Genomic DNA, 50919 nt, shown 5'->3' on the forward strand with positions numbered 1-50919 from the left:
TTGAATTTGGAGGGTGGCTATAGTAGATTCTCCTCTTGGGTCTGTGACCTTTCAAGACATGGGTAGCTAACTAGGATTACAGTATCGGGCCTAAATTCCTTCCTTTGAGCATGTCTTAAATCCAATGAAACATACATTTTTAGTTTCCACCAAGATAAAAGTTCTACTATTGCACCCTTGTGGGTATTCTTTTGTTCGTAGCATTTATACAGCTTGTTATGAATATGTATTGCTTTTCTCCCTTGGAATCTTGCATATACTTGAAAACTCATCCTCAGGAAGGAGTCTTCAGGTCAATTCTAAATGAATTCCTCCAAGTCCTAAGTCTCAGTTATGTGGTATCATTAGCAAAGGGTTGTTATGTACAATCTCAGAGCAATCAAAGCCAATAGGAATAGCCTGTCTCTTTTGGAAGAGACACTTGAAGCACTAGTGAACAACTTGAAGGCAGGATTCCTGTCGGGGCCTGCCAACAGTCATCTGGGTAGCTGGGTAGAGGAGTGTGGATTGAAGAGACAATGAAGAAGACAGAAAAGAGTTGAGAGGTCTTCCGGTCAGTATAGGACAGCCCCAAGTTTATTTCACAGCCAGCTTATATACAGTTTTGAAGGATGGAGGTATAGCAATGCACTGCACAGGCATTCAACCACTATCTATCCTGCCTTGCATCAAGGACATTTGCTATCTCGATGTACCTCTGGCTGGCATCAGCAGCCTGCATCTAGCTTAATAGTGTCTTCCTTCTTGTGGGCTAATCAGGACTTTCTCACAGCCCTTCAAGGAGACTCTGCAGGCTAATCAGAACTTTCTCACATCTTTGAAGCAAACAAGTTTGAACTCTATTGACTCAAAATAGGGTTCAGATTCAAACTGGGAAACTGAGTCAGTTGTGGGCACCCACAGATTCCCATGCCTGGCACTGAGGGTTTTTTTTTTTTTTAGATTTAGCATTCATTTTAGGTTGACAAGCTCTCTTATGAGAGAGTCTATTCTATTCTGTGCCATTTAAGTAGTTTTTGGAGTTTAGAAATGCAATTTGACATTCTATTTTGTTCCCTAACCAGTAAGATAGCATGTACTTCTTTTCTGCTCTTTTTTTGTACACAATTAGGAGTCTTTCTTGAGGGACACAATAGTCATTGATTTCAGGTCTTCCTTCCATTACAGAGAGATAAATATGAGGACTAGAGCATTTTACTTTAAATAAGTATTTTCTTTCCAGAATTGAAATGGAACAACACTTTTGTTCCTTCCCCATATTTCAGAAGAGTTATCTGAGAATCTAGCTCTAATCCTAAGTGACTGACTACACCACATCCTCAGGATTTAGGCAAAGTGCAATGAACTATGAGAGTGGGCAGCCTGACTCCTACATGGTGTACAGGAAAGAGAAGGAGCTGCCTCTCTGTATCACCTTGAGAATTCCAACAGCTGTGTTTCCTGAGCAGCTTCACTAACTGAATGCTGTTGGAGAGTGTGAAGGTTTCAATGAGAATGGCCCAATAGGCTCAAAAATCTGAATGTTGGTTCTGAGATGGTGGACTGTTTAGGAAGGATCAGTAGGCGTGGCCTTATCAGAGGAAGTGTGTCACTGGGGTGGACTTCGGGATCTTAAAGCCCAAGCCAGGCCCAGTCTCTCCCTCTCTCTGCCTCTTGCTGGTGATCAGATGGAAGCTCTCAGCCACTGCTCCAGGGACATGGCTACTGCCTGCTGCTATGCTTGCCACCACAATCATCATGGCTCAACCTCTGAAACTGTAATCAAGTCCTCAATTAACTGATTCCTTCTATAATTTGTCTTGGTCATGGTGTCTCTTCACAGCAATAATACAGTAACTGAGACCACAAGTCGGACTGAACCCTCTATAACATGGACTAAGGAGAGGAAGAATCTAAATAGCTTGCAGCGGGACACTGAAGCAGATTTTTAAATACTAAAGCCTATATTCTTCATTTGATCATAAATTTATGGGGTAAGAACAGAAGATTGCTGGACAATTAAATCATTAAATTTTGTAAGACTTCATGGTAGATATAAGTCCCATGTCCAGCTTTTCCTGGAGATGTTTTTCTCTGAGAAGTCCTCACTTAGGGAGAGAAGAGTATTTGAGGGGATCAAAGCCTGGGTTGTCTCTAGCAATGACTTCCATCCTATCCTGTCAGAATATCCACAGATTCTTAGGTTTCTAAGGAATTTGACCTGAGATGTGTTGCTGATTTTCAGGAGGCTGGGTAAACCCCACTTAGAGAAAGCACATAGCCCTCCCTCACAGGCCTCTCCCTCAGCCTCCTGCACCCCGGGTTTGTGTGCAGCTTCCCCTGCAGTCCCCTCACTGTGTCCCTCAGAGCACAGTAGTACAGGGCAGAGTCTGCCAGCTGCACTGAGGACTTCTGCAGGTGGAAGGAGCTGCTGCTCTTCTGGAGAGTGGCCTGGAACCCTTGGTGCTCTGTCCTCTGGTTGTCTGTGGCGCTCCTCAGGAGTAGCCGAGGGGCTTTGTTGGAATATTGCACATACCAGAAAAGGAAAGGAGCTGAGTAAGTAGTCTGATAGGTGCAGTTCATCATCGCAGGCAACCCCTCTATGACAGTGACCAGGCCTTCTGTCTGGGTCACTGAGTCACCATTGCTCCTCCCTGAAAATGAATAAATAAATAGATAAATAAATAAATAAGGAATCATTTTGCTATGTGAGGAAGAACATAAAGACTTCCAGAGTTGTAAGAAAATGACATCATCAACGGTAAATGTAACTTACTGAGCATGAAGAGGAGCAGCAGAATGGAGCAGGTGTCAGGAAGCATGTTCATAGGAGAAAATGACACTTGGTTCTTCAGTGAACCAAACTCACAGGGCAAGTCTCCTGCAGGACCTTACTGAAACTCCTCACTCATAAACAAGGGCCTCCTTCTGCACAGTGACAGTCTGTCATGTGAAGCCACCACCTGGAAGTAGACATTAACCACATCCGAAGAGACAGCGCCCTCTGCTGATTTCCCTTCAAACTGCACCACAGGTGTCTGCACAACACACTGAATAAACTCACTCAAAGGAGGCAGGTTTCAATTTGCCAATGGATTCCTGAAATCACTGATGTTCCTGAACTATGTATGTGCTCTGGTATTTAGTAGTATGAATATGTATAAAATAATATACATACATGTATAAACACACCTACCACTTTTCTCATCTTATTAGTTCTTAGGGAATATTATGCAATGAATGTTTTTTATATTCACCTGCTCCCTAAACTCCTGCCAGATACATTCACTCTTCCCTATCAAACCAGTCCCCCTCCTTTAAAAAAACACCTTAAGGTTTGCATTACAGTTTGTCCTGCCCATATTCTCTTTGATGTGTGGCCTTCAGTTGAGGGTGGTCTACGCACCAGGGACTGCATTTTTTAAAGAAATCTATTCTCTATTCCAGCAGCTACCAACTGCCCTAGCTCCTTAGGTAAAGGTGGGACGCTCAACTCCCCCTGCCCTACTGCAATTGCATCTGGCCTGATCCTTTGCAGATCTTATGTGTGCTGTCAACCGCTGTGAGTCCATGTGTGCAGCTACCCGGCTGAGTCCAGAAAACGCAGTCTCCCTGTAGTCATTCCCCATAGATGGCTACCACAGTCTTTTCACCCCCTCTTTCTCAGTGAACTCTCACCTTCAGAGGAGGGTGTGTGATGTAAATGCCCCATCTGGAGGCTGAGTGTGCCACAGCCTCTTCTCTGCAGCACAGGAATTCTGGTTCTCTGTAACAAAATCATCACGTGCTGCAACCAGGGAAAGGGAATGATGAAACTAAATCTCAATTTTTAAAAATGGAAAAACTGTCCTAAATTGTTTAGAGTGACTTGAAACTAACTTTCTTATTTTGTGTTTTTAATGTCTACAGTGTAGTTGGCACTTGCTAACCAAAAACTGGCCAGTGCAGTGGAAGGCCTGTGACACAGTGTATAGATGGAGTTCCAGACCTCCTGGCAGGTTTGAGGACAGGCTGCAGGTGCCTGTGGAGCAGTGTGCACTTGCAGCACAGAAGTACATGGCAGAGTCTCCAGGCCGGGTGTCTGTGGTGTGCAGGGAAAAGTGTTTGGCTTTCTTATCCTGTAAAACGATTAGTCTTTGTTCCTGCTTTCTTTCCACAGTTGAATGAATGTCAATAATGAGCTGAGGATGCTCTCCGGGTTCTTGCTTATACCAAGAGAAGTAGGACGAGGTACTGTCTGTGTAATTGTAGTTGATGACAGCGCTGGCTCCCTCCTGGACTCTCAGAGTGGAAGGATGCTGCTCCACCTGCTCACCTTGGCTCACCCCTGCTGTGGAATGTCATTCTGCATGCTGTGAATGTGTTTTGATAAATAAAATGATGATTGGCCAGTAGCCAGGCAGGAAGTATAGGTGAGATAAGCAGACAAGGAGAATTCTGGAAAGAGGAAGGTTGAGTCAGTAGACACAAGCCCGCTGTCCAGGGAGCAGCATGTAACGGCACACAGGTAAAGCCATGGAACACATGGCAACATATAGATGAACAGAAATGGGCTGAATTTAAATGTAAGAGCTAGTCAGTATTAAGCCTGAGCTAATGGCTGAGCAGTTATAAACAATATTAATCCTCTATGTGATTATTTTATAAAAGGCTGCAGGACTGTGGGTGAGAGATTTGTCCTGTCCATGGGCCACGTCAGAACACAGAAAAACTTCTGACTACACACCCCTATGCACAAAGATGGGAAGAAAGGAAAAGGTTTTCAGGTCATCACTGTCGAGCATTCTCTTTTTGTATAGTCACTAGAAAAAATCTGACTAAAATAGAGTTCCTCCTGGATGTCCCAAAAATGTCCAGGAAATAATCTGTTGTCCTAAAATCTTCAATCATCATCCAGCTGCAGCCACAGAAACATGAATAAAGTAGGAACATATGTCTTCATTGTTCTTCCCAAAATTAAAGTAAGACCCAGTTTAGAATGTGATGACTAACAGGTCAGCTACAGCTATGGGTTGTTGTTCTTTCTCAGTAACAATTCTATCTCTTGAGTCATCCATTCAGCCACTGGGAAAAAGGCTGGGCTTCTGCCCTAAGCCTGCAAAATCAGCACAAGGAAGTGAATCCTCTGCATACTCCCCAGCAGCTGAGATTTACTGCCACATTATGGCTGCATCCTCTACCAGTGAGGCCTATGGTTCAGTGTCCTTTGATTGTATGAGGAACTCAGACACATAAAGCAACAATATGTTATAACAAGTGGGTCCTAGTACTTAAAGGTCAAGAATGGTATTTGTACACACTAGTAAGTCTGTTTCTTCTCTTTAAATCCACCACAGTTCATGTATAATATTTCATATATATATATATATGGTTTCATTTATAAATGTATGTATGTGACATATTCATGTGTGTGCATGTATGCCATTTCATATGCCGAGAATTGTATTTACTAATGCACTCCCTTATTGCAGAATGCTCAGATAATTCATCAAAAAACTCCACCTTTTCTTGGAGACAGATAAGGCCAATATTTGTCCTTGAGAGAGCTGTGTCACTCAGGAAAAAGCTTTTTTTCAGGTCTCTCACAGGCTTTAAGTTGCAAGAGGACCATGTGTTTTTTTCATTTCAGTGATTTCTTCTTGATAATAAAAATATGAAATTTTTATGCATGCATCATAGCTTTCAGAGAAGTTGGCCTGGAATCACAAATCCACATAGGATCTACTCTTTGGAAAGTTCTTAGGTGTTATTTGATATTAAGAATAGCAACATCCATTAGGTTTATTCGCACAGCATCCAGTGATTAGAGACTGAATTACTGACAGAACAGCAGTGATGGATTCCCTGGAGAATCTGTGAAACCTTGCAATGAATCTAGCTTTCCTCCTTACCATGGACCGTTCCAGCCTCCGTTTCTAGCCCATTCTTTTGTCTCAACTGTGAATACCCACAAACACTGTGTAACTGGGAACCCAGTGTACAACAGGCTTGTGAAGAAGGAAGGCCATCTTCACTGTCCTTCCTGTCCTCCATTTCAGTTCCCCTGGTACCATCCCCAGCCCTGTAACAGACCACTTACCTGTCCTCTCACTCTTCCTCCATTCACTGAGGACTCAGCAAACTCTTGCTACATTTCCTTTCCTTCCTGACATTCCTTTTTGTCAAATGCCGGAAGAAACACTCCACCTGGGAGCCTGGTGGCCACACATTTCTAGGAATCAGGTAGTCCATCTTTATTTTCCTTGCTGTCCTACATTGCAATTTTCCCAGTTTCACCCCAAGCCCTGTAGCTGACCAGTTGGCAGGGGCCTGTCCTTGCTCTCTGCTCCATTCCCCTGGGACTCACCAAACCTTGCATATGAAACAGCTTCACTCATTACTATGGATCCTCTCAACACCCTAGTCCATCTCATTTTCTTTGTGTCACCCTTACTAAATAAAAACACTTTCTACTGCAGTGACCGCATTGGCAGAGACTCAGGTAGTGATTCACTCTATCCTTCTTGTTCTTCATTACAATCTCTCCATTCTCATCCTCAGTCTATTAAGAACCTGCTTACAAGTCCCCTTCCTGAACTTCATTCATTGGACACTGCAACTCTTGGTTTAGATGCAGGGCCCCACCCCTTCCATCCCCATCTCTCCACATAAATCTTTGCCTTACTGCAACCTACTTGCAGGGTCCCCTCTTTTCACCACACACCAATTCCCTATGGATTATACCTCTAGGTGTAAACAAGATCCCCTTAGCTAGTTAACTTGTTGAAATAGGTTTCCATATGACATCTCAGATGCTTGCGAACTGCCAAGTTGGCTCTGGGAATTGAACCTGGTTCCTTTCAAAGAGCAGCCAGTGCTCTTAACTACTGAGCCATCTCCCCAGCCCTTCATCTAATCATTTCATAATGGCATTTTGCAGATACTTTCTTCCTTGCAATGGAATTGGATAAGGGACTTCTATGGATTCTTCTGGCTTTGAAATTCTTTTATGCCACTGAACACAGAAAATACCTATAGAGAGCAATGTCAGGCATAGAGTGATAAAGGACTGGGAGAAACTGTCTCATAGTATGAAAACCTAAGGCCATTCACATTCTCAGGCATCTAACATGTCCGATATTTCCCTGACAGGTACCTAAAAAATTAGATAAGATGTTATCTGTGTTTCCATACCTCTCATAACGTAAATAGAATGATAGTGGATCATGGGAGATATTAAATTTATAGTCAAATAAAATAAAATAAAACTGAACTTTGCTGACTATAGTGATCATATGTGGTGTGATAAGGTGGTGGACTGGATAGCCTAGGCAGAGAGATAAGCAGGATGCTCATTGATGAGGCTCTGTTTTATCATTAAACCTAACATAACTCTTTTGTAAGAAACACATAAATCTTGCAACATGGAGAACCTGAGAATGACAGTTTATTAATATATAATAATTAATATAGATAATTATAATATAATATAATATAATATAACATAATATAAATATGAAACCAAAGTCACATTGACAGCTTTCTGGAGTTAAGTACCCTCTTTCCAGAGATAACTGGGAGGCTCAAATTCTCAACAGAGGTAGTGATAAAGTTTGTGGGACCTGATGTAAAACAGAAAATTGTTTTCTCTCTCCAGATACTGAAAAAGTGGCCTAGATCATTATAAAACACAACAGAATTTATACTGAGGTAAAATTAGTTTACAAATTAAAAAGTGACCACTGTAATTTATACAATAATATCAAGACAGGACGTGGTATCACCTAGCAGCCACTGTGCTTTGGCTCGTTCAGGAGATTTGGTGTGAGGATGGCTCTAAATAGAGAAAGGCCTGGCCATGGCTGAACCAGGAGTCGTGGTTGCTGTGGATGGGCAACAGCCCCTGAATGAAAGGTGTGGTTTAGGATGGAAAGATAGTGAAAGAATTCAAGATGTCACCTAATATAAACTGGAAAGAATTAGTCAAACTTGATCCAGATGATGTGCCACTTCAAGAAGAGTTGGCAGATAATTCAACGTTCTCCTGAGCAAAGGTGGAAGCAAATGAACTAAAAGTTGAAGATAACATGATACATTTCTTCAGAACTGCTCAGTCGCTAATGAAGGTGTCAGCTCAAGAAACAGCTGGCTTTGGAGAAGTTGAACAGGCTGGAGAAGGACGAGCAAACTTTGAAAATCAACTAAACAAGCCGGGTGGTGGTGGTGCATGCCTTTAATCCCAGCACTTGGGAGGCAGAGGCAGGTGGATCATTGTGAGTTCAAGGCCAGCCTGGTCTACAAAGGGAGTTCCAGAAAAGACACAAAGCTACACAGAGAAACCCTGTCTCGAAAAAACGACAATAACAACAACAATAATAATAATGAAGATCAACTAAACACAAAAGAAATGAGACTAGTAAGTGAACTGGTGATTTTTCAGCAGGTGGACGTGATACTTGGTTTCTACATGATGAAAATCATCATCTTGAAAACCAGTTGGGAAAAAAAAGGAAGTTAAAGAATGTGGAAAATGAATCAGATAATGAGAAGAAATTTAATGAACAATTGGCTCTTCAAAATGAAGAGGCATAAAATGGAAACAAGAAATTAAGAAGAAAAAATGAACATCTTTGTCAGACATTACTGGTGACCAGAAACAAAAAGGTTCACAAAAGGAATCATTTTGATCAGGAGAAGAGAAGACAGTGAAACCAATCACAGTAGTCTAAAAAGAAACAACCAACCAAATAAATAAATAAATAAATAAATAAATAAATAAATAAATAAATAAATAAATAACATGAACTTGTTATTTATTGTTCAGTATCTGGATGAAATTCAAGCTTTGATGGAAGCTAATGAGAAACTTTAAATTTAGGAAGAAGAAATGAGAGAGAAATCTAGAAGAGTCAGTACAGGAAATGGAGATGATGAATGGCTATAACAGGATGAAAGCTATTGTGCATCAGGCAGATACTATTGTGAACCAGACTTAAAAAGAGAATGGGCATCTCAACTTCAAGTGTGAGAGCTCACAGGCCTTCTAGAAGCATCGGAAGAAGAGGATAATCCAGTCAAATGGCAGTGGATGCAAAAGTAGAAGAATGGAAGGCACTTTTCTCAATTGATACTTTTTCTAATTTTGTATCTTGGTTGAACTTTAATTTTGATTTTGATTTTAAGGATTTACAACAGAAAATAACATTTACATTGCTTTTTAAAAAATTTATTGTATGTCTTGTCTAGAAACATTCTAAAATTGTTGTCTTTAATTGTCAAGTTTGTTTCTTAATAAAAAAAAAAAGTGCTTTCAAGTCCAAATTAATTAGGAATGAGATTAGGTAAAACATCTATCAATATCTGTTAGACAACCTTTTATGAGTACCTCTTTCTGTGCCTAATTGCCAAGTTCCAATCTCAGGTAATTCCACACCATATACTATCATAAAGCTAGGATCATGGTGGTTGCTATTTGTGAACTCTCTGAGATGACTGAATCAGCAATTCTTATTGCAGAAGCTGTCACTACTATTGTCAACACTTCTAACCATCCTCATGTAAATCTTGACAATTAGGAATTGTTTATTACCTGGGAAGCTCAGATAATCTATACATTTGAAATAGATGTACTTGCAATGGGGATGAAGCTGAATGAATCACAAAGGGGTCAGGGTATTTGTGAAGCTCTAGAAAGTAAATGTTTAGCCAATCCAGTTACTGTTGTAACCATTCAGCTGCTGTAACAGCATGAAAACACAGTGAATGGATAATTTGTGAATGAGTGAGCATGGCTGCTTTCCAGTTCCTTACAGAGACAAGTGGCAGGCCAGAGTTTTCAACTGTGGAATATATTCTGTCAACCCTTGAGAAACAGCAGTTGTTTAGATCTCATATAATTATTCTATAATGAATTAGTCCCCTATTGTGTGTCTTTAGGATGTTTCCAGTTTTTCTTTGTAAGCAGTGTTTTTGTTATTATTGTTCTTTGGGGATGGGGGCTGCTTATTTTCTACTGTACCACACACATCCACTTCTTTTTATCTATTTTAAAAACATTTTTATTCATTTTACATACTAACCACAGATCCCCCTCTCATCTCTCCTCCTGCCCCCACCCCCACCCCTTATCTCCTCCAAAAGGGTAAGTTCTCCAATGGGGGGACAGCTAAGCCTGGTACATTCCGTTGAGGCAGGACCAAGCCCCTTCCCTCTGCATCAAGCCAGAGCAAGGTGACAGACCACGGGTAATGAGATCCAGAAAGCCAGCTCATGCACCAGGGATAGATCCTGATCACACTGCCAGGGGCCCTTCTAACAGATGAAGCTACACAACTGTCTCCCATATACAGAGGGCTGAGACCGGTCCCATGCAGATTCCACAGTTCTCGGTCTGAAGTTCTTGAGTTCTAGGAGCTTGGTTCAGTTGTCCCTGTAGATTTCCCCATCATGATCTTGACCCACCATGCCCCTTGCTCATAGAATCCCTCTTCCCTATCTTCCACTGGACTCCTGGATCTCGGCCTGGTGCTTGGCTGTGGATCTCTGCATCTGCTTCCATCAGTTACTGGATGAAGACTCTATGATGACAGTTAGGGTATTCACCCATCTGATTACCAGCATGGGCCAGTTCAGGCACCCTCACCACTATTGCTAGTAGTATAATCTGGGGTCATCCTTGTGGATTCCTGGGAACTTCCCTAGCACCAAGTTTCTCCCTATTCCCATGATGTCTCCCTCTATCTAGTTATCTCATTCATTGCTCTCCCACTCCATCTCTACCCCAGCTCAACTATCCCCTTCCCTCATGTTCTCATCCTCCATTCCCTACCCCTATTGCCTCTCCCCATCCCTAGTTTGCTCATGGAGATCTCCTCTGTTTCCCCTTCCCAAGGTGATCTGGGCATCCTCTTAGGGTCCTCCTTGTTTCCCAACTTCTCTGGAGCTGTGGATTGTAGTCTGATTATCCTTTGCTTTATATCTAGTATCCATTTATGTGTGAGTACATATCATGTTTGTCTTTCTGAGTCTGGGTTACATCACTCAGAATGATATTTTCTAGTTTAATCTATTTGCCTGCAAATTTCATGTTGTTATTGTTTTTTTTTTACAGTTGAGAAATATGCCATTGAGTATATGCACCACATTTTCTATATCCATTCTTTGGTTGAGGGGCTCTAGGTTGCTTCCAGGTTCTGGCTATTACAAATAATGCTGCTATGAACATAGTTGAGCAAGTGTCCTTGTAATATGATTGAGCGAGCATTCCTTGAGTATATGCCCAAGAGTGATATCATTGGTTCTTGAGGTAGATTGATGCCTAATTTTCTGAGAAGTCGCCATACTGATTTCTAGAGTGGTTGTACAAGTTTGCACTCCCACCAACAGTGGAAGAGTTTTCTCCTTGTTCTGCATCCTCTCCAACAGAAGCTGTCATTGGTGTTTTTGGTCTTAGCCATTCCAAGAGGTGTAAGATAGTATCTGAATTGTTTTAATATGCATTCCTCTGATGACTAAGCATGTTGAGCAATTCCTTAAATATCTTTTAGCCATTTGGAATTCTTCTCTTGAGAATTCTCTGTTTAGCTCTGAAACTCATTTTGTAATTGTTTGGTATTTTACTGTCTACATTCTTGAGTTCTTTACATATTTTAGAGATCAGTCCTCTGTCAGATGTGGGGTTGGTGAAAATCTTTTTTTTTTCTTTTTTCTCTTTTTTTATTTTATTTTACAATACCACTCAGTTCTACATATCAGCCACGGGTTCCCCTATTCTCCCCCTTCTCACACCCTCCCCTTACCCCCAACCTACCCCCCATTCCCACCTCCTCCAGGGCAAATCCTCCCCCGAGGACTGCAATCAACCTGGTAGACTCAGTCCAGGCAAGTCCAGTCCCTTCCTCCCAGACTGAGCCAAGTGTCCCTGCATAAGCTCCAGGTTTCAAACAACAAACTCATGCAATGAGCACAGGACTTGGTCCCACTGCCTAGTTGCCTTCCAAACTGATCAAGCCAATCAACTGTCTCACCTATTCAGAGGGCCTGATCCATCTGGGGGCCCCTCAGCCTTTGGTTCATAGTTCATGTGTTTCCATTCATTTGGCTATTTTTTTTTCAATAATTGAGTAGAACCAAAATTTATTATAAGCCACAGTCGTCCTAGGGACCTCTATACTATATATATACATATATATATATATATATATATATATATATATATATATATATATATCCTCTATGGTTCTATGGGCTGTGGTCTGATTTTTCTTTATTTTACATCTAGAATCGACTTATGAGTGAGTACATACTTTTTCCATTCTGCAGGCTGTCATTTTGTCTTATTTACTGTGTTCTTTGCCTTACAGAAGCTTCTCAATTTCAGGAGGTCCCATTTATTAATTATTGCTTTCAGTGTCTGCTACTGGTGTTATATTTAGGAAGTAGTCTCCTGTGCAAATGCATTCTAGGCCACTTCCGACTTTCTCCTCACCCAGTTTCAGTGTAGCTGGATTTATGTTGAGGTCTTTGATCCACTTAGATTTGAGTTTTGTGCATGGTAATAGATATGGATCTATTTGCAATCTTCTGAATCCAGATATGCCAGCACCATTTGTTGAAGATGCTTTCTTTTTTTTCATTGCACAGTTTTGGCTTCGTTGTCAAAAATCAGGTGTTCATAGGTGTGTCAGGATCTTCAATTTGATTCCATAGGTCCACATGTCAGTTTTTATGCCAATATTAACCTGTTTTTATTATGATAGCTCTATAGTAGAGCTTGAAGTCAGGAATAGGGATACCTACAGAAGTTGCTTTATTGTAAAGAATTATTTTCTATATAGAAAGCAATGTTTTAATGAGAAATTTTGCATGTATATTACATTGTACATAAGTGTTTTGGAAGAAGAATCAATTGCTGCAAATATTATTATGATATAAATTGCAAATTCATCTCTCTAGTTTGTGATATAACTTTTGGCTCACATAATTTTTATGTGAATTATTTGTTTTACATTGCACAATTAAATGTATTATATTTTTTAAAATATCAAGACATTGTAGAAATCATGTATTGATTTAATGATAAGATTTATTTGTCTTGTCTGATTTATTAGATTCTCAAAATTAATTTTTTTATCAACCTCATATTGAGCAGATTAGCTGGAAGTGTTATCTAATGCTCTCTAAACACAGGATGAAAACAATTGCTCTCAGTTTCCAATTTGGAGGACAGACCAAAATAATTCTGGAGTGTGCAAGAGCAGTTTATATTTTATGACATTAGCACAGCATTTGATAAGATAAAGTGTAGATTTTAGTCATGTGAGCTGATGTTTCTGAGCATTTATCCTTCTACAAATCAATATCACATCAGCTGAATTTAAGCTTAACCATCTGCAGCAGTATTTTCCTGGTTCCTCACACCTTCTTTGTAATTGGTGGAGATCTCATAATGCCACAGCTGTGCAAAATCTGCTGTAGAGTCTGCCTGTGGCAGGGCTGTTGCTGCACACACAGCTGCAGTTTGGGGCCAGGCTGCAGGCTTGCTGGGAGCACTGTGCCTCAGCAGCACAGAGGTAGGTGCCTGAGTCCTCCAGCTGGGCATCTCTGATGTTCAGGGTGCTGTAGCGCTCCTTGGAGTTGAATGTTGACTTTAACCTCCCATTCTCCTTTGTTCCTGAAGCCAGGTAAAAAAGATTGGTGAGGCTGCCCCTGTGATTCTGCTGGAACCATTGCACACTTTGCATGGTGGTAGAAAAATTGCATCTCAGAGCAGAACTGGTTCCCTCCTGGAGACTCAGGGCTGAAGGACTCTGCTCCACCTCAACTCCTCTCACCCCTGTTGGGAAACAAAAGCAAACCAGAATCAGTGAGGAGTTTTCTCCCACACCTGTCTAATGTCCCAGGAGACACCATGAGGATGACTGCACAGGAGCTTTGGGTTGGCTCATCCCCTCCACCACTGACATTTCTGGAGAGTCCCTAAAGCAGCTTAGGTGAGCACAACTCACAGCAAATCCACACCCATAGAATCCCCAGCACAGCTCCCAGGTTCCTCTCCATGGCCCCTGTCCAATTTCTGGAGTGTCCTCTCTCCAGATATGAGGGTGCCGAGTCTTGTGGGCAGACACACTTGTGCTTACACAACAGGTTCTCTCCCAATCACCTGCCTTCTTCTTTCATCTGAACAAGAAACCCCACCTACCTCCACCACATGACTCTGCACGGAAAATGCTCTACAACTGTGTAGGCCAATATGCAGGTCCCAGGACAGTATATTTCTGATGTAAAACTTCTTAGAAGAGGACTTGGGAAAAAATTGTGTGAGGAAGGGGAATACATAAATGCAAAATACTGGTATGAAACCTAAGAGCTCCAGTTGCTAAAGCAGAACCTTGAAAGATCTTAGTACTATTTTTTTAATCTTCTAAAAGAATTTTATACAATATATTATGATCCTAGTCCCCTCTCCTCCTATTCCTCTCAGACCTCTCTCACATTCTCACCCAACCAACTGTGTGACCTTTCTTTTTGCCTCTCTTTAGAAAGCAAACAAGCAGGCAAACAAACAAACAAACAAAAAATCCCAACACCAGAATTTAAAAACAAAAATGAAGAAGAAACACACACACACACACACACACACACACACACACACACACACACACACCCATAAAAACACAAGATAGGAAACCATATAAAATGGATAAAAAATCAATAGGACCAAAAAGAACATACAAACTATGCAATGTGATATAAAACACCATTGGGTTCATTCTGTGTTGGCCACCTACGGCTTGCAATGGGCCCTCCCTTAAGTGTGGTTAATACACCCAGTGAGAAAGTCCTAGTAGGATTCTTAAATTACACAATGCAAAAAAAAAAAAAAAATCAGCATGCAATGATCCTCTTGATAATAGCAGATCATCATGTGCATAAAAAATGTTCCCAATGACAGTTTTGTTGACTAGAAAAAAACAAGGCATGGCCATGTTTCCACCCTGATTTTTTTCCATCACTTGCCTTCTGCCTAGCTGTTGTGAACTGCTGTACAGGAAAATACAGCTGATTCTAATCAGGCTGGGAATGCCAGCTCAAGTTCAGTGAGGCCCTATTCCTTTTATTTTCATACCTGATTATCCAGTTTTTCTCAAGTAGTTGTTCTTTTTCTTTTTAGTTTAGAGTATATGTTCTGTCTCTGTCTCTGTCTCTCTGTCTCTCTGTCTCTCTGTCTGTCTCTCTCTCTCTCTCTCTGTGTGTGTGTGTATGTGTGTGTGTATGTTATAAAGTGTACTGGAATAATTTCTAGTTCTTTGAATTTGGGGGATTTTCAAAATGAAGCTTTTTAAAAATGAAACAGTGAAGTTGTTCTCTCTTGATTGTTCATCATTATAATGCCCAGTGAGATTCAATTTTGTTGAGAGAATTTTTCTTAAAATAGATTTATAGGCACATGGGATCCAGTGAACAGGCTCTAGATATCTGTGGTTTTATATAGAATAATTAGGAGCTAAATATCTGGTGAACTCCAGGCAGTCACCCCTACTCCTTGCTTTGTGAGTGGATTGCCTTATGTCTCTTCCCAGCTCTTCAAACCTCCAGGCACCTTAAGAAAAAGAAGTTTCTAGGAACCCTGCAGTGCCCCCTAGTGGACTGACACCACCAAAAAAAGTGACTTCAGGACATCTCCATAAGTCTCAATAAACCAGCCCTTTACACATCATCACTTCCTGGTGAAGGAAATGCAGATGGTCAAAAGACAAGACTGTCTAGATGGAGTTATAATAAGGAGAAATAAAAATGGCCAAGAAATATCTCAAAATTGTTCATCATCATTGGCAATCAGAAAAATGCAGATTAAAACAACTTTGAGATTTCATCCCACCCCAGTTAGAGTATCTCAAATCAATAAATACAACTGACAACAAAGTCTGGGGGAGATTGTAGGGGGAAAGGAACCCTCATTCACTTGTTGGGGGGAACAAAAATTGGTGCAGGTACTCTGGAAACCAATGTGGAGAATCTTCAAAACACTAAAGACAAAATCTACCACATGATCCAGCAATGCCACTTCTTGGTATATGTCTAAAGAACTCTCATCCTGCTCCACAGATACTTGGCTAGCTATTTTCATTGTTGCTCTCTTCACAGTTACTAGGTAATGGAAACAACTAAATGTTCTTCAATTGATGAATTGATCAGGAAAAAGTGGCCCCTATGCTTTATGTAATATTCTTCAATGTAGAGGAAAATTGCATCATAAACTTTGCAGGTAGATGGATGGAACTAGAAAAGATTATTTTGAATGAGTTGACTGAGACCCCAAAAGACAAATTCCACATGTTCTGCTACTGAACTTGTAACTCCAATGGGAATTATATAGGCTCCGAACTCCAAATCTTCAGATGAAAAAATATTAACTTGGAGAAACAACAGAAGCCAGAAAGGTACAAAAGAGCACTTTTGTAATGGGGAGAAGCACTAGAGAAAGGGATAGGAGGACAAATGTAATTTAATGGGAGAAACAGGAAAAATGAGGGTGGGGTATTTGGAAGGGGAAGGGAGGTCAACACAGAAGGAGAGAGAGCAAGGAGGGTGAAATAACAGTAAAAATGTCTAAAATAGTTATAAGAAAACATATTAGTATCCATTTACCAAAAGTACATAAAATACACATAATTGTAAAATCTGTGCATATATACACACACACACACACAATTTACATTAACTGTTTTCATCTGGACTGACAATTCTTCCCCCAAGAGTCATAGATATTTCTAAAAAGAACCTCAATACCAGTCACATGAATCCCCCATTCAAGTTATTCATCCCAGAATTTCAAGAGACTCCTAAAACGTTATAGACTATTATATTCTTGACCCTGGTTTCATCCCAGAAGCTGCCAGCGAGTCCCTGTTGTTGACGATACCATGCATTTGAAACACAAGATCCAGGGGATCCCAGCTTGATCAGACTTGAAGTCCTTCTCCTGATGACTAACTTTCATAGTGCCAGAGGTTGACATGCAAGCTTCCAAAAGTTAGAAGCAATCAATTACTCTACCCAGCTCTGATGCCATAAACTACAAGGACCAATATGGCGTGAAAACCTATAGATGCAATAGCGGCCCTCATAAATAGGTGGCAATCAACCGCTCTCTAATTGGACATAAGAAATAACGAGAAATACTATACGTGGTACTGGAAACCTAGCCAACTTCCCAGGACAACGGACAACTGCTAACTTACTACACCAGCATAATCCCTAACTACATTCTAAATATCTATCACTGTACCCACACTTAAGTGTAGACCTCAGCCCTTATCAAATAATCTCTTCTTTACAAAAGACACAGACATGTTACAGAAAACCATAACCAATCACAGAGGAGTCAGCTCTGAGGGCATGAAAGGGGCATAGCTGGTACTGGCTCTGCTCCTTTGTATGTGGTGCGGTGGTTGGAGTGAGAGAAAGATGCCAAACCTTGCCCTACCCACTTGTAGCTGATGAGAGAGCTGACTGACCCTCCTCTTTATGAGCTGCAACACTTGAGAAAGCAGGCCCTGAACTTTCTTTGAACAGCACAGCAGAGCTGATCCTGTTGATGGGGGCACAGGTGAGCAGCCGCAAGAATGTAAGCATGGGAGATCTGGTCCTGCCCATCACCTGCCATATGGTGGTGCAGGTGAGGGAGAGACACCCCCACTCCTGGTCCCCACCCCTTGATGCCTATGACAGGTGGGAGAGCTGGCCCTAAAATAATAAGGGTAGGAAAACTGTCCCTGCCCCTCACCAGCTGCAGCACTCGCCAGCCCAGGACAACAACAGGATATCCAAGAGGAGTCCCAGTGAGAACCCAACATCGATTGAGTAGCAGAAACAGAGACCTCAAACAAGAACAAAGACTCTTTAAAATGAATATATATGCATAAAATATATAGATAAAAAGATTACTGCATGACTCACTAATCACACTACAGCTTCCGTGATGACATTTTTTTCCCTCTTAAGTTCTATTTTATGTTAATTGGGGGGAAGTCGCAAGGGCAGAGGGTGAATACAAGGGAACGAAAAATAAAAGGGATCAAGATGCATGATGTGAAAGACACAAAAAACAAATAAAAAGAAAGAACCAGAAAGAGCACAAAGAAATGATTTAATGATGCAAGTCATGATTTGGAAATCAACCAAATTCAGTAGACAAGAAATAATTAAAATCAGAACAGAAATTAATAAAATAGAAACAATGAAAACAAGGGGGGACCTTTAACTGGTGTTGCTGGGAGGACAGCAATAGAGAGAAGGAAAGAAGAAGGAATAAATAACACCAGGTATTTTTTAAAAGCCATAGGGAAGCCGGGTGTAGTGGCACACTCTTTTAATCTCAGCACTTGGGAGGCAGAGGTGGGTGGATCTCTGTGGGTTTGAGGCCAGAGTGGTCTACAGAGTGAGTTCTAGGACATCCAGAGCTACACAGTGAGACTTTGTTTCAAAATAAATGAATAAATAAATAGCCATAGGTGATCATATTTTGCGTTCTGCTGTGGAATAATGCTTTTGTATACTGGTTTAATAAATGCTGATTGGCCAGCAGCCAGGGAGGAAGGATAGATGGGATAAGCAGACAAGGAGAATTTTGGGAAGAGGAAGGCTGAGTCAGGAGACACCAGCCTGCCATCCAGGGAGCAGCATGTAATGGCGCATAGATTAATCCATGGAACACGTGGTGACATATAAATTAACATTAATGTGCTGAGTTTAAGTGTAAGAGCTAGTCAGTAGTTAGCCTAAGCTAATGGCCAAGGAGTTTTAATTAATATAAGCCTCTGTGTGTTCCTTGGGTCTAAGTGGCTGTGGACCAGGCAGGACACAGGAAAACTTCCACCTACAGTGTTTAATTAAAGTAATGTATAGTATATATAAATATATTACACATCACACACACACACTCACACTCACACACACACACACACATACACACACATGTTAGGTGTGCTACTTGAGGTGCTAATGCACTTCCAAGACACTATCTAACAAAAACCCAGTGCATGGATGAAAACCCTCTATTCAAGTTGTTCGTTAGGGGAGTCCAAGAGTTCCTCCAAACAGTATAGGGTATTACAGTTGCCTATAGCTGCTTCCTAGAATTTGAAGCTAAGTCCCTATTGTTAAATACAGTGGAAAGTACTCTGCAAGCTGTGAAGAACCAAAAGCAATTAATAGTGATACCCTTCTGTAAAGCTTTTGAACAATAGCAATGACCAGTGCAACAAGATATTCCCAAAGATGCAATAGTGGCAGTCACATCTTGATGGTAATGAACAGCCATCTAATTGTACTCAAGCCCCACAAGTTAAGAAGGAATTTTTGTCTGGCACTGTAAACTCAGCCAACTTCTGGGATTGATGAGGCCATGGAACCTAAAGGAAAGCCTACTACTGCTGCTTTCCTCAACCCGTATAATGTCTAACTACATTATAAATACTTAACCTTATGCCCACAGATAAGCACAGCATTCACATCTTCTTTTTGCAGCAGGTAGAGGATACTACAAAGATCCCCAACAGGTCAAAATTCAGAGACAATTAAACATAGTTTGTCCAAACCCAGCTGATGCATCTACAACACAACTTCTACACCTAAGTCTCAGGGAGCAGGGAGGATGGAGGGGAAAGGAAATTTGTAAAAGCCACAAGACCAGAACAACCAATATGGGACTGTGTCCTCTGTATTTGAGAAAGAAGATGCACCCATTAGCAAGTCATGGAGAACAAGCCTGTAAGCAGTACCCTTCCAAGGCCTTTGTATCAGCTCCTGCCTCCATGATCCTGCTCTGTTTGAATTCCTGTCCTGACTTCCCTCAATGATGGACTGTTATGTGGAACTGTAAGCTGAAATAAACCGTTTCCTCTCCAAGTTGCCTTTGTCCATGGTGTTTCAGCATATCAATAGCTACTCTGACTAAGATAAATGGTCATTTTGATAAAGGAATTAGAGATTACATATAGATATAAAAAGGATAGTGACAGCAAGCAAAAGTATCAGTGTGTCTAACGCCAACTGTTAACCATAAGGCAATTCAGAAAATAAACATTTGAGCTTGTTCTTAACTATGTCTGTCCTGAAGAAAAATATGATCTGACTCTTTTCCACTTAGTGAACTCCATCAGCAGCACTGTCACTACTAATGATCTAAACAAAGGATCTGAAGTGCTTAGTACTCTCACAGTAATGATAGCATCACACAGGAAATATAAGTGTCCAAACCACACAGGTGTACAGTAGACCACCCTGGGAGACTATACAGAGAGGACCCTTCTATGGTACAGACATGGCTGAGTGACCATTCCTGCCAAGGACAGACATGCTTGACTCTGTCATGATTATTAATTCCAAAGTCCACTCTGGCCTTCTAATCTGTGCATGGAATGTCTGTAACAACCCCTCAATAAAAGGAAACCTTAATTACTGTATTAGAAACAAATTTTCTTTTAAAATGTTGTGGAAGTGGAAAACTTCGGGGAAATTGAGAGGGTTTGGTGGCACAAATGAATGAGAGCTCAATAGAAACAGGGGAGAGGCTGAGAAAACTCTTATTCTAGAGACACTTAAATGACTTCAAGAACCAATTTATCTTTGCAAAAGGCAACATTGCACTTCAAGCACCACCATTCAGCTCAAAGTAAAGGTGACTACAATAGGAATAATAGAGTGCTGTGTAAAATACATCATAACAACATAAAAAATAGGCTTATGGTTGGCATTGGGAAATAGTCATGCCAGGGTACACGTGGAAGTCAAAACCGCTCTGCATGGTGCTAATTGTAGTGAAACTTTATGGAAAATTTTGCTTTACAATTTAATAGTTGTCCTACACTGTGTGCTTATAATCTTCTAGTACACACAGTAAGTACATTTATTAAAAGATAAGAGCCTTTCCATCATGATGAATATTCTCTACAAGTGACACAGAGATGTATTTGGAGTGGGCACTCTAGTTGGCACCCGACAGTCAAGTCTACACGTTGATAAATAATCAGTTATTCTCATTAAGAGATCCTTCAAGATGCTCTAGCACTTGTTGTATGTCCAGAAACAGATAAAATGCAGAGAATTCCTCATCTCAACAATGGAAAATATGTCTGTCTCCAGCCCTGGTCTAGTTTTATGTACAGGCAGCGGATGCCTGGGGAGCACTGTGCACTTGCTGCACAGAAGTACATGGCTGAGTCCTCAGGATGGGCAACTGTGAAGTTCAGGGAGAGTTGTTTGTTCTTCTTATTTAGTAGGACAACGAGTCCTTGTTCTTCTTTTCTGTCCACACTTGAAGGAACATTTATAAGGAGCTGGAGACCTGCCCCAGGCTCCTGCCTGTACCAGTAGAAGTAATAATTAGTGTCTGTGTAGGTGCAGTTGATAATGGCGCTGTCTCCCTCCTGGACACTCAGGAGAGAAGGCTGCTGCTCCAGCTGCTCTCCTCTGCTCACACCTGTGCAAAAGGAAACAACAGGAAGACCGTTAGGCCACCGTTCCCCAGACTTTGCTTTTCTTCCCGTGGTAACTATGGGCAATCTGGAGGAACCAGTCCACCCCTCAGACTGATAATGAACATTGCCAAATGTCTTGTTTCCCAAAAACTCTCACTCACAGTTCAGCTGCAGCCACAAGTACAGGACAAAAAAGGTCCAGTCAGTGTCTTCATAGCTCTCCCTGGGGACTGTGGCCTTCAGTCAGGCAAGATGCTTCTGTGATCAGCTCTCCTCCTCTGTCCTCCACAGCACTGCAGCTTCTTCAGTTGTCTGCACAGATGGCTGTTGACTGCAGAGGCTCTTTCAGAAGTCAACCAAAAAGTCCTTAAGTTTGCAGCAACAGAGATGCTCTGCCACCTGGTGGACAGTTCCTACCAGCTGCACCAGCAACTTCAATCCTCCATTATACTTTTTCATTTTATTCGTGTGTTTATTTTCTGCTTTTAGTCAATATTTGTTCTTAAGAAAATAGAATGCAGAGCTGAGAACTGATTTAATATTGTCTACCTATAGCACACAGTTTCATAGGTTGGTATAATCTTAGAATAAATATTTCTGAGACAACCCCCAACAGCCTCATCCATCACAAAAGATATTTATTACTGAGTAGAATTAGAAAACATTGAATTGGTTCCTCCACTAACAGATTCCAGTGGTCTTCTGCCTCCCCAACTCCCAACACGTTCAGGAGACAACACCTGGTTTAGACATTAGACACCCTAATGTTTACAAATTGGACAGACTCTGGAGCCAGTGAAAACCTGGCCAATGAATAGGTTGTAAAACTGACAGGGATGAGAAACAAGCCTGGTACATAGAAAGGGGAATCACCTTAAGTGATTGCCGCACTCTTGAGCAACTGGCACTTGCCTCCCCGCAAAGAAAACAGAAACACTCCCCCCACCCCCCACCCCCCATACAAGGATGCACCCTGGTATTTAACACTTAGTGACTATAATAGCCACTCATCATTGGAACTTAGCTATGCTCAACTTTACATCAACACCCAACAATCAGGAAAAAAAAATTCAGAATTAAAAGGCACCACGATCAAATGGCTTTACAAACATTTACACAACATTCCAATAAAGCTCCAGAGTATACATTCTTCTCAAAAGATATGGAACTTTCTCTCAAACAGATTATATTGTTGATCATAATTAAAGCCTTAACAAATACAAAAGAATTAAAATTATTTCTAATTTCTTATAAGATTGATGTACTATAATATTAGAAGTAAGTAGCAAGAGAAACTACACAACTACATAATAGAAAGAAAAAACAAAAGGCTCATGATTTATTGAAAAAGAAACATGGAAGAATTTTAATTTTTTTAGAATCAAATGAAAAACAAAAGCAAAAAAAATAAAAATATTTTGGATATATCAAAGGCAGTTTTCTAGGCATCAAGATGGTTTAATGAGTGAAAACTCTTGCCTTGAAGCCGGACACCTTGAATTCAACCCCTGAAACATTGTTGGAAGAAGGAAATAAACAACTCCTGAAAGTTTTCCTTGTACATACATACATACATACATACATACATACATATGCCCTCACACACACACATGTTCTTTCTCCTAGCATGTACACACACACACACACACACACACACACACACACACACACACACACACTGAATATAATTTTAAATGTTAAAAACTTTAAAGCAGGTTTTAAAGGTTTATAATTATAAATACTTCCATTGGGATAGCAGAGTGGACCGCTCTTCTCCTGCTGAGACCACCTACACCACTTGGGAACTAGGCTTCAGGCATTGTCCATGGCCTCATGAACCAGGCCCACCAAAGCTCCCAGGAATTTAGCACCAGGAGTCTAGCCCACACAGCCTCCTACAAGTAAGGTAGACATGCCTACACCACCCAGGAACTTAGTGCACAAGAAACATCCTACTGGCCTCCTACAGCAAACAAAGAACATGTCTTCTTCTATGCAAGGCAGTGTACGCCATTGAGAAACTATCCTCCAGACCCTGGCCATCCTACTGCACTGAACCCATCTAAAACTCCTAGGAATTTTGTTCTGTGGACCAAGTCCACACGGCCTCTTGAAGCAAGTACGATACCTAACTCCTCCTTTTTTTTTTTTTTTTCGAGACAGGGTTTCTCTGTGCAGTTTTTTTGTGCCTTTCCTGGAACTCACTTGGTAGACCAGGCTGGCCTCGAACTCACAGAGATCCGCCTGCCTCTGCCTCCCGAGTGCTGGGACTAAAGGCGTGCGCCACCACCGCCCGGCAAACTCCTCCTTCTTAATCCAACATGCACTGCTATGGAACATTCTGCATCAGCCCATGGACAACATTGTGTATCTCAACATTATTATCTCTTAGTACTTTCCTGAACATTATACACACTTCCACTGAAAGTAGACACGCAGCTTGAACAAAAAGCAGGGTTGGGGGAGATAGGAGCAGTTCAAAGGAAGGAACAGGAAAAGGAAGGAAAAATCTCAGCTGACAATGTACTTCACATGTGCAATTCCTAACACAGAAACAAGATAAAAAAAAACCAAGACAATGTATTTCCTCCACATTAATAATCCCCTATTAATGACAAATGACACAGAAAAATGTCCAGACAAAGAATTCAAAAGAATGATGATAAGTATGCTTACACAACACAAAGAAGGAATGAATATACTTCAGCAGAACAAGAACAAATAGATGAATGAAATACAAGAGTCAATACCACACATAGAAATATATGCTAGAAGATTGTAGCATCTTTTTGCTGCTTCCAAGAAACATACATTAACATCAAAGACAGGGTAAAGAAACATGGAATAAAAAGTATTCAAAGAAAACTAAGGTAAAGCAGGCATAAGTACTGTAATATATGGGAAAATAGACTTCAAATCAAAGCAACTCAAAATAAATAAAGAGGTAACAATTCATATTAACTAAAGAAACATTCTCCAAAGAGGATATTATAGTTCTAAACACATACACCAAACACAGCTCACTGAATTTCTAAAAAACTAAAACCAAAAATTAACCCCAATACAATGATAATGGGTGACTTCAACATTATACTATTACAAATAGTTAGGTCATCCAGGCAAAATCAACACAGAAAAGTATTGGAATTAAATGATATCATAAATCAGATGAATATAGCAACATCTACAGAATTTTCAACCCAAGCACTAAAGAATACACATACTTCTCGGTAGCCCATGCAAAGTCTTACAAATTGACCATGTATTAGGATGTAAAGCAATTCTAAACAAATGTAGGACAATTGAAAGAACATCACAAATTTTATCTCATCACAATGTATTAAAACTAACTGTTCACAACAGTGGGAATTACAGAAAGTACACAAGGTCATGGAGCCTACATATCATACTAATGAATGGTAATGAAGCCAACAAAGAAATCAAAAAGGGAAAATTTTTCTGGAATTGAATGAAAATGAAAACACAGCAAAATCCATGGGGCACAATAGAAGCATTCATAAGAAGAAGTTCATTTATTCAGTTTTGAATTTTTGAGACAGGGTCTCTCTATGTGTAGTCCTGGCTATCATGGAACTCAGTATGTATGTAGTTGTGAGTTCTTACCAGGTTGACCTCAAAATCACAAATATGCCATTGCATATGCCTACTGGGGGCTAGAATTAAAGACATGTTTGCCACATCCTGCAAGAAAAAAAATCATAACAGTGTCCACCTACATGGAAAAAAATGAGAAACCTTCAACTGACAGCTAAAGAAACACTTGAAAGCCTTAGAAAAACATGAACAAATAACACCCCTAAAGTAATAAATGGGAAGAGATCACCAAACCAGGGATGAAGTTATTTCAAAGCAAGCAGTGCAATTTGTTAATTAAACCTAAGCCTGGTTTTTGGAAATACTAACAAGCCTTTACCTAAGTTAAACAAAAAAGTCATAATACTAAATATAATAAAATTAGAGATGAAAAGGGAAACATCACAGACACAAAGGAAATTCAGAGAATCAGAAGAATATACTATAAGCATTTATATTCCACTAAACTGGAAAATCTAAAAAAAAAATAGGTGAATTTCTAGATGCATATAACTTCCAAAAGTTAATTCAAGATGAAGTGAAAACATTGAAACACATATATTGCAACAAATTCAATTACTGGAAGCAGTAAATGAAAATCCCACAACTATCAGGGAACAGTGGGATATGCCTATAATCACAGACCTTGAAAGTCAGGGGCAGGTGGATATCTGTGAGTATGAGGCCAGTCTGTATACACAGTAGGTTCCAGTAAAGAAAGCCAGAGCTACAAAATACACTCTGTCTAAAACAGAAAAAAGAAAGAAAAAGAAAGAAGGAAAGAGAGAGGGGGAGAGAGAGAGAGAGAGAGAGAGAGAGAGAGAGAGAGAGAAGAAAGAAAGAAAGAAAGAAAGAAAGAAAGAAAGAAAGAAAGAAAGAAAGAAAGAAAGAAAGAAAAAGGAAAATAAAAGTCTTTCAACTAGGAAAAGCCAAGTGACAGATGAATTTAGCAGAGAGTCCACCAGAACTTCAAATAACTAAGAGCAATATACCTCAGATTATTTCATAAATCAAAAGAGAAGGAACTTTTTCCAAATTCCTTTTATAAATCAAGTATTGCCCTGATACCAAAACCAGAAAAAGAACTAACAGAAAGAGAAAGGTATAGACCAATTCCCATAATGCACATAAATGCAAAAAAATCTCAAACAGCACTTGCAAACTGAACTCAAGAATACTTCAAAAAGATTGCATCAACTGTGATCAAGTAGGATTCATCCTAATAAGCATAACTAGATACTTTTCACCCTGACCAAAATTAAGCTCCCAATGTATCAAGAGCCTCAGCATAAGACCTGGTGTCCTGAACTGTTAGAAGAGAAAATAGGAAATTTGCTTAAACTTCAAAGCATAATAAAAGAAAAGCCATTCTGACCAGGACTCTAGTAGCATGAACACAAAAACCAAAAACCAACAAACAGGACTCCATCAGACTAAAAAGCTTCTGCACAGCAAAGAACACCATCACTTAAATGAAGAGGCAGTCTAGAGAATGGGAAATATCTTAACCAGGTATACATGACTGAAAATAGGTGTATATAAAGAACTAATTATCAAGAAAAACAGCTAAAAAATTGGAGATTTGAAATGCGCACAGAGTTTTCAAAGGAAGAAATACAAATTTGAGGGGAAAAATTTTTTTTTGGTTTTTTGAGATAGGGTCTCTCTGTTTATCTTTGGAACTTGTCCTGGAACTCATTCTGTAGTCTAGGTTGGCCTCAAACTCACAAAGATCCACCTGCCTCTGCTTCCTGAGTGCTGGGATTAAAGGCATGCACCACCACCGTACAGTGAGAAAAGTTTAAATGGTCAACATCCTTATCCATCAGGGAAAATTAAACTTAAATAGTTATGCATATATACAATGAAAATTAAAATTATTTTAAGGGTTCATCTCATTCCAGTCAAAATGGCTGGAGAAAATGACAACAAACGATGGCATGGGTGTGGAGACAGGGGGATACCTGCTCACTGTTGGTGGTAGTGTAAACCAGTGTAGCTACTATGTTCTACTCTATTAGGTTTCAGTTAAGATCCCTCAAATGGCCCTTAACTTTATCTGTTGCTCCCTCTATTTCTTTACCTGCCCCCCTTTCCCTCTCCCTCATCATCTGACCATCCTGTTCCAGACTCCTTCCTCATCCATCTATAACAATCTATTCTACTCCCCCTTCATGGAGATCTGTCCCTCCCCCCATTCCCTTACTCTATACCTAACGTGTGGTTATACAGATTGTAGCTTACTTATTCTTTGACTCAACAGCTAACACCCACATATAAATGAAAACCTACCATATTTATCTTTCTGGGTCTAGGTTATATCACTTAGTATGACCTTTTCTAGCTCTCTCCATTTACCTGTGAATTTCCTGATTTCTTTCTGGTACTGAATCCAACTGATACATCTGCAATGCAACCCCTAGACCTAAGACTCAAGAGAATCACAGAAGAGGTGGTAGAAAGATTGTAAGAGCCAGAGGACAACATACCTGTGTCTAACACAGTTTTCCATAGGCATTCTAAAAAAAATGGCCCCCATGAATACAAAAATAGGGGTTTCCTGAGCAAAGCCAACATCATGATAACACCAGTTCACATGGCAACATGGATGGGGAGAGTCCACATGGTTCTACTCCTAAATGAAGACCTACAGATTGTCAAAGCTGGAGAGAAGTAGAATAGTTTAATAGTTCCCCCAGAGATAAGCTTTCACAGAGGTATACCAATCCTGCTATGTTATGTATGAATACATGTACATATGGACAAAACAAATAGACTCAGTAGGCTACATATACGTCAGATTGATCCAATTTCTCTTTCTTTAAAAAACTTTATTTACTTTTTTGGCACAGTGTACTAAGCATTGGCAGTCATCATTACATTTATCCATCATAAAGAAATTTGCAGTAGATATTACCAACAATTACATCAGGAATGAGGAAATCAAGCATGAGAATTATAAAGCAGTCTTCCAAATTCCCCTCAACTAAAATATGAAGCAATCTTCCAAAATCCCCTCAACAAATAAGTGGCAGGTTCAGAACTTCAACCCAAATCTTTGTTTCTAGAATGTCACTATGCCATTTAAGGAGGGAAGATTCAAGAACTTTGGCATGTCCAGTAAGCACTAAAAGGAAAACACATGGAAATCACACAGCACAGTAGCTCCAGTACCTCAGACACTTGCTGGGTCTGCTTACCGTGTCCTCCACTGAAGACCAGCAGGCACTCACTGAGGTTGCAGTGTCTGCCCACAAGACAAAGCCCAGGGGAGTTTTCTGAGTTCTACTTGGCAGTGCATCCTAAGGACAGATTTTCCAGCTTCACCCAGGTGTCTGTGCTCCATCAAATGGCTTAGGGCCCATCGGAAAACCTTGTATTACCTTGGAATGGTGGAGGCAGAGTGGAACATAAGAAGAGCTCACTGTGCCCTGTTTCCTACAGTGGCTTCTTCTCCATCAGTGACTTGTTCTTACCCCCCAGGATATATCTGGAGTATAAAAAGGGGCACCATATGAACACAAATACACTTAGCAAAGAAAAACACCATACTTTGGGCAACAAGGCTGATGCCCATATCTTAAGCACTTTTCTGCTCTCCAGCTCAGAACACTCAGGAATCATCTTGGGTACTCTTACATGAATCACAGTCACATCCGACAGCAGTAGATCAAAAACCCCAACCTTCTGTCTGAATCCTCCCGCCATGATTATCACAAAGTTGTAACTTCAGGTCAGAAAAGATAGCTGCTGCCACCCCTACGTGTTCTCACAATTTAACTCACAAGCACCAGAGGGCAGCCGGGAGCTCAGCTCGAATATCAAAATTCATCAGCTCTCTGGTGGCAGAGGTTCAGTAAAAAGGACTTCCTTTTGAGTTTCAAAAAGACAAATATTGCATGTTTTTCTCATATACAGGCTCTAGATATTAATGATTATACATACATAGATATGTGGAGGAATACCACTGGACATAGAAATAGAAAGGGAAATGAGAAAGAAAATAGAGCCTAGCAGAGGGCTGAAAAAGGAAAAGAAAGAAAATTATACAGTAACAGAATAAACGTGGCATGAAACCAGAAGGGGCATCAAAGGGAGAGCCAAGGAGCCAGTAGGAGGGGACAAGGAAAGCAGATGTAGCAGTAATGCTGGTGGTCATCTAGGGTTTTACAGAGTATGTTCCCAGGAACAGATAAAGGACTGGGTGTCTGGAAAAGACAGAAGATGAGCCTCAGAGGAGGAGGAAGTAAATCTTTATCCTTTAGAGATGGGGGATATTCTAAGGCTGGGAGTTCACTAAACTGATTCTGAGCTGAGTCTTTTGTAGCTCTCTAGGTCCTCCTCTTTCCTCCTTTGGTCCTGTTCAGATAGCAACACTCTTAACTTCCAACTCCTTCTGTTCAAATGTCATATAGGAACTAGAAACTTCCATCTCAGGGAGCTGCTTATGCTTTCCTATCCACAAATATGACTCTAACTCTTCTAAAATGATTTAAGTTATAAATAAAATTTCTGAAAATAAATACTTCCCTTTTCCACATTTGGAGTAGGCTAGAGCCTGATTTTCAAGGAGGAAAAAGGAAAGTCTTCACAGGCAGTTGCATTTGAGTCAAGACTTACAGGAAGTGCAGAACATCGTCATGCTGGGATTTTATGGGACAGTGCAAGGCAAAGGCTCAGAGTACAGAATTTGAATTTTACGTTGTGGGATGGCTCATCCCTAACAGGCTTGAGGGCCAGATGGCCCAAACAAGTAAAAAAGATACTTTCTGAGAGCCAGCCTGATTATTTTGTTTACTTTGATAACTTTCTTATTTAGTCACTGAGTTTGAGTCTCTTACATTGTTCTTAGGCTTAATTGACTCCCATAGATGGTCATTTATATTCTTTCAAAGGAGAAAACTTAGTCTTTATCTTGTATTTTAGCTGTCCCATTCTCTTTGGCGTCCACTACTGAGGAGTTGTGAGTTTAGGTGGATGTCATAGTGGATGGTTTTCTCATATATTTTGTGTTTATTCATTGTGCTTTGTGCATCTGATGGATGTTTCTTCTAACTTTCTCCTCTGTTTTATCCTGTTTGCCTCATGTGACTTCTCTGGTGATTTGTCTTTACTTGGATCTATGTTACCTACCCTTTTTAGCAGGGAATGTGCCTGAACTACCAGACATAATGACTCAGCGGAAGTCCCAGTGCTGACTTACAGTAGAAAACACTAGGGCACTTTTCCAAATCCTCAATACAGTTCAAAGACAGTGTTTGGATGACAATGTGCTTCTTTTGAGGTAACATTATATCATAAAATGAATAAGGAAAGGAAAAGGAGGAAAGAAGAACTAAAATTAAAATGAGAGAGGAAGCATGTGAGTCACAGTTTTGGACAATAGAGAAATTGTTGTAAGACTTGAGTCATAAAAGCTTTGAAAACAAGATTAAATTATAAGACAGCAACCTAAAAAATTATAAACGTAAATATGAATAAATACAATCTTCTGGAAATGACATGAGTATTGCACTTATGAACTCACAAAAGCAGTGTCTACCAGCACAAGATTGGATCTTTAAACATTGTCATTGTCAAGAGGTTCAACGCAATCTGAAGAGCTACATTCTGTTGTCTGTTGGTGCTTGCTTGGGGAGGGGAAGTCATATTCCTCAGTGGCATATACTGATAAGCAGTTGTCTTTATTCAAGTAACTCCACTGCTCACATCCATGTTCATGGAAGAAACCCTACTAAGGTACAGTGGGCCACAAGAAAAAGATATAAATATAAGTTAAAAATGAGACTTTTTGGAAGGAAGTTTGAGGGGAGAGGGAGAATAGTCAGCGAGGATAATTAGGAAATACAATCAAAGCAAATAATATGTGTGTGTTAAAGTGCGCAATAATAATAAATTTAAAACATTAAAATACCCAGCATCATGAAATAAAAGGCATCGAGGACACAGTCATTGATTCATCATCTTCAGGATGAGGTAATTTCTCCTTCTGCTTGGGTTGATTTTATATCTTTACATAAGGGAAAGGCTGCTAGTGTCATGAATCCAAACAAGTTACCAGTTGGTCCTTCTGTAAGAGAATTTCTGTGACTAAGACCACTTTTCTATTATGTGAGGCCCTGTTCTATTTTGGTTTGGATTTTCTATGATAAAACACACACCAAAACCAGTCTGGATTAGAAAAAGAATATTTCAGATCATACTTCTACCTCACTGTCCATCATTGAGGGAACAAAGTTAGAACTCAGGGCAGGAATCCAGAGCCAGGAACTGAAGCAGAAACCATAGAAAATGCACTAGAACAGCTAGATTTTCTCTCTGTGGTTCTCAGGGAGACCATGCAGGCTGCAGGTGGTGGTAACTGGCAGGAGCAGCTTCTTACAGCTCAGTTGCTTGACTGGTTCTTTGTGGAGAAAGTAAGATCTCAGATACTTTCCCTTTCCTTTATCTTTCTCTTAAATGACCTATTGTGGTTTTACCTTGCCTCTATTTCCTCTTATCTCAAAAATCCAACATCTAATCCCACAGCTTACCCAGAAGCTCTATGGTAGTTTTGTAGTCTCAATGTAAACTATCTGGAAACAGGAACTAGAACATTGACTCAGTAGTAAGAGCACTTGTGTCTCTTGCAGAGGCCCTCCTCTGGCCTCCATGAGCACCAAATATGCACACAGTACACACACATACATGCAGGAAAAACAGTTACACAAACAATATAAAATAAATAAACAAATCTTTGAAAATATATCTGGAAACACATTTCCCAGAATTTCCTTCCCCATGTTGTTGTGTTTGGAGGTTGGACATGGAAAAAGCAACTGCAGAGGAGTTGAGAAACAGGTGGGATATTTTTCTATACATTTATATTTTTGATATACCTCAGTTGATTCAGGCCCAGGCACATATGATTTCAATGAGGTTCCAACTCAATTTACCATCCACTCTCTACTGCTCACTTCTAGAGCTTTTCTTTATGTTGGGTTAAATCTGCGTGTAGCATGTTGGCAATGAATGGATCTTTTGAAGTCCCTCAAAATGAAAGGGATTGACTTATGAGCCTCACTGTGTTTTCAAAAGTATGAGTACCATCAGGTGCTGCCCTCATGCTGCTGTCCTTCCCTATTCTGGTCTAGCTGTCCTTCTGTATCTCAGGCTCGGGACCAGATACAGACAGTGATTTGCAGGGACTCCCCAGAACCAGCAGTTTCATGGGGTGAACTCCTCCTAATGTGTCTCTGACAACTTCACTCATGATGGCGCTGCTTCTCTCAGATTCACAAGGAAATTATGTTCTTTGCTCTTCCAGATGCCTAGTCTGAGCTATGTGCTGTGACCAACTTAAAGAAAATCTAATATTTTAGATTATTGTGGTTTAAGATTCCCAAGTACAGAGAATACTACACATGCTCTCTATGGTCTATTTTTAGATAAATACTTTCAAGACAAAGACACTCACCAAGACTGTTTCTAAATTTCATAATACAAGGTTTTACTCAGAAACACAATTCTGATGCAGACCACAGATGAAGGAGCCATGGTTGGGAACTTCTCGTCTGGGATGTGCAGGTGTGCTTCTCATCTGGGCTCCCAGAGAGAGGCTATGCTTAAGGAGCTCCAGTTTTTGTTCAGCTTGTACTATCATTTCAAACACTGTGAGTGGGTTCCCAGAGCGCACAGTAATACTTCACTGAATCTTCTAGCTGTGAGGCTGAAATGACAAGTCTGATGGACTTTGTTGATTTCTGGAAGACAACAGAGTAGCGGCTGCTCCTCTCAGTACGAGTAGAAGAAGAAATTTGTCGAATAAGAAAAATCATCTCTCCACTAAGAAGCTGCTTGTACCAAAAAAGATAGTATAAGTTTTGACTTGTCTCATATGAACAGTCCAGGGTGACCTCTTCCCCCTCCTGTGTGCTTGCAGTTGGCTGGACTTGAGTCACTTTCTGGCCCAAATTGGATCCTGCAGAAAAATCAAAAGAAAGAAAAAAGCTTATTCTGTCATAGTGTGAATAAAACACTGTTGGTATTTGGTACCTTAAGGCCCAAGATAAACCTAACTGAAGATATATTCAGCTCGCTTCTCTCTAATCCCTGTTCCCCATCAAGTCCATGTGAACTGCTACATGCCTAGAGCAATGCTTCCTGCATGTACTTAGCTATATGTGAGACATCCATACCAGAGAAGGCCAAGGCCACCAGCACGCAGAGCAGGCTGTGGAGAGGCATATGGCACATGTCCCTCTCTGAGTGCGTCTCCTCGGTCTTAGATCAGTGTTGAGTGTCTCAGTGCCTGACCCTGCATGTGTACTGACTGTGTTTCCTACATTGCCTCAAGCAGGAAATGGGGCTTTGTATGATCACAGACCACAAGTTCCTTGTACAGAGAGAAACAGTGTGGTTTACCATGGACTTTTACTTGCTTCCTGTCTTTCTTGATAGTTAAAAGAGGCAGCACTTAAAAGGGAGAATGGGAAAACCCATCCCTGCTGAGCATAAAGCTGCCTTGAACTCATGGCTGTTATTTAGAGGGATAATTTGGGTGCTCCAAAGTCAGATTCATCATGAGCCATGTGCAGTATTTAATGCACTTACTAACCATTGTATTATGTTTACTTCTCTACATCTATTTTCTAATAAAGCTTAATTTAAAAAAAAAAACCATCCTCACAGGTCTGTGAATTTCCCTGTGAAACACTGGCATCTGAAATAATCTTTCTCCTTTACCACTAGGGTCCATAAGCTCAGCAATTAACAGAGCTACTTTTAAATCACATGGTAAAGGACAGTGCATCAGGATGCTAGAAGATACCTGTTTATGGTCTAAGAAACTATAATATGAATAAAATCATAGTCCTTACAGACTAAAGAGAGGCTCAGTGTGTCCCTTGCCTGCTGAAAATAATGAGACCTATGGGTTGATCTCCAGCAGCCACTAAAGAATCCAGTTGATGTGGGTGCACCTGCAGTCAGAGCTATGGGAAGAAAAGACAGAGGAATCCTGGGGTCTCACTAGTCAGACAGTATAGTGCAATTGGTGAGCTTCAGTTAGAACCTCTACCAGATAAATAAATAAATAAATAAATAAATAAATAAATAAATAAATAAATAAATACAAGTACATGAATAAATAAATGTGGAGAGCAATAGAGGAATGTTAACCATTGGATTGTATACACACACACACACACACACACACACACACACACACACAGAGAGAGAGAGAGAGAGAGAGAGAGAGACAGACAGACAGACAGACAGACAGACAGACAGACAGCGGGGGTGTCATACTAATCTGAAAACTCACTTTTACAAAACCTGATTAGTTTGTAAAAGTCTAATAACAAGTTTTATTCAGACAATGTCCTGTTCTCTCCAAAACAAAAACTCTGCTTATTACAAGTCCTAGAAGCTTCTATACTATTGCACTGAAGTATTCATTCTCACTTGTTAAATTCTGGGTATTTTTTTTAATGTACAAAATGATCTCATGATAACCTTGTCATGTTTCTCTGTGACTCCAGCCTATTATGTGTACATGATATTTATAACCTGAAAGAACTTAGGAGTATGTTAATGCCACATAAATTGGTGTTTAGATTTGGGTACTGCTTTATTATCATTTAGTCTGTAGCTCTGTTTTTATTAAGAAAATATTTTATTCATTTTTACATACCAATCAAAGGTCCTCCTCTTCCCTCCTCCTGCCCCTCAAACTTCCCCCTCCCAACCCATTCCCCATTCCTTCCTATGAGAATGTAAGGCCTCCCATGGGGAGGTACATTTCGTAGAGGCAGGTCCAAGGCCCTCGCACACTCTCAAAGCTATGTGAAGTTTTCCATCATAGGTAGTGGGCTCCAAAAAGCCTAGTCTGTGGTTCTTAATTATTCACTTGCTCTCATTATCCCAATGGATGAAATGAACCAATGGGCAATCAGAAGAGAAAGTACAAACAAGGTCTCTGAAAGAGCTCCAGGTCTCACTATGAATTTAAATAACCGATCAACATGTAGATTGGGGACAAGCTTCTAGTATCTGAGATGTACACCTCTGCCCACCTCACTGCTGAGTGCTGACAGGCAGCCCATGCCCTGGACTGCAGTCTCTTGTGGATGAGCAGGAGACCATGGGAGCCACAGCAGCCTGGGGAGCTCAGGATGGCAGGGTTGTGTGCTTCTCTAGTTCTCCACAGAGCAGGTAGATGCTCTCCATGCTGCATGGCCACAGCCTGTGTGGTGAGGCTTTGGAGCACATTGGGTTTGAGTGCTGGGCTGGCCAGTTAGTCTCATGCTAAATGCTGCCTTGTCTTTCCTTGATTTTAATTGGAAAACAATACTTCCTAATGAAGATAAATCTTAGAGTTGGTGGAGAAGTGGCTTGTCAGTTGAAGGCACTTGCTGCTAAGCCTAAAGATGAAAGTTCAGAACCTGTTTTAATAAGCGAAGCTCCCTGCAAAATTTGCAACTCCAGCCTTGATTGATTAGACACCGTCTTCTGGCCTTCCTATGCACACAGGTGTGTGCACCCATGTGTACACACAAGTTTGTGTAGACTCACATGGACGAGCACACACATATGTTAATAAAAGTCAAAACTTTGAAAAATAAAGCTTAATATTTCAGGAATCAACCAAAGAGATCATTCATTCAGGAAAATGAGGATTAAGTATACTGGTAGGATTGGATTTTTGTCACTGGTCTACTGCTGTGAAGTTACACCATGACCACAGCAACTCTAATAAGGAAACCTTTAATTGGTGTGGCTCACTTACAGTTTTAAAGGTTCAGTCCATTATCATATTGTGGGGAGCAGTGCAGTATGTGGGCTGTAGTGGTTGGTATTTGCTCAGCCCATAACCTTGGGCTATGAGGCCCAAAGAAGGCGATGCTTCCTGCCATTGTACATGACCTCTTAAAAGGAAAAGGAGAGGGGTCATGAGGTCCCTTCTCCCTCCTTCCTGCTTCCTGGTAGATGGAACTGCAAGGTAGATTCACTCCAGGTCAGAAAAGAGCATGACTTCAGCTGTCTACTCGGTTCTCTATTTGTGAGTGTATTTCCTCAGTTTATATCCTAATAAACTCCATAATACTCCTTTAGCAGACTCCAGTGGATATCTCACAATAGTAGGCAGACATGGTGCTGGCTGCATCTCGATCAGAAGGAAACCTGAAAATGGTCCATGACACTGGGAGTATCTTGAACCACAGAGACCTCAAACCCACCCACACAGTGAAATACTTCCTCCAACAAAGCCAAACTGTCTAATAGTGCCAACCCTTTGGGGGACATTTTCTTTCAAACCACTATAATGGTCGAAATTGCGTGGTGAACAATGTCTTGGGGAACTATAAGAGAAGCTCCAGGAAACAAGACAGAGGACCTTTTACCAAGTGCACTGTGTTACCTGGATTGGTCTTGGACATGATTTTGTACCTCCTGTGCCTGCTGTGGGATGTCTTTCTGTACCCTGTGAATATGTGTCGCTATGATTGGTTAATAAATATGCTGCTCTGCCCTATGTCGAGTCAGGTTATAGCCAGGCAGGAAATCCAGGAAAGAGACAGGAAGAGGAAGGGCTGAGTCAGAAGCTGTCAGTGAGACACAGAGGAAGCAAGATGACAAAGCAGAACTGAGAAAAGGTACCAAGCCATGTGGCTAAACATAGATAAGAATTATGAATGAATTTAAGTGCAAGATCTAGTCAGTAATAAGACTGAGCTAATGGCCAAGCAGTTGTAAATAATACTACGCCTCTAAGTGATTATTTTATGTGACTGTGGGTCTGCAAGGGACCCGGAGGGACTGGAGAAACCTTCTGACTACATATGCCAAACATTTACATCAATTTATAAGACATGTTTATTACTGTTGAATGTCAGAACATAGCTATAGAAACCAATCTGGTCAGTGTACCCTCAATCTGGATACGGCCTTCTGCTTTGCTATTGTGCTTTCCCAGATATGATCTACAGTTTGTGAAAGGTTGTTAAAGTTGGCCTGTCCTGAAAAAATTCAGGGACAGGGCTTCTCTGTTAATATTTAGTATGTGTTTTCTGGCACTTATTGTTTTCATATTTTCCTAATCTTTTTTTGTTTGTTTTTCACTCAAACATCCTTCTTTGAATCATTGCTGTCGTTGTTACATTCATCTATAAAAGTACACTGTAATAAGTGGCTGTTTGAACCATGCCCTGAAGTACCACCCCTAGTGAGGTAACAGACAGCTGTTACACCTGCCTATGACCTTGACATACATGCCCCTGGGGCGTGGCTGTGGAGGGACCATTAAGCCCTGGGATGGATGAATATGCTCTCTCTCTCTCTCTCTCCTCTCTCTCTCTCTCTCTCTCTCTCTCTCTCTCTCTCTCTCTCTCTCTCCTCCTCTCTCTCTCTCTCTCTCTCCCTGCTACCCTGTGGATTTGGATGCTGAGACCTTGGACCAGGCAAATCAGCGTGGGACATAGCTCAGCTTTCATGGACCCTATGATAAGTCTCTCTTGGTTGTGAGTTAACCCCCAAATAAATTCCTTTGCTCATTACATAGACTCTGTGGATTAATCCCATTATCCTGGGAGTTAACTTGCAACTTCTAATATACAACAGCACAGAATATACATTACTATTCCAAACAGGAGGAAAGGGAGCACATTAAGGAAATGCTGGACCAAAGCAAGACTGAAAACTGGTCTTTGGCAAAGTCCAAAATCTGCATTTCTATATCTGATGTCAAAATACTCTTCAGATCTCCAACTCATTTCAGCTTTGTTGACTGCAGCACACTTTTCTTTCTCTTGGACTGGCTCCATTACCTGTTAGCAGCTTTCCTTGGCAGGTATCCCAAGACTCTGGCATCTCTAACATCCTGGCCGACCCAAGCAATACAGACTTCACCTTTACAGCTTCATGCGACTGCCTTTCTGGACATCTTCAGGTATACCCCTGATGTGTGCCAGGCCTCAGTGTCTTTCCTTAGTTGCAAAGGGAGATTACACAAACCCTTTCTTATGTCCTTGGTTCTAAAGCATGAACCCATGTGGCCAAAGTTGCCAAGTTCTGTTGTTTACTGGGACTGGAACATAGACCCCTTGTTGAATTATATACATCTTTACCAGCTTTGTGTTTTCAATTGTCTCCTTCACCACCTAAGTTGGCTGTCCTGGCACTTACTCTGTAGAGCAGGCTGGCCTCAAACTCGGAGATCTACCTTGACTACACATGAAGACACCCAAGTGATAATGATTGTGTTATTATAAATCACCTGTCTTCAATGTTTCTCAGATCTCTTTAAATATTTTACAGCCTCTCATTCCCTAGGAAGCTCTGGGTTCTATCCTGAGGTACCCAGAGTTTCAAAGTTCTCCGTTCTCTATCCTCAAGGATTCTTCTTTTCTTTAGCTGACTTCTGAGCTAGGTGTTTGTATTCAGTGAAACCTATTCCAATCGGACACATACACTATTCCCAATTTCTAGCTCAAGTTTAAACTTGAAACAGCTATAACATTTGGAAAGACTTGGGGACTTCACCCACTGGTATTGTGAGATTTATTGCCTATTGCTAAGAGCCAACTGACTTTATTTTCCTTCTTAACTTCCCTTTTTGCATACTGAAAGCTACTCACTGTGGATGAGAAAGGAGCTTGCAGGCTTACAAGTTTAAGTTAAATATTTTCCACATTGTTTTTGTTGGTTTGGGTTTTCTAAGACAGAGTTTCACTATGTTGCTCAGGCTAGACTTCCAATCCTAGGCTCAAACATTCCTCCTATCTCCACTTCTTAAGTGGTTAGGGCTAACACAACCATCAACTACATGGTTTAAAAACATTTAAATTTATAAACTAACTAAATTTTTTCAAGTGACAATTTTGTTAGTATGTATGTAGAATTAAGTGGGTAAACCCTACAAAGTGTTAGGCAATGAGAAACACTCTTTTCAATTCTGTGCACTGTGAAGGCCATAAAGACTGCAGCTGCTTCTGTTAGCTAAAAAAAAAAATTACATTACAATTTTTATTTTTTTTCATCTATGGAATACATACATGAAATAATTTCTTTAGTGAAAGTTATATATTTTCATTATATGAGTAAATTGAATTATTTTTCCCCATGGGCATCATTTGTCTACTGTAAAATTTGTCAATTGTAAAAACCTGCATCCTTGTGAGTGCCTCCTGGCTTAATACTTGAAATTTTTTTAATGTAGATGGGGGTAGAAGATTCAAAAAAAAGAGAAAGTAGGAGTTGGTGGTCATGTAATTGACCACATTCCTTGTCATCAGAGGATATTAAAGTAAATGACAGTTCTATGTGATTTCTATCACACAAGCCACAGTCAAAGTGACTGGTATTGGGCTATAATAACCATTAACAATACCCTTGACAAGAGTGTAGGGTACTGTGAGAAGGTCTGTATGTCAAATGCTCTAATTGTTCAATGAATAAAACACTGATTGTCCAGTGGCCAGGCAGGAAGTATAGGCAGGACTAACAAAGAGGAGAATTGAGAGAACAGGAAGGTGGGAGGAGACACTGCCAGCCACCACAATGACAAGCAGCATTTGAAGATGCCAGTAAGCCACTAGCCATGTGCCATTTACATAAATGGATTAATTTAAGATGTAAGAACTGGATATCTAGAAGCCTGAGCCATTAGACCAAACAGTTTAAACAATAAAAGTCTCTATGTGTTTACTTGGTTGGGTCAAAGTGGCTGTGGGACTGGAGGATGAGAGAGATTTGTCCTGACTGTGGACCAGGCAGGACTGGAGAAAACTCCAGCTACAAATGGTGCCCAAAATGTTGGCAAGAGTTTCCACCTAAAACCTGACAAAAAAAGATTCTAAAAACAGTTCCTAGTTGTTTCTTTCAAGTTAGTGGCAGCCTGCGTGTTTGAGCTACTATGGCAGGTTCCTGGCAAATGTGCTCGACCTGCAGTATGGCGGGAATGAGGCCTCTGCAAGTGGCACATTAAGCTGCATGATGGATTTAGCCTTTGCAAGTACAAAACAAAAAGAGGTCCCTGGGCTACATGTTGCTTTCATAGAAGCATAGTCCCACTATTTCTGAGAGTTGATGGCTCCCAGAGCTGGCAGAAAACATACCACCACCATGTTGGGAAGCTGAAGTGGGCGAAGCCAGCAGGCACAGTGCCATTTCAGTTTTAGAAGGTTGCAGTTTAAAGCAATAGGCTCAAGGTAATATAAAAAATAAGCCATGTAAAGATGGCTACCACACAGTGAATCTGGATTATGTTCTCTTTGATATTTGTAACTGAAGAAAAACATTTGATTCCAAAAGCTGTTGGGTTATGCTAAATGTATATTTTGAAGGTACCTTGACTTCAAAATTTGGATGTAAGGATATGTTACTTTGGAAAGGAGGCTCTGCTTTTGTTACCACAGAAAGCCAGAGGCTATGGATTTGTTCCAGATTAAGATACATCAGGTTTGACCAGCCAAGACCCGCTGAAAGGTTTCCAATGACACCATGGCCCAGATAATCCAACATCCAGATTGGATTCAAGGCAAATGGCTCAGACAATACACCGTCACGGACTACTCCATAATCCTAAATTTTTCTTTGTGTCCCCATAAGATACAGCGCTCCCCTCCAGTAGGAAGTAGTGAGCAAAGCTATGCCCAAATTCCCTAATATACCAAGCTGGCTTTGGAGATGTGTAAAAGTTAAAACCTTCCTTTTAAAAAAAAAAAAAAGAAAAAAGAAAAGAAAGAAAGAAAAGGGGAAGTGCTGTGGGATGGTCTGAATGTCAAATTTCCCTGATTGGTCAATAAAGAAAACACTGATTGTCCAGTGGCCAGGCAGGAAGTATAGGCAGGACTAACAGAGAGGAGAATTGAGAGAATAGGAAGGTGGGAGGAGATACTGCCAGCCACCACCATGACAAGCAGCATGTGAAGATGCCAGTAAGCCACTAGCCATGTGCCAAAATATAGATTTATAAAATGGATTAATTTAAGATGTAAGAACTGGATATCTAGAAGCCTGAGCCATTAGGTCAAACAGTTTAAACAATATAAGTCTCCGTCTTTACTTGGTTGGGTCAAAGTGGCTGTGGGACTGGAGGGTGAGAGAGATTTGTCCTGACTGTGGACCAGGCAGGACTGGAGAAAGCTCTAGCTACAGTAGAGAGATGGGGATGTTATAATGTCCACTTGGTACAATCCATCCACACACACAGACAATTTGTACAATTTGTACAATTTGTACAATTTGTACAATTACTCAGAAAAACAATTCCACTAAGATAGTTAAGGAAATACATGTATAACTCCAGTGGTGCCTGACGGGCAAAGGGAGACTGGAGAAAAGCAAGCCGTGACTTCACCTAGCTCGGTCTCTGGACGGAATGAGTCTAATCCTCATATTCACTGTGTCACCTGTCACCTGCTCCTGCAAATAAAAACCCTCTGCACCTCTGCCAGGCTCTGCCCCACAACAGGGTTTTGCTGGAGCCTCAGCTGCAGGGTTGGGTGTGGGCTGCAGGTACCTGGAGAGCACTGTGCACTTGCTGCACAGAAGTAGGTGGCTGAGTCTCCAGGCTGAGAATCTGTGATGTGCAAGGAGAGCTGTTCATCACTTTTCCTGAAGGAGACTGTGAATCTTCCATCTTCCTTTTTATTCGACACTGATCGTATGGCTATCAGAAGTGTAGGGCCTTCACCAGGGAACTGCCGGTACCATGGGAAGTAGTCAAACCTGCTGTCCTCATAAGTGCAGTTCAGAACTGAAGTCCCTCCTTCCCAGACTGTTGGAGATTGGGGACTTTGTCTCACCTGCTGCTGGTCACGTCTGTCCTGCTGCTTGCCACTCACCCCTGTGTAGAGAAATAACAAATGTCTTTAGGTTCCCGGGAATGTACTTGGTATTTATGCTTTTAACATTTATGATTTTTGTCTGGTGCCCCAGTTCCCTCATGCATCCACATAAATTCCATATTCTCAAGTTTCTCCTTCATGACTCACAGTCTAGTTGAAGGGCCAGGACTAAAAATGATGCTTTCAGGATCTTGTCCATTCCTCCTAGACTGAAGCTTGAGGAGAACTCCAGTGGACTTTTATCTCCCCAAAGAACACAGACTCTAACTTCACAGGCTCTAAGTTCTTTCAACAGGTTCCACCCTCACAAACACTTTGTCTAAAGCTATTTCTGACATAGGAAGTATTCCCGAATTTTGTTCAAAGTTACTATTGCTGAAAATACAGTCAATGAGAATCAGAAATCCTGTCATTGTAATACTATCATTATACACTGTTGGCAGAAATGTGTATTAATATACACACCAAGAATAGCAGTGTGAATTTTCTGAAATACACAAAGAATGAAAGAAAGAAACAAAGAAAGGGAGGGAGGAAGGGAAGGAGGGAGGAAGGGAGAGAGGGAGGAAGGAAGGAAGGTAAAAAAGAAGAAAGAAAAGAAATGAAGGAAGGAAGAAAGCAAAGAAAAATAATAAAATTCTATCTAAATAGATTATACTTCAGCATCCTAGAGGTGTTTTGTTCCTTCTTTATCATTTTGGTGTCTTTTCTTTTTCCTTTACTCCTTTCATCCAGACATCTATCCAGCACACACTATCTGCATCATCGATGGGGAACACATTCCATGATGTCCTAAAGTCTCAAATCCCAAGAATTGCCGAGCCACACACACACATTGTATTTTCTGCTATACATACATATGCATCCCCGAAAAGCTTTAACTCTTTCACTGAAATGAAATACATGTGCCTTTTCTTATGCATATCTAAATGGCAGCACCTCACAGCACTGATACCTGCACAGTCTTTCTGATGACACAGATGGCTGCTCAGTGAAAACAGACCAGTGGCATGGACAGCAGGGAGATGCAGAGCAAAGATGATCACAATTAGTGGTGGGGGATTTCTGATAGTACCAGGAAGAAGGGGTGGTTTAAAACAAATGGACTTGTTATTTCTGAAGTTTTCACTAGCTATTAAAATATCAAATGATTAAAAACAGGGACATGAAACTGAAAAAGGTAAACAGGATGAGGAAGAAGTTCTGTGTATTTGCTGAGTGTCTAACTGCTGACTGTACAGTAGTGCTCGGGTGTCTTTCATGACACACACTGTTCTATCTTCATTCTTGTCTCAGCACTCAAGAACAGAAAACTGAAGCCAACCGAAGATACCTGTGAGTCTAGACAGGATGATGAAGGAAGGGTGTGGACACTGCTTCCTGATCCAGTCAGAGAAGATCCTGATGGAGAAGATTGAGCTGGCTTTAAACCATGAGTAGATTTCACAGTCAAAAGGATATATAACATAATTCTAGGCACAGGTCATATCAGGGTGACTGGAGATCAGACAAAGTGTGGGTGACAACCTTAGAAATGTACATTAGAGAAGGTGATGTGGCCCCAGCCATGAAGGAAAGCATATACCTTCATAGTGTTCACTTGCAAATACCTATTTGTCCTCACTATGGGCCCTGGATATTCAGGTATAATATAGGTAAAAGGCTAGACAGATGCATGTTTTCTTCTCTAGTTAAACTTAAGGGCGGAGGAGATAATGGTTTTGTTATTTTAAATAATCATCTCTAGCTTATTGAGCAGTGTGTAGAAGAGCCACAACCTTCACCTGCTCTGAAGCAGCACTGCCCCTCTGTGGACAAATAAGGTCTTCACTCAACAGTGTCCTGAGCTTAGAAGACCACGCCTTGAAAAAAGAAATGCATTGAATCTTCCTCTGAAGCCAATATTTTTGACATGGAATGTGAATGTGTCTTTGTTGAGGTCAGCTATAGCCTAGTTTCTCTCTTCCCCTTCCAGACGTTTCTCCATGCGTCCCCATGGTTCCCTATCCTTCTATTGAGCCAAAACTACCTCATTGTGGAGAATGAGAGAAGCCAGTCATAAGATAAAAGGAGATGACAATGATTGTTATTTACAATAAAGCTTATAAAATAAGCAAATGTTTGGATTTCATGTCAAATTTATTGACCCCTTATATAGACTAATTGTATACATGGTGATTATTAAATCAGAAGCTTTAGTTTTCTTTCACTCATTTTTTATCATTTTTTTTATTTTTGAGATTATAATATAATCATGTCAATCCCTCCCTCCAAAACTTCCTGTGTTCCCTCCTTGCTCTCTTCCAACTTTATGGCTTTTTCTTTCATTAATCATTGTTACACATATGTGTATAATCATATTTATTCCAAAACACATCAATACAATATGCTCATCTGTAAAATGTTACTTATAAGTCCTCAATTAGTTCTAAGATGGATATTTATGATTCAGGAGGGAGAATATATTGAGAATTTAAAGACCCAAATCTTTAACCTACATAGCCAAAAGCTTACCAGAAGTTAAAACTCTTTCTATACAGAAAACGGATATTAAATCAAGCAGATATTCTATGGTGAAAATTTGATGTCTCATGATAGGGAAGAGCCACACCCACCCCGCTGAAGGTTTGTGTACTGGCTGCAGGTGTGTGGGGAGCACTGTGCACTCATAGCACAGAAATAAGTGCCTGAGTCTGTGGTCTGAGAGGAGGAAATGTACAGAGAGCTGCGACGTTCCTGAGTGACTGTCGTAGACATCAGTCTTCCACTCTGCTTTGTTCCAGAAGGATTGTAAAACAGGCTCTTCAGATGTCCCCCAGGACTTTGGTGAAACCACTGCACACTGGTCAAAACTGTGGAAAAATTGCACTGCAGCTCTGCACGCTCCCCCTCCTGCAGAACCAAGGACACAGGACTCTGCTTCACTTGTTCACCTTTCACCCCTGGTTAGAAACAGAGAAAGAGACACAGATGGGGTCATTGAGCATCCACAGACCCCTGAACACACCCCATGTCCTCTGAGAAGGTGGGAGCTCTGCAGGACTCCTGAGCTGCTTCCCCACCCTCCATGTGCTGACAGAATCCTCTCTGTCCCCTGAATGTGGACAGCCAGACTCACAGCAAACCTGGGTGCACAGCAGCCCCAGCAGAGAGCACAGCAGCCTCTTCATGGTGCTTGTCTGGCTGCTGGAGACAGAAGCAAGGAACCAAGCCCTGGACTGTGGTATCAGGATGGCTGTTGAATGTCCCTCCTCCTGCAACCAGTCAGCTCCACCCAGGAACCCTGCCAGGCCAGACACTGCAGAGTTCCCTCCCAGCCTTCTGAGCCTGAAGCTCCTCCCAAACTAGACCTGCCAGAGAGTCTGGGTGGAACACAGTGGGGGGCAGGGCATTCTGAGATGACTCTGGGGTTGTGTGGGGTTAGGGATCTAGGAAGCAGGAGAGGACCAGCCCCTCCCAAGGAGAAAAAGCCTCAGCCACACACAGAGCCAAGCACACTCAGAGAAGCAACAGGTAAAGGTTTAACTCAGGAAACAGATGCATGTTCTGACTAAAGACCCTTTACTGAGGCCTGAGAGGTGGCTTAGCAGATAAGGAAGGGTCCTTGTCCTTCCAAGAGGCCTTAGTTCGCTCCCCAGCATCTACTTTAGGTGGCTCACAGCTGTCTGTAGCTCCAACTCCTGGGACCTGACACTCACTTCTGTCCTCCTGAGAACCTGTACACAGGTACCATACATTTTACACAGACCCACTCTCATACACATTGAAAAATAAAAAGAATCAACACCCATGAAATAATTTAAGTAAAATCACTGCAGTAGCAAAACAAACAGCATCATGACGATAGAGTAAGTATAGATGTAATGGTTTAATAGTTTTAGAATCATTTTAAAAAGTGGGATACTCCTGCACTAGTAAAGGTTTGTTCCAAATATTGTTTTAAATATTACTGTTGGGAATCTCTGCTCAGGCTCCACTCCTCCCATTCCAGATCCTGCCTCTCAGAAAGCCCACCAAGGGTCGGCTCCTCTCCTAGAGATGCTCAAGACTACATCTACAGGGTACTTACTACATGGTCTCCAGACCTGCAATGTGATTTCTCTCCTGCTTCCTTTCCAAGAGTCACCCAGGAATTGCTTTGCTCACATTAAACCTCGTCTTATTAACTTGGCCTGATATGATTCATTGCATCACTGGAGAAACCCACTATCAGGGTACAGAAAACTTTCAATGACAGCATAAGAAGGAAGTGCAATGAGGAAAACCAATATAGGAGTCCTGTGTTCCAGAGCAACAGGGGCAGCAGAGGTGGTGTGCTACTGCACATGTGACTGCTGGGAACAATGCACTTGAGTTCATAACAGTAGAGGATGCATTTCAAAATTTTCACTATAGAGAAGATTGCTTGAGAAATGAGACTAAAAATGAAACATGAACAGCGTGAAGACTGGGAGAGGTAGGTAGGGGTTGCTCTGAGCTTAAGGAGGTTTAGATGCCTTCCTCATTGGGACAATGGAGAGACAATGGGGAAGAGACACTGTCTTTCCCTTGGCCTGTCTCTGGCATCTGCATAAAGTATGTTCTGTCAGAACACCTACCAGAGCAGTGGAGAAGATTTTAAAAAGTAACTATTCAGTAACTTCATCTGTGAACATAATGTATTCAGATCACACTCTCCACTACCACCCTGCTCTCCCTACAACTCCTCCCAGAACCCACTAAATCCCTCTCCCCTGCATAAGCAAGGAAGCCAGAACAGGACCCTGAGGGCCAGAAGAAAGAGCTTAGGAGAAAGAGGTAAGGTAGTAGAACACAGGTAATGTAATGTCAAAGGGGGCAGGAGAGGCACTAAGGGGAGAGGGGTGTGGCAGGGTAGGGGGAGAAGGAAGGTTTCTGTGTGTTTGTTCTAACCTATGAAAACATCATTTACCTTTTAGAAAGGAGCATCCTCTAGAGGCCCATTTGAGAAATAACAAGTTCACAGCTGCAGTAGACTTCCCCCTGTCTTTGTTGACTTCTGAGTGTGAATCCAAGGCTTTCATCATGCACAAAGAAGCTCAATGCTTTCTAAGTAGAAACTCATGAGTTTTTAGAAAAGAAGAATACTAAGTTGTGAACTGAAATGGGAGAATAAGATACTTTAGAGTGAGAAAATTACAGCATTTTTACATATTTCAAAACAAGTACCAGGGACATAGAAATCAGAACACTGCATAGTTACCAGATTTCTACACAACACCATCAAAATACCCAAGAAAAAGATGCGATTGATGTTGCTAGGAATATTGTAGATTTGTTATTACATGAAGAGTAAACTAAGTACAAATTTGTATAGTTTATAAAAGTTCAATTAAAAAAAAACAGCAAGTCTGCTACAGACAGTCTTCACTTTGATGAACTGAAACTCAAATTCAACATGATGAGAGACTTAGTAACCTATGTAGTCTCTTGACTTTTCTTATAAAATACAACATAATTCAGAATTGTCACCTGGCACAGTCTACGTCTTTCCCACTGAGAAGACTATGTCACGCATGGACACTAGGGGGCAGGAGTTATGAGCATTGCATTCCAATTAGACTACCAAATTTTGAGTGTTAATTGTAGGATTAAGTCCCTGTCTCTCCTCTTCTCCCTCCTCCTCTCCTTCTCCCTCTCCTCCTCTCTTCTTTCGTCCCTCCCCCACCCCTCTCTCTGTGAATCTCTGTGTGTGGCATCAATCAAAATGAAGTCATTGAGATCCTTAACAGGTAACATTCAATGAAGTAATTTTGTGACAAAGGAAGAACACAAAGGACAGAATCCTCTTTAGACAGATCAGTGTGCCCAGGTGGCAGCAGCAAGCAGTGAGAACAGGAAAGAATATTGGAAGCTGTATTATATTCAACTATATAGGGAGGGGAGCTACAGATTCCAACACCAGAAACTGTCTGGTGATACACCAACATGACTTTGAGTTAAGGAACCAACAAGCAAATAGTCACAATGTAAAACAGCATTAGTTAAAGGCTGTGAAATCTTGATGGAAGCTTCTATGTGTACAATGAATGACAGTGGGTCACATGAATAAGTCCAACTCAGTCATTTATCCTAGACAGATCCAAGACATATTTATGGCCACTGTATCACCAACTGGCAAGTGAAAATTGTAATTGAGGGGTATTTGGTGATGAACAGTCTTCAAAATATTTTACTTTTTGAACACCACTCAAAACTGAAGACCATGTAATCATCACTGGGCTCTCCTTAGACCTTGAGTCAGTTTGGGAAAGGGACTCTGGAGCACGTGCTTCATTATCCCCTCATTAAATATTCTTCCAATCTGGATAATTTATCACATATGTGTTCTACAAAGAAATCTTAATATAACAATTTATCACATTAATACTCATATTATGGTCTTTTACATGCATAAATCTAGCTTTGGAGAAATTAGATGAATTTATTAAACAACAATCTCAGTATCAGGCATGGGAGTTATTGCCCAGGGAGGCCTCAGAAGTATACAAAACAACACTGAATATTGTCCTGGTTCTTGGCTGCCCACTATAACTAGATAGTGAGAGACTATGGCTAAAGCCACCACATTCTACAGTTGCATGACGTAGAGAAATCAACCTTGAACCGACAGGGAAAAGGTCCTCCCTGCTGCTTAGCTTTCTTAGCTGGAAGGTCCTATGCAGGCTGCTGGGAAGAAAGGTCCCAAGAGTATTAACCAGAGCTGGACCCTGCATGCTACAGTACTGAACTTCCAGTAATATGTGTTCAGTGGTGTAATTGTGGCCTGACTGCTACAGAATAACAGTGCTTTCTGATTGGATTAGAAGCCTATTCAACAGGAGGGAATTCATGCCTAGTACAGTGACATGGTCAAAAATCCCATGGTTCAGGAGGAATTAAATACTAGGAGGAAACAACTATTGTTATTTTGCTAAATGGTCACATCAAACTGCCTTCTAAGTATGTGTTCATACTCAAGGATTATTGCTAGTCTCCACTTCGGTTGGAATATGTGTTTCAGCGAGTTTCTATAACCAGTTTTCTATCACACTGTTTTGTTCAAAGTGTCTGTAGTGTTAGTTATCACTCTCCCATATTCCTCCCTCTACCCTGCCCTCTCATTCCCACTCCTATTAATCCTGCTCGTTCCATTTTCCCTTTTATGGAAGTCATTTTCTGTTTCCCCATCCTCTGAAGATCCCCTCCTCCCTCATGGCTTTTATTGATACTTAACATCTATGGATATTTCAAATGAAACACACATATTAAAAGCTAGCATCCACATACTTGAGAAATACTCTGTTTTCTCGGTCTGGGTTATCTTGCTCTGGATTACTGTTTGCAGTTCCACCATTTACCTGAAAATTTCATAATTTCATTTTTCTTATCAGCTGAATAAAACACTACTGTGTAAATGTACCACATTTTCACAAATCACTCATCAGTTGATGGACATCTAGAGTGTTTCCAGTTCCTAGTAATTATGGATACAGCAACAGTGAAAATGGAGGAGCAAGCATCTCTGCGGAAATATGTAGAATCTTATGGTTAATTCCCCAAGATTGGCATAGCTAAATCTTGTGGTAGATCTGTGGTCAGAATTTGGAGGAAACTCCATACTGATTTCCATATTGTTTGTGACCATTTATATTCACATTGACAATGAGTTTTCTCCTTCATATCATCCTCTCAGCTGGTGTCCTGGTCCTCTGGCTCTTACAATCTCTTCTGTTCCTTCTCTGTGGTGCTCCCTGAGCCTCATGTGTAGGGATTGCATTGTAGATGAATTAACTGGGACTAGAGAACATACGATATTTATTCTCTGATTTTTGAGCAGTTGTCTATGACTACAGTAGCCCCTCTGTGCTTCGAAGTAAAGCTTCTTTCATTAGGGTTTAGAACTACACTTATCTGTGTGTATTAGTGGTGGTGGCTATGTAGGAGGAGCTGCAGTCACCAATGAAGCTTATGGAGTAACACGCACCAGTGAGCACAGCTAGGATGAGTGTGCTCTGGAGAGGCAAAGCCCCCATGGGGGTGTCTCCATAAAGCCCCTTACTTCTGCTGGTCCTTGTCCTGCTTGCTGCTATCTTGTCCTTACTGGATTTGTCATGGTATAGTTGTTGATTGGGAGAATCCCACTGTATCTATTGTAGTGAGATTGTTTTATGGGAAAATCTCACTCCTCACTGGACAATTTAATTGCACATCATAACAAAGATGGTTTCTATGGAGCAATGGAGCTTAGAGATGTGAGACCAGCTGATGAAAACAAGGAAGTTTCAGGCATTATAGACACATGAATTCTGTCTGTGGAAAAACAGGCTGATGATTAAAAAAGGCAATTATGTCCCTACATCCAAAGTTAGGTCTGAGTTCCTTGGTCATGTAGCTTACAGAATTAATCTCAAGTTTCAGTGTGCACTTTGAGAAAACAAAGTTATGAATGGAAGTTAAATGACCTTACTGTGTGTAAAGAGAAACTGATGGTTAGCTAGACCACTTGATTAAGGTTGTGTTAAATAAAATCAGGATAAAAATTGCTACACTATAACCACAAACTGCTGCCTGCCAGTACACAGGAACTGGTTGAAATATATTGGCTTGCTTAAAAGTTATATTATTTATATATAATTTATATATATATATATATAAGTTAATCAATAATAAAAGAATCATTGCTTTAGGGTGAAGATTTTATGGTTGGTAAATTAATACAAAGGATAATGTTTAATTACATGTGGGCTTCTAATAAAGCATGTGACTTGTGATCATAATGTAATTTATTCCTGTATAAGGATTTTAATCTGGTTTTAGAAAATATATAACATGCAGTTGTAAGGTTATTTCCTTATTACATAGAGATTTTTGTCTTAGGTTGTATAAAATGGTTAAGAGAAAAATAAAGACGCAGATAAGTATTCTGTGTGTGTTTAGCCTCCTACTCCACATCTCCTCTCCAGTTTCCCAGACCTGCTGTAGCTGGACTCCAGCAGTGTATAGTTATGAGTATTTAGAATATAGTTAGAAGCTGTATTGATTTAAGAAAATGGTTG

General features: G+C 40.7%; 1 pseudogene and 4 gene segments (V, D, J or C); all 5 read right to left on the minus strand.

Annotated features, from left to right (window-relative positions):
* Window positions 1–13400: 13400 nt before the first annotated feature.
* On the minus strand, window positions 13401–14046 carry LOC114687481. The segment is given in 2 exon segments: window positions 13401–13792; window positions 13965–14046. Coding segments are annotated over 2 exon segments (444 nt in total).
* A 7025-nt stretch (window positions 14047–21071) lies between these two features.
* On the minus strand, window positions 21072–21655 carry LOC114687482 (annotated as a pseudogene).
* An 11022-nt stretch (window positions 21656–32677) lies between these two features.
* LOC114687483 lies at window positions 32678–33297 on the minus strand. The segment is given in 2 exon segments: window positions 32678–32994; window positions 33212–33297. Coding segments are annotated over 2 exon segments (375 nt in total).
* Window positions 33298–41428: 8131 nt separating this feature from the next.
* Window positions 41429–42062, minus strand: LOC114687484. The segment is given in 2 exon segments: window positions 41429–41862; window positions 42011–42062. Coding segments are annotated over 2 exon segments (486 nt in total).
* A 2390-nt stretch (window positions 42063–44452) lies between these two features.
* LOC114687485 lies at window positions 44453–45125 on the minus strand. The segment is given in 2 exon segments: window positions 44453–44805; window positions 44982–45125. Coding segments are annotated over 2 exon segments (405 nt in total).
* Window positions 45126–50919: the final 5794 nt, after the last annotated feature.

The sequence above is a fragment of the Peromyscus leucopus genome, chromosome 9, assembly GCF_004664715.2.
Source record: "Peromyscus leucopus breed LL Stock chromosome 9, UCI_PerLeu_2.1, whole genome shotgun sequence".
NCBI lineage: Eukaryota > Metazoa > Chordata > Mammalia > Rodentia > Cricetidae > Peromyscus > Peromyscus leucopus.